This window comes from Pieris napi, chromosome 10 (assembly GCF_905475465.1).
Source record: "Pieris napi chromosome 10, ilPieNapi1.2, whole genome shotgun sequence".
NCBI classification, from domain to species: Eukaryota; Metazoa; Arthropoda; class Insecta; order Lepidoptera; family Pieridae; genus Pieris; species Pieris napi.
In genome coordinates this window covers 166,008-238,096 of record NC_062243.1, presented here as the reverse complement: position 1 = coordinate 238,096, position 72,089 = coordinate 166,008, and the positions used below count along the sequence as shown (strand labels likewise).

At 33.3% G+C, this 72,089-nt stretch overlaps 1 protein-coding gene across 1 annotated transcript; it reads right to left on the bottom strand.

The window, feature by feature from the left end:
• Positions 1-20,805: 20,805 nt before the first annotated feature.
• On the bottom strand, positions 20,806-57,217 carry LOC125053321 (lachesin-like). The gene is made up of 10 exons (XM_047654642.1): positions 56,994-57,217; positions 37,120-37,217; positions 31,915-32,119; positions 30,963-31,121; positions 26,161-26,289; positions 24,914-25,051; positions 23,045-23,194; positions 22,795-22,887; positions 21,897-21,998; positions 20,806-21,681 (listed from the first exon to the last, which is right to left on the bottom strand). Exons 1-10 carry the CDS (start codon positions 57,061-57,063, stop codon positions 21,662-21,664), a joined length of 1,164 nt encoding a protein of 387 aa, XP_047510598.1. The 5' UTR covers positions 57,064-57,217; the 3' UTR covers positions 20,806-21,661.
• Positions 57,218-72,089: the final 14,872 nt, after the last annotated feature.

The window sequence follows — 72,089 nt, the reverse complement described above, 5'->3', positions numbered from 1 at the left end:
AATATTGAATAGTAGAATGACGTTTATGTAAGTTTTAATTACAAAGAAAGGTCATATTAGTTTTCTTTAATAAAAACTTGTTTTCGATTAGTTCTTATATCTTACGTTTTTGATGGTAAGTTCTAAGTAATATAAAATACTGTGTTAGTATTTATTAATAACATGCGATGTAAATATATGAAATATACTAAGTGGTTATTACTAGTACTACTTTTTATCGTTGTTCGCAAGGAATTGTAACGCGCGCCCTACTCAAAATTTTCGCCAGCTGCTAACTCAGTTTTATAAAAATAATTACGATCTTCTCGACAGGACCCTGTACTTGTAGCAAATACGAGTTTCCTATATTTGGCAAATAATAAATAAAGTCATCTGGGAACAATTTATAAAATACGGAATCTTATCTCGTTCGTTAAAAAACACAACAGAGCACCATATTGAAGCGTTGCGGTCTATTTGCTATCTGCTGCGGCTTGACACCACCACAGGGCTACCACAACCAAAAAATAATATTCATTTATTTTTAAATAATTTTAATATATTTAGGTGTGCTTTAGAATCTGCATAATTACCATTTAACATAATTTTTTGTTTGGTAAGAAATTCAACAAAATATATTCTTATTTATTTAATGATCAAGCATCAAAAAATATTGTATATTATACTAGCTGTTCCCTGCCACGCTTCGCTGTGGCTCATTGTGAGTGAATGGTTGAGAAATGAGAAACAAAACAAACAATACATTTTATATACGTTTAATTTTGTAATACTTGTGGAAAAAAAATAAAAAAATAAAAAACAAAAAAATAGGTAAAAATTCTTGATGCGGATTATATATCATGTTAAAATTTCAGTGCAGAATTTTTTGAGTTTTTGAAGCGTAAACTCCCGCGTACATTGCCTGTAATAAGTAATAAGAGAAAAATGAAACCTACTGGTTGAATCAATGAAACGCAAGGTGAGGAGTTCACTTTGGCAAATATTTTGTTTCTCGCAAATAAATCTTGTGCTAATTTTTATTGTTACATCCCTATATATGGCTCACTCAACAAGATCCGCCTTTTGATTGCATCGCAAGCCTTCTTTATCCGCAATTCCAATTATTTCTATGTAACATACTCTAATACAGAGTAATGTATGAACTGGTGAAATAATCTATGACAAAGGTTATTTCAGCAGTGCAATCAGTCAAGCCTCTTTCTAGTGAAGTGCCGTGAGCTTCCACTAAATGGGAAGTGATTACATAATTTTGAGAAGCATTGATATTATAGATATGTCGCAGCCAAGTAGCTTAATTAGCCGTTCAATTAACAGCCTAGCCTTTTAACTAAACGGCGCCGCTTAACTAACGGCCTGAAAGATATTTAGCCGTAGCGTTAGTTACAACATTTAATAAACTGGCTGGATAATGCTTAGGCCATTCGTGCGATAGAGTCATTATTTGGCAGAAATAAAAAAGATGAAACATATGACATAAAAAAATATTTCTTTTAAAATTAAATTGCTTGAGTAAAATTCACATTATTACTGTCACTACAGTCTGGAAGAGTTGTACTTGTTGGTTTTCATGAAAATTTGGAAAACACCATCGAAGTTGTGGTTTGCCGACGCCATATTGACTGTTTGAAGAGTTTCGCAGTTTGGCAGAAAGTGGAATTAAATTTAAATTAACAGTCAAGTAATGAATCGTCATCGATCCAAGTCATTTGTCTAGTTGTTTGATCAACGGGCTGAACATCTTTTAGGCCGCTAGTTAACAGCTAGGCTGTTAATTTAACGGCTAATTAAGCTAGTTGGCTGCGACATATACATACATAAAAGCGTCTTTTTGGAGGTTAAGTCATAAGGCCTTTCAGGTATGAGCTTCAGATTTATGTATCTGTTCCTTGATCACTTGTTTTCAAACATTTTGATCAGCCTTATGTGCTTAGCACATGCCGTCGACTTTTGTGTCTAAGGCATGTCAGTTTCCTAACGATGAAAACATCCACCGTACGAGCGAGTGTATGCGAACTTAGACATTTATTAAAAAGTCCATCTAATTTTAATCATACCTACAAATTTTATATGTATCGGTTAGTGTAACAATTTACTCAGAAAATGCGTTATATTTCCCACAATAATTTAATATAAAAAAAAGAAAATTCTATTACTGCTGTTTATCGTTGCCAACTAATTACAAGATAATGTTAAATTGCAAATAGTTCTGCACAATAACTGATAAGTCCCGTAACTCGAGACGTCTTAGCTCATTAAAAAAGTGTTTTGAACCGTATATTGAATTTCTGATCACTCCGAATAACAGTGGAAATTGAAACCAAGGAGAGTTTGAGTCACCGACGCATAGTTGCTAGAGTTTTGCTTTGAACTGGGAAGCTGAAGCTGCCACTCACGCATGGACGAATTTACGTCACTCCTCCGTATGGTGTTAGCAGAGTGATGTATAGCATTATAATTAACAGTATAACTTCTATGTAGAGGCCCCTTTTTGATAAATACTATTTGACATATGTAATACTGTACTGTATTATATTCTGCTATTATGCTTTGGATTAAGACAATTAGTTTAATTGATTGATATAGACAATCACAGATACAGGATAATGTCAGTACTAAATAAATTATTTTGAGATACACTTAAGACTGTTTGTAATTCATTAAACTACATATTTGGATAGGGATACATTATTAAATAAAATTTGTAGCTTTGTATATGTACCGTCACCATGTGCAATAGTTAAAGGAAAAACTAATTATTAATATGAAGCTCAAAAGTGGCTGCAACAGCTGTAGTGATGAACATTTATAATATTTTTTTAAGTTTATTTTATTCGCAAGTAAGCTCCTGATATACGCCATCGATTTTCGGGTATACAGGGTGGCCAAAAAGTCGTGGATCAAACGCAAATAGGGGATAGATGAGGTCATCAGCGGCAAAAAACTGTTCTACGGGAGGTCTCTAAGGTCAACCCCTGCAGAGTTATGATTTTTTTGGTGTTTATATGAAAATTGACTTTTTTTTACTAATTCTTCTTAAAATTCGAAAATATCTAGATCCTGTATCTTTCTCATAATATTCACTAGATTGGTACTGAAAAGTTCTTGCGTTAGACATACTATTTATAGTTGTTTATTGAGTGTATTGAAGATAATATTAAGGTATACGAAATAATTTTTTTTCAAATCAAAACTTTTTGTTTATTTCGGACCCCACTGTGAAAAAAAATTACTCTACCGAAAAGTGACCCTGTATTACAAGTTTTGGCGCATTTAATATGGATTCTGAAAAGGTATTACACATGGCCATGAGTCGCTCTAATATCTTTCTAAAAAGAATTACAAACAACGATTGTGAAATAATAATTGTATTAAAACAATTATTTCTCAATTTTTGAATTTTAATAAGAATTAGTAAAAAAAAGTCAATTTTCATATAAAAACCAAAATAAATCATAACTCTGCAGGGGTTGACCTTGTTAGAGACCTCCCGTAGAACAATTTTTTGCCGCTGATGACCTCATCTATCCCCTATTTGCGTTTGATCCACGACTTTTTGGCCACCCTGTATAGCATGTCACACAATGTAAAGTTAAACGTTCTAACGAGTGTACACATAATATAATAAAATCAATTGGTGCTCAGCCTTGATACGAACGCACGACCTCAGGCCAGTGCTGGCCTGAGGCATATTAAATGTAAATGAGTTATTGAATTATAAAATCTTTTATTATTGTGTAGTGTTGGTTGAAGTAGTGCAAGAGCAAACATTACGAGACGAAGTTTGGACATTTCGCGAGTTTCGGAACGAGTTCGGCTTTGCGCTAAATGCATTGCTGCTTTGCCTGATTGATGTTAGTTCTCGCTCATAGCCATTATGCTTTCTAACTATTGCAAACTATATGCGACTGTTATTTATATTATAATTGCTCCTTTACTATTGTTAATAAAATTAACCTAATTATGCCTTTATTACTTACAGCCCTTTTTCTATAACTTTATTCCAAGCCATTTTACATACAAAGAAGTAAAAAGCGCAAAAAAAGAACAAGCCTAACAATTCAGCGCACTAAAGGAGGACCTCAGGAAAGGGTTGCACCCCAGCCGTGCACCAATAGAATTATGTGTCTATTCACTTATTTAGAAAATAAAACAGATCCATCTTTATAAAATAAAACAAAATTAACACATTGGATATACAACAAAAAGTTTCACTTATAAAAAAATACAAAGCAAAACATGACAGCAGCACATTAGCTAAGTAGAGAATACAACACAAAATATATAAATCAGGACAACGACAAACATCCTACTGAATATAATGAAGAAGAAATATACAAGGCTTGGGACAGTCATAGTTGTTTTATCTTATTCTTAAATGAAGCAGTAGAAGAGTGCGAGAAAAGGTCGATATTAGTGGTAGAAGTCAAAGTAGAACACATGTACACAATTAACACATGCTTTTATAGTAAAGTAAAAAATCGTGAGGAAACCGGAAAATGAGAGAAATCCACTTCCACTTTAAATTTTATTGGAGTGTTTTACACAGAAAGCTGATAATATATATTTTTTTTAATATTAATAGAACATGCGAAGTAATGTGTCTGGACAAAGTTTAATTCAAAGTAAATTACGGTAAAATATTTTATAAAACTTGAATTACTAAGTTAATATTATATTTCCATACATTAAATCTACACGAATAATTTCTAAATCGTCCGCCGCTTCCAACTGTAATTACAAAATGTACTAATTTGAGTCTAAGCTTTAGCTATTAATTCGCAATAACCCTAATTTTAACATTTAGTACTTCATTAAGGACATCGCTATAAAGGCTATCATGGTAACAAAGAGTGAGTGTTTTTTGAATTACTAAAAGTAAACTTTAAACCTTATTGCCCAAAGCGATTTCAAGGTATTAATGCTTCAAGGAATGGCCTTTTATTTCATTTGTTTGAAATATAATGTGAGATTTTTGTTTATGGCTAATTTGCACTCGCACATAACTTCCTAAAATTAGTGTCAGTGTCTCGAGATATGAACTTAGTGTACTCGCGAGACTGAGTTCAGAACTTCATAATCTTTGACGTGTCGTAATGAAAGTGCAGCGGAAAATTCTTTATAACTCAACTTTCAAAACTTGTGCAAAGTTTTGAACCAAATTATTTTTAAGTTCAGACGATGGAGATCTGTGGGGGTGACTCTGGCTTGGGGTGGCACTGATCTATGTGGCAAAAGGAATTTTATCCTTTTTAAATTCTTAGGGCGCTGTTTTAAATCAAGGCTACCAAAACAGATTTGTCCAAACCGTTTTCCGGCAATCGAACGATACCAATATTTGCTTTTAGCAGGGATTCATGTAAATTTATTTTGTGTCCAGTGTGATTCATCATTACCACAAAATTGTATAGGTAATGACCTTTAATAAAGAAAATATTTAACCTGCAATTCCCAAGAAAGAAGAAATAATTGTTCAAAGAAAAATGAATGCATCATACATTTCCACTGGAGTGTGTTAATATTGCAGAATTACTCAGCAAATCTAGAATCTGACGTGACCTAGGTGTGGCCATGAGATCGGCTTCTTGCATAGAAAAATAAACCCTGACCTATTTGGACTTTGCAAGTAATGAAAACATTTAAACATACTTATTTTAGAAAACAATTATTTGCATTCCTTACTTATCGCTTCATCGCTTTAATTCCCTATCTTCCTGTATGGAGTAGAATCGTGGACTATCTTGGCTCGAGAAAGGCAAAGGATCGATGCCTTTGTTTTGATGTGGTGCTGTCGGCAAATTCTTAGAATACCGTGGACTGCGAAGCGCACCATCGATCCTGACCCAACTCCGCATACGGACTCGCCTCTACCATATGCCTAAAGCGAATTATTTCGGCCATACAATGCGCAGAGGCTATGAGAACTTGGAGAAACTGATTGTGGTTGATAACACAGAAGGCAAAAGATCACGTGGTCGTTCACCAACCAAGTGAAAGATTCAAAACTGTACACTGTCAAAAGCGACGCGCTCGACCGAAACCGGTGGAAACAGATAGTCCGCTCCAGACGCTTTCTTGCTGACCACGCTCAGACATGAACTGCCGATTAATAAATAATGGTTTAAAAAAACTAAAAAACACGCTTTTAAAGCACATAGACGAAAGCACGTTGCTCGATAGACGAAAAATATGGCACAGAGCGCCCCACGCTTTTTCACAATAATACCAGTATTTTTTGTTCATTACCATTTTCAGCCTAAATTAGAAATTATTTTTCACTTTTTAGTTTGATGTGCTTTAAAAGGGTGTTTTTTAGTTTTTTTTTAACTATTATTTATTTTTTATTTTTTAGTTAAATTTTTTTTTTTCATTTTTTTTCTTCGGATTATTGCATTGTCATCGATCTTTGACAGGTGCGCAAAGTTTGAATTAAATCTGTCCGTTAAAAGTGGGTCAAAATCGAGTCCGAAGGAGTCGGTTACATACATACATACATACAGGTGAAGCTAATATAAAGCGTGTAAAAAGAGATAATTATTCTGCTCGATGATTCTTACTTAATTATAAACGAAACAAATGCAGGAATGTCTTCTTCAAGTGTTAATAGGACTAAATGTAGCAACCTCAGTCTGTGACCGCGACTTTAGCGGCGCGGACTTGATGAGGGCGCCTAGTGTTGGCCCGGCCTGTAACACTTTAACGAGAAATCGCTATAAATTATAAGAAAGTGGCATGTCATGCTTCGTTCTAATTGCGACTCACTATTGTAATTTATCATCTCATAATACCAGCTACTTATAGCAAACGTGACATGGTGGGCTAGCTACACTTAATAGCCCTTTTGTCACCCAAATTTGATTCATGATAGCAGAATTTAATAGTTGTTTTGTCTTTTATTTCTGTGATAAATATAATACAATTACCTCTTGAGGCACTAGTAATTGTGTTGATTTGCTCGCAATATTAAATTATATTATTTCATTAACTTAATATAACATTTACACTTTTTGACAAACCTGAAAACACAGATTTTTGGAAGTTAACATAATTCACTATCGTTGTATTGCTATGCAGGCTGCTATGCATTTTTATGAGCTAACAAATGTTACGAGCGATATACAAATACTTTATTGCCTGAATATTGTTTAGCTTGTAGTTAAAATCTGTGACAGACTTTTGCTAAACAATATTCGAATCTCTGCGTATTATTCGTATATTGGCTTTTACTGGTAACATGCAACTAATTGATTTTAATTATTAAGCCTAAATATTACTTAACAATTATATTATGTAGGTTAGGTTAAACATTATATTAAGAGTATGCAAGGCAAATAAAACTATTAAACTATTAAATATTACAAAGTGAGTTTTGATCGAAATTCCGATATAAAATGGTGACGCCTCATTAGTAATTAATGTTGTAATTGAAGATTGACCAAGTTGTCGGTCGCTACAGGAAGACCACTCCAATTATATTCGGATAAATTTTAATGAACTCATTCTGTTAAGTTTCCCCTTAACGTCATTGTTCTCATACAGATTATTAATTTGACTTAAAACTTAATTGTATCGAAGAAACCAATGTATAGTTTATCTGAGAGTTATATAACATAAAAGTCGTATTTTATTTTGATGGCTGGCTTTTATTTCATAACTTATACAAACGATAAAAATGTTTTATTGTGATGAATGTCTCAGATCAGCATTTTTTGTAGCAAAATATGTTCGAAGCGTCTTATCAAAACTCGTAAAGGACTAAACAAATAAGTAAACACGTGAAAGTACCCAAGACTGGTGAAAGGATACTGGTCAACAAGTTCACAAAGGACGATTCAATATCGCGTGTTTTTCTTGAGGTATTGTTAGAAAGTACTTTGGAGAGACCACTTTTCATCTGTCAAATAAATAAGATTCTCGGCCCTTGTAATTTAACGGTCCTCCAGAGCCAAACCTGCCTCTACATGGATCTTGTTTTTTGTTGTGATTAATTCATAGGAGAATGCGATTTCATAAAATTAACGTACTACCTTGACTTTTTAAAAATCTCTACAAAATCTAATACAAATAATTGTTAATCTCCAAGAAATTAATTTTTGTAATATTAAATATATTATTAAATGTAGGTACCTCCTCAATTGGAGCGTTGACACTATGGAGTAACTATTCTCTTGACAAGCTCTCGTACCTCCCCTGCAACACCGGTTTTCCAAATATTTTTCAGCTTATCCATTGATAAACTTGCGATAGCCATTATTCGACCATAAATCACCTAAGTAAATGTATGACTGACTGACATCATAGGTTGCAACAGACCTGCTGTCTGGAGGGTTATTATTTATGATATGCTATGGATGTAGCAGTATTGGGCTAGATGCGTGCAACTCTCAGCCCTGAAGTCGTGCGTTTGAATCACAGTAGATGGAATTTTTTATCTAATTGCGCAATTAAGACTTGTCCCTACCGTGAAGGCAAGCATTGTAAGGATACCGGCATGTCTTAAAACTCGATTTTCTTGTGTCAGACGGAGGCAAATCTTTAAAATAAAAATGATTAAAGACATTGATGCAATCTGCGGCAAAGATATGTTTTATATTCAGTATTATTTGCTTTAAAGTGATAGTGGTTCTTGAGCTTTAATATTTTTATTACTAACTATCACTTCTAGTATTGGATGTAAGTTTGGAAATCGTTGAAAGCAATATATATATTATATACCCTATTAGCCTATGCCTTAAACCCCAATAAAGCGAGCATGGTTCCTCGGAAACTGTCGTGTTATTGTCAATCGAGTGCGTCCTCCATCCATTAGTCGTGGCTCGTGACGTCACGCAAGCTCACTTCCCGCACTCCGGCAATATCGCTCTTTTTCAGCACCAAATAATGCCACACGCCGTGTTTTATAGCCTGCTGGAAACTAATTGCTGTCTAAATTCGTTGAATACGGCCTTTGCTTGTGTTTTCTTTGAAGGTGTTTTAACGAATCACCGTAAAGCACTATTTATGCATGACAATGTAGGTTTTAGAAACGTTTACTACTTTATAATGTATTTCAAGTGTTATTAAAGTAACTCTTTTTTCGTGACAACCCTTGTATTGACAAAACAAAAGAGCAATGTTATTTTTAGTACCAATATCGCAAACCCGCGAATGATATGAAATTATAACGCTGTATAGGATACGCTTTCGAGAAGATTAAATAAAAGCCTCTATCGTGTAGTTTGGGGAAAGCGTGAAATTGGAACGATTTTCCTCATTTTTCCCCATTTTGTAGCTGGATACGGATTTTATACAATAAGAAATGATGGCAAAAAATCGGATGTGTTTTTATTTTAGATATTCTTTATTCTTATAGCACTATTTGCTTGATTATAAAAAATACAAAATACTAAAAGATTAAACGATGACAAACATTTCTTCTTTCAAACTTACCCAAGTCAAAGACAAGGAATTGAAAATAAATACAAAGTTGAGGTTGTAGATGCATTTATTCATAAAGTTCTGGGCGGCGGCGGAAGTTAAATAACTTGTCACGTCGCGTTGTAATGCTTCTTATTTGACTTATGGGAGACGATAATATATTTAAATTTGTTAATATGACCATTTTATTGAGGATTTCTTTAATGTACTACTTCCTTAAAGCCGGCCCGAGAAGATCTCTAACGAGCAACTTTGGTAGCGCTGCCGAGAAACCCCGATTAGCCATCAGATCAAACGACGCAAATGTAAATGGAGGAGCCATACACTCCGAGGGATTCCAATCATATTCCCAAGCAGGCGCTTGATTGGAACCCGCAAAGAAAGCGGTAGCGTGGCTGCCCCAGGCAAACCTGGCGTTGGACAGTTGCAGGTGAGGCAAAGAGAGCCGGTATCCCTTGGTGCGAGGTGCAGTACGAGGCTCAAGACCGATGGAGACTCACTGTCTTAAAACATATTAAGTAAAGAATCTCAAACTGGGTGTCTATGGGCTGCCCTTTTTGGGCGTTTCGCAGGCTCGTTTGCCCCCCTACTATATAAAAAAATTCTCATATGAAATATATTTTATTCGTGTACGTGTTTCTATAACACCCTTTTGTTATACGCCGTGCCAGTTACTCGAATGCCAAAATAAGCGTAGCAAAGCACTAAGAAAATAATCCGTTTATCAATATAATCCCCTCGTTAGCCTCCACGAGCCTCTAATCGTATAACGTTAATGACCATTGGAACACGCTGGGTCCCTGAAACCCAGACCGGAAATCTTTTTATCTCAATATTCCGATCTTAGAATATTTTTTTCAATACTAATTATAAAGATATTTGTATAATACAAACGTTTATACTAACACAAATGACCCTCATCATCTCTTATTCGCTTCTCTAATTATAATAACGTTGTTATTTATGAAGATAATTCATCTTTCACCACGAAGCCCAAGGGAATGCCCAGGTACTATCTTTTACTTCTTTCTAACAGTATCAAATCCATCCAATCCATTCTGACCACATTTAACGTTCTTTTTTAATACCTTTATGGTGCTTTAAAATATTAAGTCAAACTTCCTTATAAAATCAAAACAATGACATTTTTATATTAAAAATAAAGGTGTATATGAAACGCTTGGCAATAGTAATTATATTCTTATAATTTGTTTTGTTATCTTTGAAGTGTTGTGAATATGTGTGTAATGGTGAATGTGGTAAATCACAGAACAGATGTTTTTTTTTTTACATAATATGTAACTTTAATAACGTTGTGGGTTATGACATTTTCCTTTGAATAATTGTAATGTAGAGGGAGGGTAAAACTGGCTGAGTTTCTTGCCCGTTCTTCTCAGAACAAGGCTTCCTGGTAGTTTTGCAAACAGATGGCGTAGTCTTACTCTTTCGCGAATTTTGTAAATGTTTTTGACATTCATAAGCATGCGCTAAGACGCATCTAAACTGAATAAACGTATTTAGATTGATTGATTGAACTTTTTTATGTATTATTGCAAATAATATACATAAACAAGCAAAAAATATATAAGCATTAGTAAAGGCAGATAGAAGATGAGGATGCATGCTTATTTATACTAGTTTATTTTTACGTTTATTATAAACTTCATAGCATTATAGCAGACGGCGTAGCAATTATGTGCGTAGCGATTCCACCGCGTTGCTAAGTTCTTAAAACTTTCGAGATTTTTATAGTATACTTCAGTATACAGCGGAAAAAAAATTATATATTTTCTTTCCGCTGTATATGTGAACCAATTTACACTCGGTCCAACTTTATTTTCGAATTCACTTTAGTCATGCGTTTAGTACAATTTTATGTTGATTCAAACTTACTTTATTTTCTTCTTGTATTCTCATTAAGTAACGATTCTCATTACTTAATGAGAATACAAAAGTGATGTTCTCTTAAGGGCCTTCTTATTACTTTCTCGTGTTTTTAGTTAATTTAGATGCCATAACAACGAACCTTAAGAAGAAAGGAATAAATACAAAAAAGAACATTCTTCCGAGAATTTTAGCGGTCTCCATTATCTTATGGTAACTAATTAGCGAAGCCAAGAGATAATTTAATCAATATATTGTAATAATTTTTTACAAATTTAAATAAAACAAATAAATCAGTGGCGCTACAAGCTTTTTAGGCCTGGGCCTAAGATTTCTGTATCTGTTTCATGATCATTTGTCAATATTTTTTCATTTGGCAAGTAGGTTTACAACCTGCTATACCTAAAACACGCCGTGGCTTTGGGTCTAAGGAAAGCCGGTTTTCTCTCGAATTTTTCCTTTACCGTTTGAGCGAATGTTAAATGCGCACAAAGAAAGAAAGTCCATTGGGTAACAGCCGGGGAACCTACGACCTCAGGGATGAAAGTCACACTCTCAAACCACTAAGCCAACACTGCTCAGTATAATACAAATGCTGCTAATACAAACTTAATTTTATATTAATATAGAATTTTGCACGCAAACATACACCCGTAATAAATGGCGGCTTTATTACTTATTTATTATTATATACCCCGTATTTAATCATTAGCTCAGTCAAATCTGCGGCAAATGGATCGAGTTTAAATGATCTCATTTAATTTAAAATGTTTTAAAAATCATGAAACCCTATAAGCGGCATAAGCCCGGCTGACACGCGAAGAATTCGCTCGGAGCGGTTAAATTAAAAAACTTTTTTTCATTTCATTATTTTGCTTAAGTATTTACGTATTTTTAACAGTCCTTTTCTCAACGTTAACCTGCTTAAAGTATGTATGTTTTTTTAAAGTTTAGATTAAATAAAATTATGAATTAAATTTTAAATTTTTTAACAATACTTATGGTAAAACATCTATTACTTTAAAAGTGGTTTCGTTATTTGATAAAAAATAGCTTCTTAGCAATCTTGAATGGAGAGAAATGCAGCATTTATCAATGTATTGCTATACGATAAGTGAGGAAAGCACTGGCTTTGGGGTCATCTGTAGGTAGTGTTTACCAGGCGACATACATTTTTAATTAGTGCCTTTGCAAATGTTCCCTGCAGTCTGAGTGCCTCCCAGGCCACAGCCTTTCTGTAACTCACTTTTCGAACTCTCACAGCGGTTTTCACAGCGGCGGTCGCGCTCAAATCTGTCGTAAAGCAGTCATTTTACGATTTGGCATTCTGATAAACAATAAACTACAAGCTCCCTCCTTATCAGAATGCCAAATCGTAAAATGACTGCTTCAAGGCAGGTCAGAAAATGAACTCTAAACTTATTATAAGCAAACACAATACGGCAAAGCAGACGCTTAAAGCTTTTGGCCCTTTTAAGACTTGAATCTTACAAATTGCCTTTACTTTGCTTTTGACCCAAAGTTTATATGAATATTTTTTATACAAACTCCAAATGGCAGATATTCCTCAACATTGTGATAGTTATTTAAATATTGGTGAATTTGGGTTCAAATACGATTAGAGAAAGTGGTTCAATTACAGTGTTAAGTGTACAATAGCTGAACTAAACATGAACTGATTTGAAACTCCACTTGATGTTACAGGCAAATCGTTAGCGGCAACTTCAAATAATAACAGATAGTTTATCGAAGCGAGCTCAAGTTATGGTTGGTTTCTTGGTATTTCTAGAATATTCAATAGTCGATATCCATATGCATTAGATTTGTTCTGGTTCTGTTAATATAATATTAATATGGATGTGTGTATGAGAGCTTCTGGCTTCTTAATGGGCCACGGGAAGACCCGTTTCTTCATCATTTTTTATGATTGTTTGACTTTGGACATGTAAGTGGTTTTAAAGCCGAGACATATTTTCCTCGATTCAGTTTCCCACTATGTTCCCCTAAAGCATATGTCACAGTAAGTGTGTACAAGCCAGTCTTAGTTACACAAATAAACATAAAAGTCCATCGCTGTACAGGGGCATGCTTATCCAACAACGGTAACATGTATAAGATGGTTCATTATAGATATATGCATAATGAACCTGTCATTATGGATATAAATTAATTTTTCAAAAATCTAGAACTGTAATAATATAATAGTATTACTTATATTCAGTGGGTCAGTATCTGTTGTTTGTGCAAAATATAATGGAGATTTAATAATCCATTTCTTCCTTTTTGGACAATAATTTAAAATAAATGTGTCAATAATAATTCACTGCGACTTAGTTACAGAATATTATTGTTTAGTTTTGCTAAACATGTTTAGTTTCACCAAAATCAACGTAGCGTGAGACATCTATTCTCTGAAATTTGCAAAATAGATGTTGCTTTTGATTTCAAAATGAGCTGCAAACCTGTTTGCTACACGACATCAGCACTAAAATGCAAACAGTAACGTATATATTTGCACTACAAGCATATTATTTAGGTGAAACTGACCCGATATGACAGAAATTATGCGCAGGCATTCACTGATCAAAACATGCTTCCGATGTGTAACCCGAGCATGACGTAGTGATGTTCAGGCGATTGGAACAACGGTGAAATAACAAGCAATTTCAGTTTTGAATTTATCATTGGAATTAGGACTAATGCCACTTAATTCTAAAGCTTATGATCGTTACTGATTGTTACCAGGTTGATTATTATATCAACGTTTTGTATGTACGTTCAAATAAACATTGTCAATAATTTCTTATTACTGATATTTCATATTAAGTAAGATAAAGATTATTGAAACGCTTAACTTAACGATGCGTTGGTAACAGTGTCGAACGATGATTTTTTACTTGTAACAGTATGGACACGTTTGTTTCCTTAGTTGTCCAGAGAATCGTTAGCATCCGCCTCCATCACCACATTTCCAGAGCATATATTTTTCTCCTTTCATTCGTCCGCATTTTCCTGGATTATTAAAAAGACCAATTATTGTATTTATAATTAAAGAAAACGCGACAAAAACTTCATGGATAGCTAATCGATAGATCGCGAACGTTACGGCAGTTCGAAATGGAATTATACAGAACAAAGGTGATTTGGTGTCGCATTAATTTGGTACGTGAGCGGCCTCTACGTCTATTTAATAGCAGGAGATAACAAGTTTGCAAACGGCGACGTGTGCCGGGACTGTATTGATGTTCGCTAATCAATTATTATTACTTTATACGTAATCCCCTACAAATAATAAAAGGAATTCAAAATAATACGTAATAATTACTAATATTAAGATAATTTATTATACAAAAACTGTAATAATTAAGATCGTCACGGTACTCAGGATATGCTTAAACACTCGTCATTAGTGTACATTTAGCGAAATAACTTGCCTTTATGTAAATTTCGATATAGAGAGCGATGTGATTCGACCACAGCTTAGCGCAAAGTTCACAAATGTATAGATTACAGTTGTGTTGTTTGTTGTTACTTGCAGTGTTGCTATGTTGTTCGATAAGTACTTACTAAGTTTGACTTAGTGTGTTTATCGTATTTTTTATGAGATTCCATAATTTCAAATATAGTATAGACATACTATAGTAGGTCATTAGCGATGTTTTAATCATTATTGGTTCAGCGGTTGAGTACTTGAGCCATAATTGGATATTAAAAATTCAGCAGCAAACTTGTGCATTCATTAGTGAGATTGTATTATGCATGAACATGTCTACGGTTTGCGGTAACTACCGTTTCTTTATCGCTTTGAAACGAATCATTATAAAAATTTAAGTAATTATTTATGACTCGTATGTTATATTTAACCCAGTTTGGGAAGACAATTAATTTACAAACAAAAACCATGCCACTACTATGAAAACATAAATAAAGCCAAATTTAAAACATCATGCAGTGTTAAATGACGGTCTTTCCGTCCCTTCGGGGGGTTCGGCTCCGCACCCTAGACTGTGTGACTTACCGTGATTAAATAAATGATAATTCATTTAAGAACATCAATAATAAAATCAAGTTCATGTTGTTTTAAAACTAGTAAATTCCTTACACTCACGGTATTATTCAGTGACAAGTATTTTCAAGTTTTATTAATTTTCTTGTTACCTGTTTGGGGGAACATCTCAAGCTTTCGTAGCAATTCAAAGCAAGTTTCGCTTCATTAACATCACTTTAATAATCTAGAGAGAGATTTTTACAGTATGATAAGAGTTAATTTAAAAGCAACAGTCCGCGTAATTTATGAAATAGAAATAATTAAATAAGTATTCACGAATAACCTTGGGACCCTCGTTGTACTCTGAGAACATTTAGATAACGTTTAAAATCTCGCAAAGATAACACCAAAATATTTACCTAAGGGAGATGTAAATGTAGCGTTTTACACAATAAAGTGTATTTTGGACAGTAATACTTCTAATAATCGAAAACAATGGCACATTTAGAATATTGAGTCGGAATTAATTTATTTAGAGTTGAAGCCTCGAGTTATAAGCAAATTGAACGAGAAAACAAAAAGCGGATTCAAAGAGAATAACAGCACACGGTTAGAAAGTGTACGCGCACCCGCTGGCAGTTTAATACCTACGTATCTTTTTGACTATGTATGCAAAGGGAATTTCAAGACATCCTTACACATAGCTATAGATTATTTAAAGATAAAGTGATAAATCGAGCGGTATTTCAAACAAGTAATCAAGTAACTACACTACAATCCTAATATGAAAACAAACTTTAAAAAAATAAAAATATCGAGAAAACAAAATAAACTTTAACGCTTGAATCATTCTAATATCTCATTATATAAAGACCATACTTCGATTCATAAAGCTATCTGTATTTCTCGGAATCTTAATAAATTTTAGATCCACGTATTTTCCGCGCAAAGTAGATCGCAATCTCAGTCCGAATCTAATTCAATATCAAAAGGCCGTGCATAATACAGCCGCTTTTATTTACATTCATTATTGAAGGGGACAGTTGACCGACTTCGCTATTTCAATAACTCATAAATAAGATTACCAACTGACTCGGCGGTTATCGAGAAAAATAATTAATCCTTTTTACTTTGGTCTCGCTTTAATGGTTATAGATTTGAGTTTCATTTTAATAACGTTTGGATTTTTATTAAATGCTAGAAGTAGAAATTCATAAAACATTTATAATGATCAAAGTTTAATTTGATTCTGAATATAAAATTTTATATTCTTACGTGTTAGGGGTTGAATGAAATGTTTCTAGATTTTCCTACAATTTAGAGGCGTTTTCAGCAAGCTGAAATGTGATTTATCACCGTTAAATATAGGCTCTATCACATCTCAGTACATTTGAATTTACACCCCATGAAACATTTTTCCAAGCTGTTTCAGAGTAAATGTCGTCACATGGTACAGTTTTCCTTGAGCTTTGCAATGGACTTTTACAGTTTTTACCCTTTTCATCAAGAAACATTCTAGAGTGAAGGATTTATTAGTGTATCTGTGAAATTTGTGTATATTTAGTTCAATAAAATTCATCTTTGAATAATTTCAAATAAACCCTGGAAAATCTAATCTACAGCATTTCTATCCGATCCTCTAACTCGTAACAATATCTTCTATTAGCTTTTTATTTGCTCCTACTTAGACCAAGTAGTAGTAAATCCCACCTTGCATAAGTACCTCCTCCTTTTCATTCCAATGTTGTATGTTTTTGCTTTGATGGAGCTACTTTCTATATATATTTCATCTACGAGAACATCCGCTGCCAGTCTGCTAAAGCTTTTTTTCGCAAAGTGGGGCCTGTCGTTGGTCTTTATGTCTGCCTAAGTGTCCTGCCCACATCCATTTAAGTTGTAAAATCTTTGTTAGTACATTAGTTTGTCTTGTTTGGTTCCTAATAATGTTATTACTTATTATGTCTTTCTTTCTAATTTTCAGAAGTCTCCTTTCCAATATTTTCTTTCTATTATAGGTATAATAAACTAATACACGTTGTGAAGTGGTTAGCAAAGAGTTGAAAATTAATAATGTTCTAAGTTTTAAACCAACTTTAACAATTTCGTAAAGGCGTGAAGTTATTGACTCCAAATGGCTGTTATCAAAGTTAAAGTTATTATTAATTTTTGGCAAATCTCTTCAAATGAAAATGTTAAATTTAGTTCTAATTTGTGTATTACGGGTAATAATACACCACCAGAACAAGGTTACCCTAGTGGCTAGGTACGCGACTTTTTACCCTGAGGTCCTAAGTTTAAACGCCGTGTTTTTTTTACACAACGTTTGTAAGGAGCTACAACCATTACACCATGTTACATATTATGACATCTTAAGTAATTAATAATAATAAAATAAATTAAAACCAAAGATTATCCTCTATCAGAAGGAGGCATGGTGAAATAGGAGCACGCACATACAATCTTGTGGGAACAACACGCAAATATAAATAAACTCGAAATAACTAACACCACCGCAGACACAAGTACGACCAGTCACCACAAGTAGCACCTGTTCACGAGTATGACGCATGGCCTCCCATCGGCAATTGCAAGGTTTACTGATAAAAGATGGACCGCCGAACTCACCTGCTGAATATGTCAAGACAAGAGAGACATGGAAAGACCACAAAAGCAAAGGGTAGAGCCAAATGGAAAGTTCAGGAATAGGCCTTTACCCACAAGGAGTCCATGCTGCAGAACACAAAGAGACGGAAATAACAATAACGAACGTACAATAAGAGTATAATAACAAAACTAACACCCATTTGAAATGTAATTTTTAATGGTATGCAAATAAGGTGGCTTTATTATTATTATTAAAAGTAGGCACAGATATCAAGGGTAGTAGCACCAAGGTACTTCAATAATTTTTCAGTTATTTCAAAACCTACAAAAAATCATGTATTAAATAATATAACTGTTTTCAGGTTAAATAAAAAAATGGTAAAAATAAGGTTCTTAAATAAGGTACTAAAATGAAATACAATTTAACATCGACCTAAAACTAAGTGCAGGTGAAGTCAGCATTTGCTTGCTCCAATAAACCTCAGCTAAGCGTTCTACACACATTGGAAAAATCCGACCCGTCCCAAGAGTTTAATAACCACAATTCTGATTGGAAACGCTGACTCATCAATGCTAGATCGAGTAGGCCTCCCGATAGTAACTCAAATGCTATTTAGAAATTGTTTGTGATTGGACTGTAAAATTAATGTTTGAGTAAAATAAAGGATGGTTAATTTTAATAATAAGTTTTATCGATTTCCGAATGGAATTATGTATTAATTTCGTGCATTTTTATAACTCTCTGAAAAGTGTACATTACGTAAAATATTTCTTTACCAGGTGGTTTCCAAAGTATTTCTCGGTACAGTAACATATATATAGTAATAATCAAACTTCAGAGCATTTTAAATATTGTACGCGTATGAAAGCTTTTTTATTTTGTTATATAATTAGTCAACCCAATAAAAAAGGCTGCATCGTATAGGTAATGCTATCTGTCACCGAGATGCCATGTGATGCGGCTAGATAACACTCGAACATCAAATTATATAAAAGAATAATAAAATCACGATGAGACTATAAAAGTTTTATTAAAAGACGCGTAAAGCAAATGGGATAAAACATATTAATGATTACGTAACGATACACCAAGGTAGCATTTCTGGTTACGCCCAAATAGGTATGTGTAATTAAATGGAACCACATTTAATTTTGAAAATTATCGACAAAATGTTTTCCGTGTCGATAATTACATACTTTCAACTGGACTTCGCATTCAGATAATTTCACAGATAATAAATCCGTGCTGTCAGATTACAATGAAGCTTTTACAGAAATGAGGGATTTTGTATTTGGTTAAATTTAATTGGACGTGCATAATGTTGCAGGAACAGCTTGTAAAGTTATTATTTAATATCCGTTGCACTTTACGTTGTCGGTTTATTGGCCCTTTTCTGCCTTCAAATATTCAGGCCATATTGTCATTTGAAAATTACGAAATATTTTCGTACTTTTAAAAATTCTTAAACCAAAAAATGGAAATAGTAAGGTAGTTTAAAAACATCGCATTTCATACAAAATGTTTATAAAAAGTATATCCCACTATACATAAATTATTAATTAAAGAAAAAATAAGAAAACAAGAAACTGGCCTTATTAAGAATATACGTTAAAAGCGTTTTTTAAGCAGTTCTTTGGAAAGTCCTAACAAAAAGGCACATTAGGAGGCGGCGGATGCTCACAGATGTATCTAGCAAGGAGCAGGTGCAATAAATAAGCACCTCCAGACATTAGCCGAAGATAATTCTAGTTTATTGTAATTTTATGCGCAACATTACAGGGTGCCCGCAAAATGCAAGCTCAGATTAATTAGTTGTAGTGTTGGGCAAAGATTACATTAGTATTTTTACATTTCTTTATTCAGTTTTACTAACATTTTAACTTTTAACCAATCCAATAAATGTTATAGTATATTCGTATTGCTTGATAGTTCAAGTACTGTATTCAGAGCTATATATAATAATTAGAATATTTGTTTCTAGAACTTGTTGAGCCTTTAATGACACGCTGAGCTACATGTACAATGCAATATGATTTTACCTCGTTTAGACACGAGAAAACGTATAAGTCTGCAGTGACAGCTATTAAACATTCTATCCACCTTTATCCAATGCTTTCTCTGCTAAGCCCGCGCATAAGTGTCTATTATAAATTGTCATTATATTTTGCAGGGTTCTCCAAAGCCGTACATCACTAGTGGCTGTAAAGCGGAGACGTTGGGAACAATCGATGCAAATTGTATCAACCCTGTAGCGATGTTTTGTTATCTTCAACAACACGTTGCTTTTTGCACAGTGTTCTAATTATTTTGTTCCGCTTTTAGTGATTTTGTCCTGATGTTAATTCTCTTTTGTTGCTGCGTGTTTTTGAATACGTATTTGCTTTCATTATTATGAATTTTGCTACTTCAACCGACTATTCTAGAGAGATCGACCAACTTTTGAAAATATGTTTTCAGTGTAGTAATACCCTGTAATATAATACTTACTTTTAAATACTACTGTTAATAACTTACTTTACAATCTTCTTAATACTTGATATCTGAGATCCAAGCGAATGTAATAAAACAGTTTTGTGTCTGGGACGAAGGGATCTATTGACCCCGATACATGGGATTACATGTCGGTAAAATATTACCGCTCTCACACAATATTGTGATGCTTTTAGGTTTTATTATTACAACGTAAAAATAGAGTTAATACGATTATCTCGTGTTTGTTGAAAAGAGTATTTATGTTTCGTAAATGTATAGATTAACCATTGGCAAGTAACAAAATAGTGTGTGCGATTTATGTAAGGAAAGGATTTCAAAAGATGTAATATTTCTGTTCATAGAAGTTAATTTTACAAACTTAAGTAGTAACATATGAATGTGTTAAATACTGTGAGCGGATTTTTTCAGGGAATAAAACATATTTAGTTTCAAAAAATTTATTTCATCCAACAAAACAATTACAGATAATTTTACAAAGAGGTTCGAACATTATTGTAAATAATAATTATAATTTAATTCAAGAAATATTGGTTGTGTAATTGTATTCATTCAAAAATATTAATTTTGGGTAAAATAACAATTACGGCAGAATTTTTGCCATAAAAAATGTCAAATAATTTTGTTGACATATTTTTTATTTTAACACAGATTTTTCTAAATAACATGAACATGTATTTGAAATAAATAAATTAGCTATTTGTATGCCTTCGCATATTTTAATTAAATCCAGTAGACATATAGTAGCGTGATGATATGAGTACTTAGTGCAAGATTATTTACAGCGCTTAGAAGAATTTGTTACTCTAGAATTTCTAATTATCATATTAAATGATACTTTTTATACAAAACAATTAAAAATGACACATTTTACAGTCGTTGTTGTATACGGTTACACTCTTTTATCAAAAACAAGGAGGTACTCATCTTACGACTAACATTATAATTAGGTAAATAATAATTACCGTATTACATAATATAAACGATAACACATGTAATCATTTTTTAAATGGGCTCTGAGAAAAATGATACTTGTCGGATATTTTTTAAACAATTTTAAAATATTAAATGCCAGTCACTATAATTCACAATTATCACAAACAATGGGACATTTTAGTCTAAAAGCACAGGCAGGACGGCCATTGTCCGAGCCGGCATCACGCCATCATTGCCAGCATGGTGGCCACTAAGGCTGCCGCGGGCGCAATCATTGCCGAAGAGTCGTGGAGGGGGGGCCAGCCGTTTGCCCATGGGGACTCTGCATGCCCCCCACTCGACGGTCACATTGTTGTTATCATTTCTGAAACAATAAAACTAAATGCATACGGGATACATTGGACAGTGCCTCCGAGACTGCCTCGCACTTATTTTAGGTATTATGCCAAGTTTCATAAGGGTGAACGTTACTACAATGCATTTAACATTCAACCGTATCACCTTGTAAAACTTTTAATGTAATTTGCTACAAGAACCACAACACATGACATAAGGCTTAGGTGCTATCTACATCCATACCGAGATTTTGCATCTGGTGCTGGCTTAAAACGACGTAGGAATCCTCGAGAGCAGGATCCTCCAGAACCTCGCGAGGCCGCTGCTCCAGATGGCTTTCCACAACTGGAAATAAAATGGAATTGTATAAAAGTTATTTTATTCTTTTCGTATGTACTGCACTGAGAATTTCAGTTCATAATATACATAAGATATGTCATACTTATCACATATCAGTGACTCCGTTCCGGATAAAAGAAATGGTTAAGAGTGCTCGCCCTAATGGATATGTCTAATAGATTTATGAGGGACAGAATAATTCAGTAAATAAAATAAAAAGACAAAATAATGTCGTATTCCATAAATTTCAACCATAATATTGGAGATAGTAACACATTTCTGTTAATACTAAAAAGAAATGCTGAGACAAAAAGCAAAGCTGAAATTGTGAGCCGCTTAACGGCCTAACAAGATTCGGAAGAATGAAATCGATATTATGATAAGCATCGGCAAAGTGCTTAAGCCCAAGGACGAATACTTTAACATATTGGAAGTGTAAATTGTGAACCTTTTCGCGATAAACAAGCTCTCTATAAGCCTTTATACGCACACGGTTTATTACTTATTTGTTCTTTTGAATTTTAGCACGCAAAGGGGTTGTTATCAAATAAGATACATTTGTGTATTGATTCTCCTTCGACCATTAACCATTATCAATACTTTCGTTGTAAGGCTAAATGTGTGTTGTATAAGCATATTATACGTTGGTACATCATAAACGTCGAAGGATATCTAACTATTTATAAAAAACACAACTCGAACCGTAAAATACAAGAAAAGGAAATAATGAATTATTTTATAGAAGTTATGTAATATTTATTCTATATAAACATTTATTTTACATTATATCAATAAAACTCACAAGGTAATAACGTCGTCGGTGGTGTTGTTGTCGTGGTGGTTGTAGTTGTAGTTGTTGTTGTGGTTGTCGTTGTCGTCGTTGTTGTAGTAAGCACTATAAAAAATGTTTGAACACTATACAGTTATAAACCCGGACAAAGTAGGGACAAGTAGGACAAAGTATAAATTATTAAAATATAATTTAGTGAGAAACATAAGACACATTAAAAGTAGCTTAATTTAAAGCCTATAATTAAGAGGTTAATACTAACTGTGCAGAAATACATCAGCATAGGCCTTGCCAGCGGAATTTTCGACATGACAACGATATGAGCCGGCGTCATCGCGTGACATGTTGCTCACCACAAGCGTCGCCGTGTGACGGTACCCACGAGATGATCGAGAGTGGCGGTACTTTGTTCCTAAGGGATAATGAAACAAGTTGAAGACCGATGTTTAATGTATATCATGACGTTGTCTTCATTTTCTATATCTATAAGACCATTATTTATTACAATGGTTGTCATATTTCGTCTTCCAGCAAATAGGTATAATAGATACTATAATTAGTGGTATGAATTGAAAGTTGTAATACGAAAATGTTAAAAGTTTGATGTAATTAACTCATATTGAAAAGGCAGCTTTTTTATCTTTCACGAAAGTCAATTTAATTTCATAAAAAATAAACACTAATTTAATTACTAAGAATTTAAAAAATCTTATAATGACACAAAGAGTTATTTGTACTCTCAAAATTGGTTTATTAATAATAAACAAGATATAAACATAACTATACCTGGATTAAAATATTTCACAGCGCGGATATCTTGTCAAGAAAATGCAAGAAGCTATTTAGCCGGTAATTGAGTTTTATAAAACCTAAGATAGCATACTTTGATATTAAGTAAACCTAGATAGTCAAATATTAAATAACTAGATTTTTTTTCATTCCATATCTTTACTAAAATCCACTGTTAACTTATCTATACTAATATTATAAAGAGGAAATATTTGTATTTTCGTAATGAACTTAATTTACTGAATGCAAATTCAAAAGTCAAATGGACTATAATTTTAATAATTCTTTCCCTTTTAGATACTTCTTCAAGATAGACTATTTTTACCGTGACAGGTTATTTTTACAAATAACAACATTTTATTTGTATATTTGTTAATATTATAAATAGTGAAATAAACATTAAATAACGTTTTATTCTAATGGCCAGTCCAATATCATTCAAAAAGTGCATATCGTATTCCGTTTCGTCTTTCTTAGAGTCTGTAAAACTTGTGTAACATTTAAAGTGTAACATAAGCTTGCCCCCGGACATTTGGCCGACTACAATGGTCGGAGTAGGCGACTGTAGCGGGTTCTGGTCATACAAAGGCGTCACAAATAATAGCCTGGCGTCGGAACAGCTCGCATTGTATACGGTTTATAGGCACAACTATTTTGTTTGCTAACTTCCCTATCTCTGAATTGGTTGTTTCAACTTTACTTGTATTTTATTATAATTGGAATGTCTTGTTTTTTATCGGGTTTTACGATACTTTAACAAGTTTCCATAATATGAAACTGTAATCTAAGAGAATTAAAGAAAGATTCCATGGCGGTCTATAAGTTTTTATTGCGATAATATCTTGTGTAACAGCTTATTTACAATACTGTTATTTTAAATAAGTCGCATACTTTTTTCACATGTTTTGTAGTGATTTTTTTATCCACTAATTGTTGAGCGTGCAATTGAACCTAGGGTGAATACCAATCGATATTTATTTTTCTGTGCGCAAAATATACTTGTTATGTAGAAAGCTGAAATTTAGACCTAAAATTTAGACTAAAAAATAGTTTTGACAAAGAATATATCTCAAGAAGATGTCTTGGATTTTGGCTTGGATTCAGGAAATGGTAAAGTCAATTTGATATTGAAACGAGTAAATAACGAGGTACCTTGGGTATCAATCACCGCGTCGAGCGCTGGCGTCCGGCCAGCGTGGCGGCCAGACAATGAATGACAAATGAATGTTGCGTCATCAAACATGACTTGAGGGTAGTTAGGACTTCATGCGTGTGTAATGTGAAAATATGTCTTTTTGGTCTCTTTTATAATCGTATAATAAAATATGGATAAACAACTAACCATTGACAAGTCGCTGTTCTCCATTGAGCACCCAGTAAGTCTGCGGCACCGGATAGGCCTCCGCAGTACACTGCAAGGAAACAGCAGTCCCTGACAAAGCGCGAATAGCGACACGACCTGTCCATACTGATGGGGCGACTGTAATATTTATTTAAATTAATAAATTGTCGTAAATTACGTACTATGCATTTCTAAAAATACTGCTAAACATAAAAAAATACACAATACAAAATTATAAACTCCCGGACAATCGCTGTTAAATTGGTTTAATTCTAATTTCGGCCACTTGTCATCAAATGAAGAGCGGATAAAAATGCAAATAGCGGACGTAATTGACAAGGGTTTAATTAACCACCGTATTTCATGTTTTGTTGCTCACATTAGGCCTCATTCATTACTCTACTACACCCTCACCTTATTGGTGGACTACCCTCCTAATCATAAACATCAATGTGATACTAAATGTGTTTAGCAAAAATATTTTTTAACAATCATAAAAACCCGCTTTTTTAAATTTTTTCAACTTAAAAACATTTCAATAAGACACTATATTGCAGAATATATATTATGTAAGCAGCATATACTAAATTAAAATATCGATGTACCGCAATGCGTATACACATGAAAACCTACTCATATAGTAATGTACAATATTTTAATAAACTAAGAGTAAAATATATTATGCACATGCCGTACATTTGAAAATAAATAATCTTATTGTGAATCTCGAGTTCCCTGAGAGGCTGAGAAGCTTATTACCTTAGTACGAGATGTAACCTAGATTCTATTTCTAACGTTTGTTATAACATCAGAGAGTTATATTGTTGCTGAGCATTGCAATATCAGACTAGGAGACTGCTTTCACAAAATTGGCGTGAAGTTGTTACTTTACAAATCGAATACTTCCAAAAGAATCTTATTTTAACTCTAAAATAAGGAACTATGTTGTAAGCTGAACGTCAAGACGCAGAGCTCTCTGTAACTTAGAACAGCGATAGCGTTCGCGATGTTGAGTAATTGTACCGTACGATGCCAAATCAAATTTCACATAAAAACGTAGGGTTTGGTAGTTAAAGAGTATCAGTGCAGGTTTAGAAGGCTGGCCTTCGTGAAACTGGTGATATTGTAGGTGCCTTCTGCTGTTAGTTTTTGCACATTTTTACCGAGAAGAAAGCTTATCGTAAATATAAGGCCCGAAAAGCGACAAAGTTACAAAAACTCTCATTATTTTTAAATACTTGACTTACAAATAACATGCAATATGATCCTCTTGCTGACTGATGGTGGCACTCCGTTAGAAGCTATACACAAGTATGCTCCCGACGTTGCTCGCTCCACGCCTGTCAGGTTCAGCCATTCACCGCTTGATTTCGAAACTGAAAATATACATTGGACTATATTCTTATTTTTAGAACATAGCTATATAATCAAAAATTAATTATAATCTGCGAAAGCCTTAGTGATAGCTATAAACTTGATTAATTGATTATGATTAAACTGGATCGTTTTATTGACATGGTATCTTCGTAATTATGGGAGTCATTCTCGAAGCCTGAGCTCTGAAATATAGTTTTAAGGTTAGTCGTTTATAATACATACGATGTTTTTGAATTAGAAACCAACTTCATTATCAAGTCCTAACCAAACGCTTAGCACATTTCTGTTTCTGGGCTTAAACGTATACAGTTTTTAAAGTAAACCGAGCAACAAAGCTGCTATTCGTCAGCGGGACGTAAGCGATGTCCCAAAATGGTATCTTAATGTGCTCCATACATTAAGTGAGCGGGAACATTTTTCGGCAACGAGCTTTCGCATCTTGTTTACAAATGTAAACAAGATGAATTATATAAATCATTTATGTAAAATAGGTACAACATTATAAACTCAAATAACTATACTTAGTAACATTAAAAAAAATGCAAGGGTCAAGAGGTGTTTTTGAAAAAAAAAACTATATTATTTTAATGACTACGACAAAATCATACACAAGTGTAAAATCCACGGTAACTGGTGCACCGCAATACCTCTCCAGGCACAATTAAAAGTAATGCACTATAAACAAAGAATGAAAAAAACACTTCACTATTTACAGAATACAATTCGACGGCTCTCAGAGCCGGAGTTTTATGTTTCACTTTGCATTCAGCACTTGCATTCACATTTACATACCAAGAACCTACAATGCTCTAAAGTTTTTCACCCTCGAATTGCAATGCTTTATTTACTTCACTACGCCACAGATTGCATTTAAATCAACGATATTTACACACCGCCGTACTTTGAAATGCTTTTACAAATTATATTTAATATTGCTATGTATTAAAATTGCTATTTACATTTACGAGATATTGTTTAAACAACATTTTTTTTATAAGTTTTATCCCATCTAAAATATCTTTCACATGAAAATTTTTCAAATTCAAAACGATTATGTAATTACGTAATTACTCAAAAATTTTAATTATAGTAGCCATTGCTTACTATAATAATATAAATCTTCATTAAGAAGTTTCACTGCGAAGTTTACTAAAGAGTTCACATTATGTATTACTTTTGCAAAGGGCCGCACGATTTCTCTAATCTATGGTACGTTACAATTGTCCTTATCTGTATCCGCACCCGCTTTGTGCGTTTGAATTAATACGTTACATTACTTGTTAAATTAATTTAAGATGTAACATATAGCGTTTAAACATTTTTTGTTAAAACTGTTTTCTAAACAATTTGGAACTTCAGTAACAAATTTCGATACTCAACTAAGGTAAAAAACAATTAAAAGAAATAGTTGGCTGTACCTTTGAAGCGATTGCTACAAATCTCGATCAGTTTTTAGAGTTATCTGACGCGAAAAGCTTGTTTACGGTCGAGAGTGAACTAAATCAAGTTGATAGGATTACGGATACAAACGTCGTCTTTGCACTGAAATGCACGAATTGTAAGAAGGTTCCAGCAATCCGGATTCTACCGGATTTATTTTCTATTTCAACATTTAAACGAGTATTGCTTTAAATGGATGATTGTGTGACGTGTGCTACGTGAGGATTTTGCGCAATTTTAAGATATCAATTGATAGGTATTATGAAATCGATATTAACGTGAGACTAATATGTCAGTACGTTTATTTTATAGATCACAATGATTATGTATATAAACGTAGTTTTATAATATTAAACCATTGTCTTAATTAATTACAAACATAATGATTTAATAAACAATTTCACTTACAATCTCTAATCACTGCCTCACCACAGCACCTATTATAAAGTCTAAACGTAATTAGTTAAAGTTTAGTGGGCACCGTTAGTGTACTTTATCATTGTGAAATATTTAATTAGGTCAAATTGAGGCAAAGTTATGATAAAACTCGTAATTCCGCAAGCCCGAGTTCATTTAAAGCAAATACTGTACATTCAATTTGCGCTAAACTTTCCTTTGTTCCCGTCGTTATAGTTCCCGGCGACACTTTTTGTGACATCATACTCGGAATTTGTATTACCCACACAGTAATTATACGGTTGCACACAGATATTGTTATAATTCATTGCCTAATATTTATTGTATTTCGTGTGTATGAACTTTGATGATTTATGAGTTTTATGCGATTTATGTGATTTATGTAATTACATAAAATAAAACAAATAAATAATTAATTTTATACTTCGATCTTCCTTAGAATCATATTCGTAAAAACTGTATCCAGGATTACGTCCGTTTAAAGTATGTATTTTGACCAATGATACAAATAATCGTCAACTATACCTACTTTGTGAAATTCATTTACTTTGATTTGATGGCCAAATAGACGAAATTAAAACATAAGAATAGGAATATAAAACCTTTAAACAAAGTATGTAATAGACCCCTGAACTTGTAAAGTGCCCAGTACGTGTTGTATTTTATCGATTGAGCTATCTAAACATTATTGTCTACTTGGACCTTTTCCAAATTACCCCTACATGAGCTTAACACATTTCGATGGGCAAAAAGTCTTATAAAAGTTTCACAAAGTGCAATGTAACGTTTTAGTAATTAACAAATAAATGTCGCTGCCAAAATAATATGTTTTAACATTTATTAGATGAAATGTAATGACTTCGCGTTAAGGCGCTGCTTGGCTTGAGACTGTATGTATTTCTTCAACCTGAAACATCAAAGTTAAGTACTAAAGTAAAGTAACTTTAGCTTTACAGTCCAAAGGCATATTAAAACTTAAATCCCCCTTCAATATCGTAATACATGATATTCCCAACAAGTTAGCGAAGCAATTTAATTTCAAGTATTTAAAACAATTCAGTAGAAGATTATAACGAGGCTTTACCAAGTTAATTGAATTTATTTAAAAACTTCAAAACAAGACCGAACTCGCGCTGTGACTAATTTTTAACAATTAATATTTAAAATACTTTTTTACATAATACCCTTTTACGCGTGAAAGTCACGTAACCCTCCCATAATTTAATTTAGGCAATAACGACTTCAATTCATTTGGCTATTGGGATATGTGTATTTTTATCTCGAAACAGCGTACACCCTGCCCACTGGGAGCCTTTTCCAACTGTGTTATATTTTAGTGAAAGGCATAAAAGTTTTTTCAGGATTTTTCCACTAAAAATCAGCCCGAACCGTATGTAAAAGTTATACAAACTGTACGCAAAACGTAGCTCCCGAGCAATTCAGTAGCGCATTGTAAAGGATGAAATACGTCCTCATTAAAAGACTTGATTTTATTCCTGTTTCTGTACCAAATTTATTTTACCCTTTCATAGCGAGTTACGGAATACGCTTTCAGAGATCTTTTTTATTTCTGCGATGACAAAACTCATGTGTGGCTCTGACATAATAACGCTTTATGTTTCTCTGTTAATATTTATTTTTGTTTATTTTTTTTTTATTTTTTTTTTATAAAACAGGGGGCAAACGGGCAGGAGGATCACCTGATGTTAAGTGATACCGCCGCCCATGGACACTCTCAATGCCAGAGGGCTCGCGAGTGCGTTGCCGGCCTTTCAGGAATCGGTACGCTCTTTTCTTGAAGGACCCTAAGTCGAATTGGTTCGGAAATACCTCAATGGGCAGCTGGTTCCACAAAGTGGTGGTGCGCGGCAAAAACTGCCTTGAAAAACGCTCAGTTAAAAAACGTATATTTGATATTACCGTAAATAATACAATTTAATAAAAACATCTGTTTGCTTTTAATATGACAAATGTGTAGTGTTGATATCATCAGTAAACAATGACACCGGGTTCATAAGTTTAAAAAAAATTGGAAAAAAATAATAACTGATTGGTTTTTAATTACGAAGCAGTATTGTTAGCTACGTTGTTCTATCATCAAAATTGTGATCCAATGATAGAAATGCCTTTAGTTTTTAATCACACAGGTATTAGTTTATTAAAAAATCGTTGTTATATTTATGAATTCATTTCACAAAATTACCAAATTATTAACACTAGGTTAAATATAATTTCTCCGCTTTACTAACTCCGTTTGAAGCGACAATTTTTATCTTTATAAAAATGTATTGTGTAAAGTAAAATAAGGTAGAAGGAAACGGCACAGCTATTTCTGTAGTTTTAATTTGTACTTCAAATTACTCTGCTTATAATGAAATGTCCTGGCAAACCTCAAAGACAATGAAACGAGGACGACGATCTCCTGACTTTTTGTAGATAAAACATTTTAAAAGGATACAATTGTTTTAATTTTACTATTGTTATTTTGGTAATTAATCAGCCTTTTACCTTTTACTTTAATTTTTAAGTAGAATTTAAGTAAAAAAATAACTTATGTTTAATTTTTTTTAATTAATTCAAAGATAACTTATTGGAGGCAGTTTGTTAGCATAACGAATATATTTATGAAGGAAGAATTGTTTTATAATTCTTGTGGACATCTACATTATGTACGTGCATTATACTGATAAAAGTAAGCAATTTTTTTAGGTATTGACTTAAATTTGAAATAAGCAGTTGATAAAAACTAGTATTTATTATTTGTTGGATTGTATACCGTTTTTTGGAAACTGTTGTGACTTAAAAAGTACCTCACCTAAAGTGCTATTATCGATTTTGAAATGCCGTGAGTCTTCCCTCCTCCACGCGATAGACGGAGGTGGAGTACCAGACGCCACACATTGCATGGCTGCATTTTCACCTTCCTTTATGATGATTTCCCTGCTGCTTGCTTCATCGTCAATGTCCGGAGGCACTGAACAAACATTGTGTTCTAAAATGCCACAGTTATAGAAATGTCTTCCTCAACCAAAACAGAAGATTTTTGAAATATTTAATTGTATTTATAATTATAAAAATGTCATTTAAAAATTAAACATAATTATGTAGACTGACGAATATACTTTGAATTTGAATAGAAAAGAAAATCTTGATCTAAGAGTCTGAGAGGTTGAACTGAATGAGTTTGCAAAGTCAACTACCGTTACTTGTTGAGAAACTAGCGTTTTTGAATCTTAGATTTAGTTAGAAACCAAGTTTATAGAATTCTTTAAAATATATGAATTTGAAAGCATGCTTATAAAATAAAGTTATTCAAAGAATTTATAAAATGTTGTATTGCATTGCATAGTAATATCTTTTTAGTTTCTTAACGTGTATCTTGTGAAATAAATTAGTATGTGTAGTTATTTATACCTGAAGTAAGCTTAAATTGTGGGGCGAAGTCAACATTACCATTGTATAAAAAATCCAGTGGCGCTACAACCATTACAGGTCTGGGCCTTACATTTCTATATCTTTTTCATGATAATTTGTCAATCTAATAGGCAAGTAGGTAATTAGACATTGACACACGCGGTCGAATTTTTGTGTCAAAGGCATCAAACCTACGACCTCAAGGATGAGAGTCGCACGCTAAAGCCACTAGTTCAACAAGTAACACTGCTACTAGTAATCATTGTATAACCTTTTTTTAGAAAGGTTTCACATTAATTAATCCTTATCTGGATTTACCGTTTTAGTTGTGAAGATTTACGAGTAACGCTTACCGACGACTTGGAGTAAATGCAGCTGACTCATCATGGGCTCTGTGTTTATTTGGCACATGTATCGTCCGCCATCGCCTGGTGCCACTTCCCGTAACACAAGGCTCCAGGAACCGTCTCCATGACTGACACTGATGCGGTGGTTCTTGGTGATTACGTGGCCAGCAATTGTGAGGATTGTCTGCGTATCCACTCGCAACCACGCCACCTACAAGCACATACTTTGTAATTTCGTAACATGCTAATGCCTGAAATATCAATGTATTGTAATATGATTAACAAGAAATTCGTAATTTACACTTTTATAAGTACTAGGTAAAATGATCGACAAAAAATATTGTTAATAAGGTTTGGTTTATTGAAAATATATAAAGTAAAGCCTGATGTCGGGTTCATTAGGAACCATAGAATATGTCGTTTGAAGATGGCTTTATTTGGAGTGTTATAGACTGATCTTAAAACGTGGGCAATTGTGAAAAGCTTTGTAAAGAACTTGTTCAATTTAAATGTTCGTTTAGTCCATGTTCACTGAATACTGACTTAATTTATTCTGAGCAAGTACTTAAAGAATTTACCAGTAAATAAGAAATAACACGCTAAGCCAAAAACCATCACCGCAACATAAAATGCTATTTTTATTTAGCTGTATTCCATTTGCAATCAATATCCAATTAATGAGTTTAGACGTAGCCTTTGATTTTTGAAAATTGTTCCTTTAAAATAACGAATTAAATGAACAAACAATTATTTTCACCAATTATCGCTTTCAGATTGAAAACTATTTAAAATAAACGATCGTATCAAATGACTGTGTCAGTTTAATTAATGTAAAACGAAACCTATGTTTTTATTGTTAGCAATGTTTGCGGTGCCTGTATATAGTTGCTTTACAAAATCGAGCTTTATCTGCTATTGAAGGCGTCTCACAAAGGTCAATTTCCGTTATAAATTAAGGTCCGCCACTGTTTTGCCTGTGTGTGATTAATGGTGGCATTTTTTTGTCCCTTTACCATTTTCCAGTGATCATGTTTTATTCAGTCTCTTCATAGCTGATAAATGCTTTGTCCTCCACTTTGATGTTAATGAGTTTTTATTTTCCTTTGATGTTATATAAAGAGGAAAACAACAGTTGTTTTTCTTTATAAAAGTATATTTCCCTTTGGAACACCGTGACTAAGTGTTTTTATCACTATAATTTTCGAAAGTGCTTTTACTATATCCCTCAGAGGAAAAACGTTCTTATAATATGTATATTTAATAATTTAAAGTGACAGCTGTAAATCATTCGAATCGTCGTGCAGTGTTAATATTTAAATAAATTTGCGTTTATATCACTAAAAGAAGTTATTTTAAATATGTAGTACGCGCGTAAAACAATATACAATTTGAATTACCAAAAATCTAACGCTCGTTGGTTTTAGAAAAGGTATCATTTACGAAATACGTATAACATTTATAATTTTTTTTTATTCATCTGATATTTGTGAGTAATGTTAGTATGACAAATAAATCATGATGTAGAGTGAATATAATAAATAAATACATTTTAAAAGAAATAGAAATGAATCCAAAATGTACTTAAAGTAATAAAGAACACTATTTCTTATTTCTATTGATTAATCTCGTTGTTAATGGATAATTTGTTTGTTGATATGCGGGGTATAAAGATTATAATAGCATATTTTTCGTAAGTTGTCTACATTTATCGACATATTATGTTTATTAAACTATCTACGTATATCCGAATATTCACGACGCGGCGGCCCGATCTTTGGATTTTTCATAAGATATTTTAGCTAATATCCTGATAACTATCACAAAATATTTAAATGGAACATATTCGATCATACTGATTTTTATTATTATAATTATCAAATCGATCGATACAAAAATTGGACTCATTCGGTATTTTAAGACGTTAACTTTCTATAAATAATATTATTATTATTATTATTAAAGCTTTATTTAATCCATACATACAACAATTGTTAGTTTATATTCCTTAATATTTTATTAGTATTAGTTAAGTTAGTAAGTTTTAACAAAATTTAGGTTAGATTTTATTTATTATTTTTTTATATCTGGTTTTTGTATGGCCCCTTTTAGGGTAAAAGCCTCCTCCATAATTTTCCATTTTTCTTTGTTTTGTGCAACATCCATCCAGTTTTCCGCCGCTAGTTCTACAATGTCATCTGTCCATCTTTCCCTTGGTCGTACTATACGTCTCTTTCCAGTAGGTCCAGTCCATTTTGTTATTTCTAGTGTCCATCTTTTATCCCGCGCTCTAGCAATATGACCTGCCCATTTCCATTTTAGCCTTAGAGCTTGTTCCAGTGCATCTGTAAGTTTGGTTTTTTTACGGATTTCAACATTTTTTATTTTGTTTATTCTCCTTAACTTTAGGATGCTTCTTTCCATTGCATGCTGGCAAGACAGGATTTTTCTAGTTGTTTTCTTGCTGAAAACCCACGTTTGACTTGCGTATGTAAGACAAGGTAAAATATTTGAATCCATCATTATCTTCTTGTGTAGTTTCCTTTCAGAATTTCCTTGTGGGTCCAGTATTTCTTCCAAGTCACGTTTATTCTTCTATCTACTTCGTTTTCACTGCTGTTCTTATCGAAAGATACTTGTTTTCCTAAATATACATAGTTGTTAACATATTCTATAGGTTTACTGTCGACTCTGATTGGCTGGCACACACTGTTGGATAAGATTCTTGTTTTTGTGGTATTCATGTAAAGCCCGACTTTTTGACTTTCCCTGTCTAATGTTTGGAGCATTTTTTCTAATTTTGTAGCGGTGTCACTGAAGACGGCTATGTCGTCTGCGAATCTAAGGTGAGTAAGATGTTTGTTTCGTATCCAGAGGCCGTTATTATTCCATTCTATACCTTTGAATACATCTTCGAGGACTGCTATAAATAATTTTGGGGAAAGTGGGTCACCCTGTCTTACACCTCTTTCAATTCGAATTTCTCGGCCTTTGTTTTCTAGCTTTATTCTACCAACACTATTGCTGTATATGTTCTGTAATATATTTATATATTTTTCATTTACTTTATTATTTTTAAGCGCTTTCCATATGGATGTATGCGTTATACTGTCGAACGCTTTCGAATAGTCTACAAATGCTATGTAGAGTGGTTTGTTAAATAGTTTTTTTTTTCGATAGTGTGGATGTGGTCGATAGTAGAATATCCTGGGCGGAAGCCTGCTTGCTCTACTGGTTGGTTATTGTCAATTTTTGTTGATATTCTGCTTAGTATTATTGATGAAAACAATTTATATATTACGGATACCAAACTGATTGGCCTGTAGTTCACAATGTCTAATGGGTTGCCTTTTTTGTACAGCAATACTATATTTGATTGGCGCCATTGTTTTGGAACTTCCTCTCGTTCTATTACCATTTATATTATTATTATATTAAGTATTGTCAGATATGTAACTAGGATAGGTGCTCCAAATTTCAGGGCCTCGTTGGTTATGTTACCTGGCCCCGGGCTTTTTCCTGACTTAAGGGTTTTTATGTGATGCAATATTTCGACTTTACTTATAGGCATGATCATTGTATCCATATGCTCCTGATGAGTCGTTCTCGGATATACGTTGTCTTCTTCAATTTTTGTGATTTCTGGTTGTTTTTTGTAAAGTTCTTGGTAAAAGTTGGTTGCAAGCTCTAGGATGTCTTCCCTATTTATTGCTTTCTTCTGACTGTTTCTTAGGCTCTGAATCCATGTTTTGTGTGTATTTAATTCTTTGTATGCTCGCTTTGCGCTTCTGGACGTTGCTAGGTTTTCCTCGATTATTGTTTTCCTGTACGTGGCGTAGTCTTCTCTGATTGCTTTGTAGGTTTGTTTCCAGATGTTTTTTATTTGAGCTTTTGTAACTACAGTTTTATTTTTTATAGAAGTTAGTTCTCGGCGCTTTGAAATTAGTTCTAATGTATCTTTTTTAAGTATTTTTTGTTGTTTGTTTTGTTTTCTAATTTAAGACTTGTTGAAATTATTTCTTCTATGTTATCGTTAAGTTTTTGTATGTTTATTTTGTTCTCCAAACTATCATGTAATGCTTTCGAATTCTCCTCAAGGTTTCGGATATATTCTGTTATTTCTGCCCTAGTCTTAAGTGAGCTTACTGTTTTTTAAAATGATCTTCGACTCATCTTTGGGGATGTTAGGGTTAGGCAACATCTCAGCATTCTGTGGTCTGATGGGAAGTTAACATTTCCTAATATTTCCATATTGGTTATAGATTTTGGATTATTGCTCAGTATGAAATCAATTTCGTTTTTTGTTCTTTGGTCAGGAGATACCCATGTCCATTTGCGTGATTGTTTTTTCTTGAAGAATGTGTTCAGCACTGATAGCTTATACTCATTGGCATATTGTATAAGGCGTTCACCCCTTAGATTTCTTGTACCATAACCATATTTGCCCATTATTCCTCTTTCGTAAGGACCCGGCATCCCTACTTTGGCATTAAAGTCTCCCATTACGACTACGTTTTTGTCAGCTGACTCATGAGCTCTCCTAAGATCTTCGTAAAACCTATGGATTTCTTCTTCGGCTGCACTTTCTGTGGGAGCATAGACTTGAATAAGTGTTAATGACAAGTTTTTAAATTTTAATTTTATGAATGCCACTCTTTCTGAAATCCCCGTAAAGTTTACAATATTATTTTTGAAATACTTTTTTATCAAAAATCCTACTCCATGAAGTCCTAACGTTTCCCCAATGTAGCAGAAGATGTAATCTTCATATTCTTCAATACTACAACCCATCCTTTTTATTTCGGCTAACCCTATAACATCCCAATTGATTTCTCTTAGTGCATAGTTGAGTTCTAATTGTCTTGTTTTGGATGATAGGGATCTAACGTTGAATGTGCATAATATTAATTTTTGTAACATGGAGCGCCTTTGTTTACTTTTATTGTTGTCCTTATTGATGTCTTCTTCTTTATTTTTCTGATGTAATGGTGGTGGATAAATAATATACAGTACGGTTATTGTGGCACGTTGCTGTCGATACTTTAAAGCTGCAGTTATAAAATATTGATTATGTATACGTCTTGTATAAACAAGTTTCTAGGTAAGAATCCTTGTACCTTGACCAAATATTACCATAGTAAGGGTTAAACTGTGAAATCAATAATAACAAGTATTAAACTAATTAAAGAAATTTACGAAATAGTAGAAACTTACTTTAAATGATTGAAGGTTGTCCACCTTGCAAGTGAGGGTTGTTTCTCGACCCAGAGCTACCGTCACATTGGAGCCTGGACCCACAAATCGAGGAAGATCTATAACAAAACATAATTATTTATCTCTTATTCGCCTTTCATACTATACTAATGGTCTTCTAAACTAAGAAACACAACAATAGTGCAGCCGTAAAAATATGTTTTATAGATACCAAAAACACAATTTTATTCTTAACACACACAAACTGTCGCAATACAAAACAGGTGTGCCCATTGCGATTTCCATCGACATTCCTCCTAGTTATAGATATCGTTAAACTTTTACACTTGTAAATATAATATATTTGTATGGTTAATAAAAGAAAATACCCTGTATTTAAAATTCAGTACAATTTGTAACAATCTATTTACTTTGAACCGTCACTAAATGCAACGAATAGTCGAGCGGAATGGATTGATGTACTCGCACACAGAATATATCTCGCTCAGTGAATTAGAGGCTCGCGGGTGATTTTATTAATTGCGCACGAACCGACATGGTACAAATTAAAACCCTATTTCACATTATATTTTTGTTCTTTACATTATTTTATTTGTTTTACATTTGGTAACTGCAATGATACTAACACTTACCCCTTAATACCTCTTTTGGTATCAGCAGCTTAATAATAAATATGACAGTACAAATACAGTCAAAACTAATTATCCACACGAAAACCTTTTTAAATATACAACTACTTTGTCAAAGTATATTTTTCCTTTGCTGTAGCAAATCCGTAGCTCCGTAGCCATTTTGTAGATCAGTAAGGTTATTTAGAATACCGAGAAACTTTCTCATTTAATATAATGATACCATAGTATTTGCTTGTTATAGATGTAATTTAACATAAAGAAATGGTTTCTTTAAAATATTTTGTAAAAACATTATGTTAAAAAATATAGGACATCTAAATATTTTATTAAAATTATATGTTATTTAATTTATTAATTTCAATTAATAAAACTACATTACAAAAACATAAATTCAATATTGGGCACAAAGATATTTAACCATTATTTACTGTTCGCTGTTTTATAATTAAATCTTAATTAAGTATAACGTGAGACTTATTGTATAGAGAACAAAATAAAACGCCTAGTTTTTTCGAATTTAGGATACACATTACTAGCAATTTTGAACTAATTAAATAAATAGTAGTAGAAGAATATAATTCTGAAATCAGAAAATCGACAATCAGAATCAGAATTTGTAAATAGCCTTGTGCCTATGATACAACATCGAAAAGTCTAAAAACACAATTTATAGAATCTACAAAAAGTTCACGTAAGTCGTAAATGTCAATAGCTGTAAGATGTTAAAGCGCATCTGGGAGGAGTTAAATCTTCACTCACTTCAGAACATTTGTTGTAGAGTCGATCTCTAGAGGATTTTTATCGTTCACCGACTCTGAACTTGTATTTACTATTTAGCACCGTGTCTCGAGTGCAATGAAGTGTTATCGGAACGATCGTAAATCTTCTATTAATGGAAATAGTTTTTGCTTTAAAGTTCAATATTTTAAGGTGCTGAGTATACCAAATAATCATTTAGAAACTAATATTATGAAAGGTCTCCTGTAGTAATTGTAATGTTCTCCGGGCAGATTCACCCATGGAGGCTCTCTCTTGAGACAGGCAAAATATGTAAGAGATATTATGTGTACAATTCTACTAAGACAAAACTTCAATCTTTATTGTACTTTTACGCCGATCAGACGGACACCACCAACATCCTAAGGACTATTTTCAGGACTCACGGGGGATGTGCACCCAAAATCATATTTTATAGGATTAATGAATTTAAATTGGTTTTAAAATAAAGTGTAATTTTATTCTAAAATGTAAAAGATATGATAAAATAAGCTATTGGATTGGCGCGATGTAATATCAATCTGTCTCAGAAATATACGGTACAGTGTGACCTTATATTTTATGCAATACACTGCGCCCGACGAGTTATTATTCAATTTTAGTTCAAGACGCTCACTCAATATCACTAACTCTTCGAGATAATTTTGAATTTCTCGTTTCACTATTCATGAAATGAATTACCTTGTTTTCATTGAAAATGCACAGTGCTTTTTATTATGTCACAAGTTGTTTTAACTTGGTCAAGTTTAAATTGATAAACAATATAGAACTCCAAGTTTTTCTGTCATTATGTTGTTGTATGAGGCACTTATAAAGTTAAACTCGGCTTTTAAAAGTATTTATTGCTATCACTTTACCGAGGAGCTTATTGTAACTTTTAGTTACTCTTTAAGTAACTTATCAAATAATACAAGTTTTATACTTAATATTTATTTAACTTGGACAAATTATGTACTTAAGAAACTGTGTAAGTAAGCTTTAATAACTCGAGTAGAGCAAGTTGAAGTAGATTAAGGCTTTAGGGGCTATCAAAGAGGTAGTTAGCGAAGTCGCTAAGCCTATGAGGACCTGTTTCGACTTAAATCCTCTTTATTACTCGTGTTGACTTATACAACTCGTACGGCATGAGCCGTGACGCTTTAGTTTAATACTGTGATAATGTTTCTTGGAGCTGTTCGCAATTTTCGTAAGAACGTAATGGGCAAAATCGAAATTCCATGCGGGTAACGAACCATTCATGGATGGAAATGCTGTGAAGTGCAGACGGCGCTTTCATTGTTTAAGCGTTGTCGAATGTTGAGAAAATTGGCACTAAGAACTTTTTATTGCAACTTTTTCACTAAATTACAATTACCATTGATAGAATTACTTTTTAAGAGTTGTATCACAAAACCACTATTCACACGTATGTACTTTGTAATGACTACGTAGACTAAAATGCCATTACAATTACCGTATTATGATCTAACTAGAAATCTAAAAAGATCTAAAACAAAGGTTTTCTCATAAATGTGAATAAATTAATTTCCAAACAAATAAATTCGATTCCTCTTATACAACACTTGATCTAGTGAGATACGTATTTCTTCAATCGTTAAGAGAAGTGCATGGCAGCACAAGGATTGCATAAATAGTATTCTTAAAGTATAAACTACTTAGTGTGTTGCCCGCTGGAGAGTGATACATTTCGTTTTAATTCCGAGCTAAAATAAACGATTGTCCGCACTGGGGCAGAGTTGATAAACGAGCGCTTTTGATAAATAAATACCGACTCAGTTCGATTTTATCGTTTTTAGCTAGCTTGTTACTCAATTATTCATTTCGTATAGGATTTTCATTTAAATACATTTTGTTTAAATTTAATTTCGTTAAAAACGAGAGAGACGTTATCACAGAAGGTTTTTTACCAATACCAATTTTATCCAATTGGATAACTAAAACACAACTTCCTTTAAGAAATCTAGCTCTTAAATTAGAAGGGAATAAGTTACTGTGAGCAAAGCTTTCACTGAGCTCTCAAATACGTAATTATCGTTTCAAGCCGAACGCTCTTAATGTAATTTCCTCGAGTAAAATATGGTCGGTCTCAGAGCATGCATACTAACTACTGTGCATTGCGCAGCTCTATCCGCCCCTACGGAGGTAATATCGCCAACTAATCTAGTAGCCATGTGGACCTAACACACGTACCTAATTTTATTAATACATCAGTCATTGATATCGCTATTTATATTAAGACATTTATAAAAATTTCATTTACACCATAATAAATTTGATTACATGCTCAAAAGGTGAATGACAAAAATGTGTGCAAACATAATTTTAATTTATAATAAATGCTTATGTTTATTGATTATATGTGTATTTTTACTAAGCAATTTGTGTTTGTAAAACAAAAAAAAAAAAAATATAATAGTATCTAACACTTTTTAAATTTGTTTTAATTTTCTATTTATATTTTTTTTATTATTATTATTATTAGGTATAGACTATTTTAAATATGTAGGTTAAGAATATTTTGTATACTGTATACTTGTATGTTGGTATTACATAAATTAAATATAATATTAAAAACTAAATATAAAGTTTATTCCTCAGAGACCTAAATCGACGTAGAAAGGTTTTAAACCAATCAATGTGTCTCCACGTGTGAATGCTACTTTAAACTTCACTTTGTAGACGAACATCACATTTGAAAGGGGAACTTCATATTTTATGAAAACAATTTCTATCATGATATATTTTAAGACTTTTATCCATGAACAAAGTGTTGACGTCTTAAAAAAGCTATGATGACGTTTTTTTTTTAATTCACAGAATATGCAATGTGATTTATCGTAACAATCGAACAAAATAATGTTCATTAAATTGGTCATGATCCAAAACCAAACCTCTATCGTCACCGACACACGGCTGGAAACCGAATCCTAAACCATATTCCTAACTTACATTGTAACCCAATCTGAACAAAGGCTTTTATTATTATGTTTTAGCTCAGTATCCATTCCTGATCTGGTTATTATTATTATAGTATTCCTGTTCCATAATAGTCAACATACTCAAATTGTATGTTTCGAATATGAATAAATATAAGGTTAATTTATTGTAATTTTGTAATTACACTATAATTTAAAAAGATCTCGTGTATATTTGCTTGTTCTTAAGATTTAATTTGTTAATTTATTAGAAGCTTGCACTTTAAAAACGTGTTCATATGACGTATCAAATACTATTAAAATTATTTCGTTTGAGGCGTTAACCATAGAGTGAAGTAAGAGTAATTTTTTTGGGCATGTCAATTGTGCATCGTTCTTTTTTTGAATTCTTGGATGCTAAGTTTTCGTATAGGTACTTTTTTATTAATTTTGTTGTGGGTAATGCATTATTTGTGACTCGGCCGATCGTCATTTTTGGTTTTGAAAAATTGGTGGTTCAAATTTGCATTCAACCGCCACCGAACCGTTCTTTCTGGTATACTAAGGTTGCACACAAATTGTACGTACAAGCAAACAACACTTCAAGCTTGAAAAATTTACTATTCAAAAGATAATATAATATTTTTATAAAAACGTTTGTATTATCCTTAACTTTTCACGCACCTTTCACATCATTGCTCAGCACTGTTGGTATTTTTTTTATTTAAAAGGGGGGGCAAATGATTATGCGGGATTGCGCAAAAAGGGCAGTCATCACAGCCATAGACACCCATTTTTAGTGGGTGCGTTGCCGGCCCTTGAGGGAGGAGTACACTCGAAAAAAAATTACTATCTAACATCTAACTAGTATTACGTTATATTTGCAACGGCACGTTTATGTGGTTGATGAAAAAAAATGCCGCATCATGTCGCGTGACAACGCAAGACGAAATTTTACTCATAAATTAAATATATTAATAATAAAGCGTTATTTTATCAATTTTTTTATAATATCCGAATTTAACATACGGTCCATAAAAACCTTTTGGCTCGCATAAACAGCTGAGCGTGTCACGCTTAATTATTTACATAATCAATTACTCAGTTCGTTACACAAACACTAAACTCAATTAAAACGTAATCCCATGAGAACAAATACGCACCGCTTTACCAGAAACCTTTCACACAGCCTTCATAATTACGAGCATCCGTCCCAACAATGAGACGATACATCACCTCCTGCCATATACCTACACAACGTACAACCATTCGCTTACAGAATATACACAACCTTCCGAATATTTCATAAACTCGTAGAGTATTCCACGATTTATGTTGATCGTATTTCACCTGTTGTCTACCTAATTGCAGGATTATAACTGTTGGGATTCATTTCAAGTTAATTCGGCCTGATATTAAAATAAACAAGCTATACCAGCAATTTATTACCAGAATACATATTACCTTGCCGTATAAGTTTACGGTATAACACTATTACATAATAAGGTTTATTAAAATAACATAATATAACACACTTAACTAACACACTACAATAGATGTAAACTAATAAATCAATATAAAAATAGAATTTTCGCGACTTGAACAATAAACATCGTGGCGTGCGCAGTTAGTGATGAATCTTATAACTTTGCCTAACACGGTTTCGGTATCAAATTCTCAAATATACTCTTAGATACCAAAGAATCTTAATATATAAATAACTTTTTTCTTTGCTATGCGACTCGCAATATCTGTAGACAGTCTGCCTACAGAAAACATATGACAATTTACTTTACTTTGCGTGGTCGGCGTGTCTGCCCTACTTTTATGTTTGCATAAACTTTAATATTTTTAACCTAATCCCAATTAATCGGATTAGATAAGCGTGTCTATCCATCACAAGGTAAATATTCTAATCAATCAACTAGAACATTTTTGCAACATTTACGCGCACACACGTTGTACTGATTCTTACTTATAATACCTATTATATAATGACCTAAGAAGTTCCCTAAGATTTTTCTATAAACATAAAACCTCTGCTATCATACTTGGTGATATAATCTAAATAATAATAATAATTAACAAATTTCAACGACATTATTTGTATACTTATTAGTTCTAGGTATATGAACTGACTGATTAAAATAATACATGTAAAAGAAGTAAAAATACTTCAGAATTAAATTACCTAAGGCTTAATAACCCTAAGCAAGGTTTTTACAAAGTTGTCTTATCCATAGAGAGTATTGATCAAGCAGCTCTCAGATATTGCTTACTCTCTGCAGGAATTTTTTCGGATCGGATGTTCCCTTTAATGAAAAACCTGATTCCGAACCTTCCCGGACATTTAAGGAATTTCTATTAAAGGTAGCCAATGTTATTCTAGTGGGACAGGCTTTTCTATGTTTTTGTACGGTTTTCTTAATAGTACGAAAAAAAATGTTTATTAGTTAGTCTCAAATTCTCTTGCCCTCTACACTCTCTAACTCTCACTAAGTGTATATTTTATGTTAATTTTTGCATTTGCTCTTAACAATGATTTTTGTATTGCTGGGTACTTAAGCGCTTGGAATAATAATTACTAAGTAACATAATATCTATCTAATAATATAAACTCTTATGTCAACATATTAATACTGTATAGTAAAAATACAACTTCCTCGTAAAATATTGGGGTAAATAGTGCGCTCCTAAAATTTGGGAGAAGTATCAATCATACAGGCACTCCAACGCAGCGAGGGTACGACTAGACCCTTCACAAATTTGACCAATTAAACTTCCAACCTTCTATATTCTAACAGGGTTTACCGTTTTAATGGGTCAGGGTAGAATGTTCGAAAGGGTATGCTACGGAGGACCTTCACGGAAGGGATTCTAAATTAGGTTTCAGTTTTTATGAAAAGTTATTGGTGACATTTACAATTCAAATACTCTATCTATGGATTTTCTCTAGAATAGCTGCTGTTTCAAAATATTTTAGAAGGAGTCGAAATTAATATATTAGGTCCCTTCATATGAAATTGGCATTTTGTATGGGAGGATCAAAAAGTAGATTTTTTAAGTGAAACTTCTTTAGGCGCATGAGGGTAAAATTTTTACGGAACGTCACGAAGATGTGCAGCGTTGTTGTCAAAGAAAAGGGAGAGATAAATTGAGACCGATTGGAAGAGAGTGAGAAGGGTGAATTACCTTATAGAAATTCTATTTTTGAAATTAAAATTTCGTAAATAGAATTTATGAAATATTAGTATTTAAATTTTATGCAAAATAAATTATTGAAATCTCAAATGACGAATTGTAAATTAATATGCCACGTGTTTTTATTATCGAATAAATAAATTAAAAAAATAAATTTATAATTTGTATTAATTTCCGACACTTTTAATGACAATTAATTTCATTAAATTTCTAACATATCTTCCTTTTTCCCTCCCTCTAAGTCTCTAAAGTTTTAGATTTGTATAAATATGAACAAGAGTTAAAAAATAATTTTCCAAAAAATTTTCACTTCTGGCATGTGTACTTTGTACGCACGCACTTTTTTTAATATAGAATATATTTAATTAATCTAAGTATGTACCATTGCTATCTATGTACTTTTGCCATCTTATAGGTAGCACATTGATCCCTTTACTAAAAAACACTTCGGACCGGCATCAATAAAATCTTTGAGGGCGGTTTCGACTGCCCCATCAGAGTTGAATTTTTTACCTTGCAAGATGTTATCCAAATTTCGAAGAAAATGGTAATCCTTTAGAGCAAGGTCCGGTGAGTACGGTGGATGTCTTAGACATTCCAATTAAAGCTAGCTTGTCAAAAAATATTATGCTAGCTTGGTCTAGCATTGTCGTGAAGCAGCAGTGGCCGAGAGCGATTGACCAGCCTTGGTTGTTTAGCAGCTATATTTTCCGTCATGGTTTGCAGTTGCTGAAAATGCAGTAATCATCTGGCCAGATTGAAGAAAGTTATAGTGAACGACCCCGGCAATTTGGTCTCCGGCCCTCCACGGGGCTTGTTCTGCAGGTCGAAATTTCCAGAACGAATACGTTGGAACCAAAAACACACTGTGTTTTCTTTTGCGACACTGGCCCACGATGGAACTCGTACTCGTAAATAACGCGATATTTTATGTTTTCTATTCTATTAATGTGGTGAAGCAAAGAAAAAAAAATTAAACGGGAAAATGAAATTAATCATGGTTTTCTAAAAACAAATGAACGAGTTAATAGCTGTAAAAAATTGAATTTGAAATGTCTAGCCAAAATTATTAAGATATTTGAGGTCAAACGCCAATTTCATATGTAAACCTAAATTTTGTTCTTATAAATAACATATAAAAGTTCCCAATAAAACATACATCAAACAAAACGTAAAGCCGGCATATAGTTTGTCTAAACGTCTGTACACGAAAATCGCTCGGCCTGTAATTGATTTGATTGGAACAGACGAATGAGGCGTAAAAAGGCTTTCAAATTGGAGGGCCTTCGATTTGAGTCGAAATTAAAATTGAACGAGTATTATTGAATGCGGTCGCCGGTCGAATGTGTTTTGACCGACATACTCCATTAAACATCTGCTAGCCAATTTCGATAAAAAATGGACTCGCACAACATACATCAATCCTAAAAATCGGTAATGGCAGTCAATAAAAACCTGGTGCATGTTATCGATATTAATTGACTATTACGTTGAATATATTTTATTACAACTAATTGTCTTGTTATTCTTCTCATTCTTTTTCTTCTTTTAGTGCCTTTTGATTACTTGAGGTTGACCGTCTCTTGAAGCGTGTCATGTCCTGGGCGACATGACAGGACCACTCTTCCGAAGTCGCAATTTCCCATCCAGTCGCTAACGTTGCAAATCCATGATTTCCTTCTTCTACAAACACGCCGTTTACTCTGGATTTTTACCCATTATAATTATTTGTGGGAGGTGGTAGCAGTCAACACGTGGCCCAGGTACGCAACTTTCCTTTGGTTAATGTTTTGCATAAGATTTTTCGACATCCCAACTCGATTATGAACATTCGTTTCATACAGACCATGCGATGATAGCACCACATCTCAATTGCTACTAAGCGCCGGCTGGTATCTTCTTAAATTGTCAATTTCTTTAATTATCATTTCTTCTCATGACGTTAAGCAAGATCAAATTTAGATACAGTCCATTAAATTTCAAGCATTATTTGAACTGATTCCGCCCTAAGTCAATAACTAATTTAGTTTTTTAATAAATCTATTATTGCACCGGTTTTTTATTATTAATCTTAAACTAGAGATTAGTGTAAAGTGTAATGAATTTTTTTTTGTATGAGATTCATTCAAAAAGATCTTAGTATAATTAGCTGTTTACATAGATATAGATTTAAGGATTAATAGTAACACTTAAACGTAATTTCATTTTAGTAGTGAAACTTCAGAAAACAGTAGGTACAAACTTGTACTTAATTCTCATAATGGTCTAGTAAAGTTCTCTCAGTTAAAAAGAAACAATTTTAACTTTTAATAACGTTTATTCCGCATTCACTAACCGTGAATAGAAACAAATTGTATGAAAAGAAAATTAACTGTAATTCTATTTCTTTAACGAGAGCTTTTTCTAACAAACGAGTTAAAAAGATAACTTTTTACATAACTTTCAAGTGCGTTTCTTGTTCTATGTTCAATGTGAAAAAAAAAATTCAATTGGATACTATATCTATAGAAAATTATATATTTCTTACTGCGTATTGTTTTGTTTAAAAATCTTGTATTTGTCCCGAATCTCTTCAATGGACTTTGGACTGATTCGTAGTTGATTTTTAGCTTCAAGACATACCGCTCACATTTTCAAAGTATGAGGTTCAATGTCGCACATATAAATAATAATGTTGTTGCTGCACATTGAATATTTGAACCTAAGTGTTGAGGGTTGCAACCAACACCGTTCTTATACTCACGAATTAAATTCACGATTTTAATTCATTTTTAATATTTAAGTCTCCCTTGTGCTCTGAAATTCCATTACACGAGCATCGAGTAGCTGTATAATGACAAAACATCGTATCTCGTCCAAAATCTCATTCTTCCGGATCATTTCCCTTCAAGAAGATTAGAGGAAACATTTTGTGGGATAACTTACAATGTTTATTATACGGGGGAACGATCCTACGCGATTTTAGTTCACACAAAGTTAGCCAAAATTTCCGAAAAACATTGATTGCTTTTTAGATTTTTGTGGGCTTTCTAGGTTGTGGAGTACATCTCAAAAAGAAATCTGCAGATCTACCCGCTATTTATGTGGAGAATTGGGTTTGTCACCACGGATAAAAAACTGTTGTCAGAGTTGCTGGGTCCTACATTTAACATATTACAACATTAAACAAGACCCTATAGCTGAACTATCCTCGGACACGTTCAATTTACTCGATTAATGACAGTAATTAGTAATAGATAATCAGTTGGACATTGATTTATACTCGATGCCCTCAATCTCGTTCATATCAAAATAAATTTGGTAACTTTAGAACGCTATTTATTATAATATAATTGCAACATGTAATAATAATTTTACTTTAGAATTATTTGTCTTTAATATCCAACAACGATATATAGTGCCTTTCCATATTCTTTTGCACTTTTGTAATAGCTGTATTATATCCTACCATGTGTCACATACGGCTGCCAGACTTGAACATGCCAAAGAGGAATGGAAAGAAACATGGTAACGTCCTCTACATTATAATTACAGAATGGCAACCACGCGGTGGAAAAAGGAAAATAGGAAGACAGAGCAAGAGATGGGCAGACGATATAAAGAGAATTGGAGGCAACACTTGAACAAGAAGAGCTAATCAGAAAATAATGGAAGCAGCTGGAAGAGGCCTATGTGTCACAGGACACGCTGTTTACCTAAAAGGGGTCATATGATGTATAGATTAGGTTTTTTATCTAACTTAAATAAGTGTTAAATATTATACTGGGTATCAGCAATGAAGGCTTAGTAATAATAATATCCAAAAGAGTCAAAATTACACGTGTACATATTATTTCATTGTATTATTATAATATACGACTACTTTGCCGTAAGCATAAGTATGTTGTTTCGTGAATTGTGAACTGTGCGAGAAGTTACTTCCTTACTACACCTCCATGTACACATGTTTACGATATGTTTTCATATAATGGATCTGATGCCGTTTAGGTTCCATTTTTAAAGCTCAGGGTGAGCTTTTTATCAGGAAATGAATTAAAACCAATAAAAGAGCGTTTGCAAGATAGATAGCGCTCGTCTTCGGGCACACTCAGGACCGAATTAATGACTCTCATTCCGCAATTGATGCCCACTCGGACACTTCTGATATATCGCACTCGATACGTGATGCTGCAATATTTGAGAGTCACTATTTGGAATCACTTGTAGGCTGGATCTAAATTAAGTATTAGTTCTATCAAAATTATATCTGACTTTGTAGGTACGGCATTTTTAATATCTTGTGCTATCGTTGTTTGTTTATTGTTATCGAATATTTCCTATGAGCTAAAAGTTCTTACCATTATCAAGACTTATCATGTGTACACAATCAATCAAATCCATAGATTTTGTAACTTATTAATATTTATTAATTTTAACCTGATTGCTATTAACATGAAGTGTTGAAATTTTTAGATTAATTTATATTGCGACAAATATACCATTATTTAAGCCCATTTATTTCTGACACATGCGCGAATTTTCTACTTTTAAGATAACATTCAGAGTCGAGTCTTATCGCTAAGTATGCTTGGACTCAGGGTGAGATCTATAGTGCGCACTTAGACTTTGCTCAGACTTAACTACAACCATTCTTTACTTTTTTAAAGGCTAATAAAGAAGGTATTGCATGAAATGAAACATCAATTTCTGTCTTAGCTTGAGTTTAGCTTAATCTCACCGTTAAAATGTCTATAAATATACTAAATCATAGTTTAACCTTAGTGTTTTTCGTAAGTAAAGTCTGAGCAAAGTCCAAGTGCGCACTATAGATCTCACCCTCAGAGTCATTTGACTCTGGGTCCAAGCATTCGGACGTCGCTGTACTGGTTTTATTAAGATGGTAAAATTAAACAGTAAACCATCTTTTGATATAAGATGTTGTTTTGTAATTCTCGGCACTCCCGTTGACTATACGAAAATCAAAACTTTATCCTTTAGTTCGTACAAGAGAATAAATATTTTCTGTCTTGTCTGTGCTTGGAAACTATAGACAAATTATATCTAAGAAAAAATGTAAAAATGTGTATATTTTTATGTGTTACCAACTAAATATTTTAAAAGGCTAGATGACTATTTCAAGACCTTAAACAGAAAATCAGTGAAAACTGTGCAAAGCATGGTACTTTTATAAATAATGTATAATTAATAATAATAATTAATTAATTGTAATTATAGCTTATTCACATAGAGTACCTATGTTATTAATATAATAACTAAAGCGATTGTGAGCTCATACAATTCTGGGAATGCCTATTACCGCAGAGCACCCTTTCAACGGTCACTATTTTTCTCGAGAATTTCGCCATCCGTCATCGTCAGAGGGATGAAGTCGGTTCTCAAATAAACACGCTAATATTTATCAAAACCTCCCGCTTTTCCCGAAAGTCTTTCGAATACGTAATGAGATATTTTCACAAACTTTGGTTTTAATAGAAAACACCAAACCGCCAGTCTGCATTTTTTATATCACTTTATGCGGTTTTTTTAATTATTAAAGTTATATCTTAATTAATAGTTTATTTTTTATGGGGCAGGGGGCATAGCTCATCTGATGTTAAGTGATACCGCTCCCCATGGACACTCACACTGCTGAAGAGACTCACAAGTGTGTTGTCGGTCCTTTAGCAATTGATACGCTCTTATCTTGACGGATTCGAAGTCGAATAGGCTCGGAAACACTTTAGTGGGCAGCTGGTTCCACAAAGAGATGGTGCGCGGCCGGTAAAAGTGCCTTAAGAAACGCTCAGTTGTGGAACGACGGACGTCGACGACCGATGAAACTCAGCTGCAGATACTAATCCGAACAACTCCTCCGAACACTCTCCATAGTAAATGCGGTAGAAAATGCAGAGATACGCAAAAAAATCAAGCCACTCTGAAAGTGACTGGTCGTCGATCAACCCACAGTACTCCGATGGTGACTGTGGCTTTAAGGAGAATGTCTTCGAAAAGAGGAGTCTTAGTAGCGGAGAACGCGCAAACGCGTCTTCTTGGAGTTAAATTGGACTAGATTTTGTCGACCTCAGTCCGAGACTCCACGTAGCACAGTTTTGACTTCAGACACAAGTTTGTGCCGGTACTGAAATAGCATAAGAAAATTACATTCGAAAACAAAGATAATATTTGTTTTAGAATGTAATTTTTGTAGGTTTTTTAATGTAGATTTGAAAGATTATTATAGCCGATTCTCAGACTTACTGAATATGCATAAAAAATTTCATAAAAATCGGTCGAGCCGTTTCGGATGATGAGGATTCGTATGGGCACGAACCTTGTGAAACGAGAATTTTATATATAAGATTTAATATTTAAAATGCATCAGGAAAAGTAGTAAATTAATTTTATCATTTGAAGATCAAATTAAAAAATTTGATCTGATAAACTGTCTGAATACTGATTTTTTGACAGCAAGTATGCAAAGGATAATGTTATAATTTGTTTATATAACCCGTGACTGAATTTACGAAATATTCACTCGAAGTCTTTATTTACGAATAAATAACCCACATAAAGTATGCCAAAGTTAATATTTCGCATGTGTTATTCACTGGAGCCATCAGCAGGCCCGCCCCTTGTCTGTCCACAAATTACCAGTCATTTAGTAACCTTAAACATTATTTACCCTTTTGCACTGTTTCGTAACTTTCGCAATTTTAAATCTCAAATTCCGTAACGTAGCTTTTTATCACACACATTGTGTAATTCAAAACTACAAGGTTAGAAGTTTAAGCATTAAATAGTAAGTTCAAGAAAAAAGCTGATGTGAAAGCAAGCTGAAAATAGCTTGACCAACAGTCCGGTATGCCCGATCTAATTATTAGCTGTAATCGCGGCATTGTGAGAGCCACAATGGAGGCATTAATGGTCCGGCAACAATGGACCAGCAAAAAGCTGTGGCATTGTGTCGCGGCTGCCGGTAAGAAACGCTGTTATAATGCGCTTATCGGATTTCTAGCTCCGTGTCTCGTTAACGTGTGCTCCTTAGCTTATAAGCTTCCTTGTTCCCTGATTCACTTTCATTCGATGTATCCTGCATTTTGTTCTCTATGTTATCTTAGCCGTATTTGATACAATTTCTCTTTTCAAGGATTATCTTTATTCAGAGAAGTAGTATAATCATTTTAAATAATGTTTTGTGTTGAAGCAGACTTAGTAAAATAAAACTTTGAACATTGTGGTATGTTAAATATTAGATTTATTAAACCGAGTGGTTTTCTTAGTATAATTAACTAAACAGTAATAGTTATATTAGAAATTTAGCTATTTCAATTTATTGTAGCAAGTACTAAAATGTGTCGTTACTATCATCGTCATCAATAGCTTCTACAGCTTTCGAAACATTATTATCAATTGTCAGAAAATTAAAATTTGTAAAATGTTTAATTCTTGAAATGGATTTAAAGTTTAAGGATTCGCAGACCTTATCAGAAAATTACAAAGAGCTATTCAAAGGGGCCATTCGTTCATTTTACATCTCAGAAAAACTTAATATTGTTACTTCATAAATCAGAGAGGTAATGGCCGATATCCGACCGCTAAATTAAACGTCTCACCGCGATAAATCTTAAATGGCTTTTAAAGAGCTCTTTATGTCCTTCCAGAACAGAAATTATTCATACAAGCATTTGATAAAGAATTCATAGTTCCCGTTTTCCATAAATCTCTTTAGAAGTCTAGTCTGGTTTGTGACTTTTTTTAAGGTTTTCTGACTTCTTCTATTAATATGTAAAGCATAGTGATAATTGACGCAAAAAAGGTAAGTTTTTTTAATTATTTTTAATAATATTGAGTATTAGTGTATATATATATGATGTATTGTATGTTGTTTCTTTAAAAGTTACAACGTTTCAACACGTAACACTTACTATAACTAACAATATTTTTTTTTAATTTAAAATAAATACAAGTTTTTAAGAAAATTAACCTGATTGATTGTAATACATATTTTATAGTAAAAAATACATTTAAGCTTTTTTTGTATTATAGAGGGGGAAAAAGCTCGCAGCCATAAAAGACAGCTACTGCAGCCCATAGCTACCCATGATAGTGGGCGTTTTCCGTGACTTTAAGAGAGGAGGTTGCATATTTCTATGCTTTATCTTTTTGTATTATATGCTTTGAAAATTGTGATTCATATTAGAATTTCTCAATTGTAAAATTTCAAGTGTTGTTAAATTATTTTTCAGCAAAGTAATACAAGTTGATTTATTATTTCGCTCAGCAATTGTATACAAAGAATAATAGCCTTTTGTTACGTATTTTATGATTTTTATCACAAAAACTTTACATTCAAATCTTTTGTTATACATCAATGAAGTGGATTTTCGACATTCACCAAAGCGTTGGGATGTTTCAGTTTTCAGGTACAAATTGTAATATTTTTTTACACTGTACCACAGTTTTGCAGTCTGTGATATATTAAAAATAATCGATTTAAACTTAAGTGCTTATCGTACTCGTACAGTGCAATAAACATTTAATAGGACTCGATATATTAATGCTGGTATTTTATCCTACCCTCGTTCTCACTTGAATCACTTCGGGAGGTTTAAATTTTTTACTACTTATATCTATCTAGTGCTGCGTAGCGTCCCCAGATAGCCTGTTCTCGACAGCTCTCTCATATCGTACCTACGTGATTTCAAATAGATACTTCTAATTTTAACGTTAAATGGAAGTTATATAGAAATGGAGTTTTGAACCTTGAGTTTTCTCAATTTAGATAATTCTAATTCATATGTGTAATATAGCGTAGTCTACACAAATATTGAAGAAGTAAAAAAGGCAAAGTTGTTTGACATATTAATGCTACATGGTTTTAAATGGCACATATATTAGAGTGTGATATGATTATTAACTGTTGTCTTAAGAAAACTTCGTAATAAAACCAGTATATGAGTGCTTCATGGCCCAATGGAGGTGTAATAACTACAACAAATACCTTACGTACACGTCTATTCTAAATTATATGACTTTTTGAAAGTTTCTGAATAGAGTTCTTTGATTAAAACGAAAGTACTCCGATTGGATTCGATTGAATATTCATTCCATGAATTCAAGATTGGAACGCGGATGTTCATAAAGGCATCATAAAAGATCTTGTTTTCAATTCAACTGATATGAAAGAATCAGGCAATACCATTCGGCAAAAACCTCTTTTGAGCGAATACCTTATACCAGGATTTAACTAAGCATTGGATTATTGGATATAAACGTATATAAAGTTATTAACATTCAAAATTAAACCATATCTTTAATTATGATCTCGTTAAATATCTGTCATCTTATCATACTCAATTACAATTCGTTCAGGCTTTTATTTAATACAGCACCGGGTCCCATTTTTCGGTTCAGTAGCTGGGGAAATAGAATAATATTTACTGTAAACAAACTCATCTTAGATACATAGATACTCGATTCGAATCCGGGGTTTTGTTTGAGCTTATAAATATCAAATATCACATATTGAAATTGGTAATAACTAGAGCGTTGTGGAATTTACGGCATCAATAATCTGCGGATTTTGAATTTCCATTATCAAAATAGTATCATATAAACATACATTTATTTAAATTGGAAAATAGTATCTTTTAGAGAAACGAAAAATATCTATATTTTATCGTGCATATAATTTTATATTTCTATTTATTAGAGGTTTGAAAATATATTATACAAGAACACTGAGAGCTCTTAATAAAAATAAACTTTTAATTACTCGCGCGCCCAATTACCTTTTTGTTTATTCTACCAAATGTTTTAGATAACACAATTAATTCAAACAAATTTGAATTCGTGGAAGGAAATATCCTTTTTTAATTTAGGAGAAATTTTCTATTTCAAATGTCGTTTCCTCGAGTTATAAACAAAAAGTTCAAAATATACCGATAATATTTGTCTACTGATTTCGGCAAACTAAAATCATACTCTAGCGACTAATTTTTAATTATGTAAATCAATCGTAGATATAGACTAATCTAGATGAATATGAAACTTATTTAATGGACATAAACGCGAATTTATTGTATTCTTTACATAAAGTGACATTTCCAGTGCTGCTTAGCAATCGTAGGAAGTGAGACGCTGTCCCATCAGACAACACATAATTTGTTATTAAGATAAGATTATTGCAATTTGCACTTTCTATTGTAGATTCCAACATCACGCCCAAAAAAAGGCGATAATATGGCGACACTTTGATATACTATAATCATTATACAATTAATTAAAACGTATAACTATGTAAATATTGTTATAAATTTGTGTATAAATCCGATAAACACGAATGCGTAGTTCTCCCGTAAACCTAAGACAATAAACGTAATTCAGATTCGAATCTTGGAATAATATTTAACATTAAGCTAATTATCACTAAAAAGGTAGCATTATTATTAAAGAACAGTATCTAACTTAAATTAAATGAACGTATTTAAGCCGTAAAATACACCTTATCAGAAAGTTAGAATTGTAAATCAGTTGTACCCTAGTATTAAGTAAATAAACATAAAATACATACATTGTTATAATATTGCAACATATTATCCGTTTAATACTAAACGGAAGCAATATTTGTAATAAGCAATAACACCAAGATATTACGAACGAGAAGTACCTGTATTAAGTTTTTATTAGAATCGACATCTCGCATTCTCTGCGTCAGCAAAACGAGGGTTGCATTGCCCTGTTTAACCCTAATTTTGAATACATGAATATCTAAGGCCAATTCGACCGACAATAAAAGTTAACTTGCTTGCCGTATACATATTTTTCTATAGGCGTAGAATTAATTTGGAAAGAAAAATGTACCTACTAAAAGTCCATCATTATTACAGCTCAAGCTGGTAAGTTAGACCGTGTGTAGAATGTTGCTCTCATAATTGGACGTGATCTGCTGAAACATACTTAGTAAATGAAGCGCAGAGACCTGTATTCGACAGTTTCGACCGCCTGATCACTGTTCAAGAGTGGTGTGTTTCTTAATCTTCATATTTTGGTATGCATTGCAGCTCCACAATCTTATAACACCAATACTTTTCCATAAACGGACAACCATATGTATGGCGAGGACCATCGGCACATTTCTTGTCCGCGCCACTATTGCAATCTTTCCCTGGGTTGTTTTTAGAGCACTAGCTTGGTTCCCTTTGAAAAAAGAGCAAATGGGCCTGTATAAGTCTGGCGTGGTTTGACCACCTTAGCTTGCATATACACCTTCAGTGCGTGGACCTCAAGTGGGATGCAGGCAATGCAGCTTGCTGTTGAGGAGGAATGTGGAGTAAGGTCCGCGGGGCGAGCCCAATGGCTCCTTAAGTACTTAAGTATTTACAACCATTAGACGAGTGTCTCCATACAAATATATCAAAAGTCAAAAATAATTGTATCATATTGGCAACACAATGTACACTTATGAACGTCAAAAAAAAATGTGAATGAAATGCTTCTACTACACTACACTACACTTTACATTTAGTGCCAGTTCTCAAAGTAAGGGCGTAGAATGGATGAGAAGAACTGGCAATAAACTCTCCGCCACTCTTTTTAATCACCATGTTTTTTTAACAACGTTTGTAAGAAGCTGCAACCATTACACCATGTTCCATATACATATATTATATAAATGTAAATTCCAGAATGTTAGTAGTTAGAACGATAATTTCAATGATGAAAACTCTCCACGACAACGAAGCAGATATTCGAAAGGAGTCTTTTTAAGAGAGTAAATAGTCGAATTGAATTCCCCGAGCCGTCATTTCTGGTTTTACCGATGAAACATTTCTCCTTAAAGTAGGTTATTTGTGCAAAACTTGTAGGAATTGCTCTCCGGGGTAGTCCTCCAATTTTGTCGTTACGTAATATGTAGTTTATTTCTTTTTTTATAAATTTATCTCTACCTGGTACAGAATTCCAGGTTAATATTTAACGTAAAAACTCATCGCTACGGGTTTCTTAATGACATTTTTCTTTTTCTATATGTATATTGTTTGCCAATATAAAATTGAAGCAATAGAGCGTTGAATGAGAGAGCCGTTTATTTGAGTAATAAATCTAATTATGAATGCAAGGTAAATATAAACATAATATTCCTTTGTTTGCCCTTAACTTTACTGCTTATCTTAACTTTTTTCCTTTAATACGTGACATAAAATATAATTAATAACGTACTTGAAGTAAAAGCGATTACAGAAAAATTTTCTAACCTAATTTTCAGGTAGTAATTTTATTCTGCACATAATTAAGTCTACTTCCGCCATTTAATTAAAGCTATAATTATATAATACTGTTGTAGTATTAATTATTATAATATAAAACTTACCAACTGAGTCCGTACACCTAAACAACACTGAAACTCCAATGAAAGTAAGTGCCCAGAGCGACCACATCATCACTAGAATATTTCACAAGTCACTAATATGTAGTAGTCATAAAATTATTCATTATTTGATATTTAAATTTTGAATATTTCCTTTCGAAAGAAACGATGTTTAGGAAAACGCTCGCAAAATGTCCTTGCGCGGCGATTCATTTGCGACTGTTGGGAGCAAGTTTGTTCTGTTCAAGGAGCGAAACACGCGCTTGCGCAGTGTTGATCAACTTATAATATGCAGGGATTCTTTTCATCGCCTGAATTTCTACAAAACAGTATCTGTGATTTTAACTTGTTTTAAGGAAAAGGTTTTATTAACTGAGTACTTTTTTAAAGCTGTATTTGTTTGTGACGTGAAACTTCTTTAGGCGCATGAGGGTAACATTTTTACGGATGAAACGCAATAATAATAATAATATTAGCGTCATGAAGATGTGCAGCGTTTTTGTCGAAGAAAATGGAGAGAGCGATTGAGACCGATTGAGAGAGAGTGAGAAGGGCGAATTACCATATAGAAATTCTATTTTTACAATTAAAATTTCGTTAAGAGAATTAATGAAATATTAGTATTTAAATTTTATGCAAAATAATTTATTGAAATCTCAAATGACGAATTGTAAATTAAAATTCCACGTGTTTTTATTATCGAAGAAATAAATTAAATTAATAATTTGTATTAATTTTCGACACTTTTAATATTAATGACAATTAAATTCTTCCTTACATATCTTCCTTTTTCCCTCCAAGTCTCGGAATTCTAAAGTTTTAGATTTGTATAAATATGAATAAGACTTAAAAATTAGTTTGCCAAAGAAGTTTCACTTCTGACATGTTTAATTTGTACGCACGCACATTTTTTTAAAATCGTTTACCGTCCCGAGTAGCCCCGCTTATTTATCTGTAAACAATTATAATACCAAAAAGAATCAACTTCTGGTTCAAGACAAGTTGTTATAAAGAATCGTATAGATAATACAGTTGCAAATTAGTTAAATAATTATTCTGACAATAGACTATGGAATTTGATATACAAAAACAGATTACAAATACAGAGTACTCACTCATTTTTCACAGTATATGTCAATTTATAATTTGATAGTGAGTGTTTTGTGCGTTTTTGTGAACTATTGTGAGGTAAGGTATCAGTATCAGTCGAACCTCATTTTGTTCCAATCTAATACAGTTTCTTCAAACCCAAACGACTGACAATTGTGTGCCTTTCTTCTTGGTAAGGATACATCGTAACGAGGTATGTACTCAGGACTTATTACTTTAGTATAAATTGTTTCGACGCTCACCGAAGCGTTCTTTGTGGCACAGGTTGTTTAATTAGGAAGTCACAAATAGATTTTTTATGTAATAGGAGGCAAACGCCGCCCATGGCCACTCACATAGCCAGAAGGCTCGCAAGTGCGTTAGCAGAATTTCAAGAATTGGTGCGCTCTTTTCTTGAAGTACCCTAAGTCGAATTGGTTCGGAAATACTTCAGTGGGCAGCTGGTTCCACATAGTGGTGGTGCGCGGCAAAAACTGCCTTAGAAAACGCTCAGTTGTGGAACGACGGACGTCGAGGTGATACGGTTGGTATTACGCAAAAGTTAAGAAAAGAAAAAAAAATGAAAGTTGTTCTAAATGTCAACTTAAATTAATTCATGAATACATTAGAAGATTGTTAACAATCTGTTCCCCCTTTTTTTATATATACTTTTCTTCCCTCACGAGGCCTCAATTTGAACTCAATTATGTATAATAGCTAAAATAAAATAAATGTTTATTTGCTATATTTACGGTAATGGTGTCTAAAATGTCTATGGTTTGCAAAAATTTAAAATTCTGTATCACGAATAAAACACAGGTATTAAAATATAATTGCACACTAAACATCGCATGAATAATTCACTTCCAGCTAAGTTAATTTAACATTAAAAGCCGTTAACTTAACACCGCGCGCCGTAAACCGTTTAATTTTACAATATTAGTGTACGTGGAACATAATTGCTGCACTGACTCACCTTGCACTGACTGGCTTCCTCAAGGGAATTTAGTGTTTTGATATACAAGCTGACACAGTTTTAAGAACTAAAATTATAATGAGCTTTAGGAAGTAGTGAAAGAGAATTGCAAGTTATCTACGATGAAGTATGCAATTGCGACTTACAAATGCATAATAATTTACAAATTCCACGCGACACGTCTTAATATTTAAGTTTATTATGATTATCTTTAAGTTTATATTTAGAAATTTAGACTGATTTATATTTATAATTTCCTTTATGACTGACAGACACTTGGCTGCGGCCAATCCCTCCTGATGCGTAGTGATACAACGGTTTCTAGACGAGCGTAGTTTGACTGGGGAGGATGGAATCAGGTAGTAAGTTTCAAGGAGCATTCTGCGGAGTGCAATATCCAAATAATCCAAAGAAACACCCCGGAAGGTAGGACTACTTTTACAACTCATTAGACAGGCCTGCGTTTTATTTGTTTTAAATTGGACTAATTTCACATCGCTCCAATTCGAAACTTTCTTTAACGTCCACTTTAAACGTTCCACCATAGCCTCCCTTTCAGATCGAATATCGTTTCTCAATGCGTTGGACAGATGTCTTTCAACGATAGTTCCATCATCGATATTTGATTGTAGTACGTCGTTGAATATGAACCAGGAAGAGAGTCGCCCAAAGTCAGACAATTAACCTATTTTATTTATAAAAACAAAATATTTAGATACTATTTGATAAATATTAATTTGAATATTGAAAGGAAAGAATTACATCCAACATATTATCATGGAGGAACCCAAAAGTTTAAATTGAAAATAGATAAAAACTAATTAGTGTAGTGTATTATACAATACGAAAATTGTTTCAATAATATAATCTACGAGGATGACATGGTGCTTCTGAGTGTGTGTTTTTTTTTGCGGAGTAATTTTTTTTTTTGACTACTAGATAATATAAATTTTAGGACATTATTGTAAACACGAGTTGATCAATTGAAACGTCAAACTAAAAAGAAAGGAACATTATATTCCATTTGTTGACAAGTCACATCAGCGGTATTCGATATCCGACGGATGGATTCTGTTCGAAGCGCAGAATTTTCTTTTGTTTTTGTTACAGGAGGCAGACGGACATGAGGCTCACATAATGTTAAGTGATACCGCCGCCCATGGACACTCGCACTGCCAGAAGGCTCGCAAGCGCGCTGCCGGCCTTTTAAGAATTGGTACGCTCTTTTCTTGAAAGACCCTAAGTCGAATTGGTTCGAAAATACTTCAGTGGGCAGCTGGTTCAACATAGTGGTGGTACGCGGCAGAAATTGCCTTAAGAATCGCTCAGTTGTGGAACGTCGGACGTCGTACGTCTACATAGTAGGCACGAGTGAGCGTAGCTTCAACAGGTCCCATGGGTGGACGAGTAGGACTTGGATGACGCGGAAAGGCTGGAATTCTGCTAATACTATTGTTCCTGTACTTGAAAATGAGTCATCATTGCCAAGTATCCTCTGCTGTTTTATTCAAATTGTCATAAAGAATTGTCACTTAAACGAGATTAACATTTATTTCAAGTTGTTATAATTGTATAGAACTAGCCGTTTCGCGCCCGCTTTGCTGGACGAATTAAAATAAATTTTATGTTTCATTATTTTTTTTTTTTATATTTTTATTATTCTTCTTTTTAACTTCCCGCTAAGAAAATTGAAATATTTCGAAAATCGAGTTTTTAACAGATGTTGACGTTTTGCGGTTCTAGGAAGCCTCTTTTGTTTTTATTAGCGGGAAAAAATTTCATAAAAGTAAAACAGAAATAAAAAAATGAAGGAACGTTGGAATTAAAAAAATAAATAGCCATAAACCATCGAAGAAAAATTTCGCATCGAATGGTGGTAGTTTCATGTCGATACGATCAGTGGTTTAAGCGTGAAAGAGCCTCAAACGAACACCATTTTCTTTTTATATATATAGATATAGATTAAACCACGTACATTGTTACACAACCACACACAACAAGGTTTGCTCGTGAATATATGAAGATGGGTGTCATTAACAATGTCGGTTTCTCGTTGATATAATATTTTTAAAAGCTTATCAAAAATTATAATTAATTATTATGTAACTTGATTGATAAACATGATGTTTAAGTGAAAATCGTAAGCGAATCTTTTAAAACTTCCTTCAAGTACCGTAAATGAATGAAATGTGATTTAAAAAAAATTATATCGATTTAACACACTCATAGCCGCAAGGTGAAACCAAATTTTCCAAACAACTTTCAACAAGTTGGCGAGTGAAGGAAGTTCGAAAAAATCCATTACCGAACTAATTAGTCAAACAGATTTTTGCTTCAATAAGCGAAACAGTAAATTGAAATGGAGAACTCTCGATTCCGTAATTCTGGATGATTTCAGCCTCAGTTTGCAGCAGTATTTGCCGCGATACCGCTTGATTGATGATGTTTAGTCTGCAGAGCTGACGCAGCTAATGTGTGTACAGGACAACCCTTCCTCTACACCAATGTAATCGTTACACGTTTGATTTAAAGACGAAATTACTATGAGTACAAAATCAATTTGCAGGCGCACATCCAATGTTACAGATTGATAACTCCTACGTTATGATGTTTGAGAAATCTTTAATGTAATTTTTATCTTCCGAAATTATCAATAACGTTTTATACAAGTTTAGATATTTTATTGACCATTTTGGCATTATCTTCAAATTGCAATCATAATTTCAAACTGTTTGTTTTACTACAACATACACTCATTAACATTTCAACACTTTATTAAAGCAGTTTCCCGCAAAGCATTAATTGAAGCCAGCGCAACGATGCGAGATGGAAACAAATAAATAGATTGCATATTAGCTTTTTCCTTTGAACAGTAGTTTAAATATAATGTTTGACGATTGTAATGCATTTGAAGTTATGTGTTTCTAGCATTGCTTTATTTGTGTATTTTGTTGGCATTTTATAAACTTAATTTGATGCAGTTTCCATACCCAGATTTTCCACGTTCAGCTATATGCATATCACCAACACTTGCTGATATACAGTACTGGTACGATGTCATTCTGAGCGCTCATACAAAGTAAATATTAGTAATTATACGGTCTTTTCATTAGTTTGTCCTCAATATCAAAAGTACGAGAGCAATGACAGGGGCCCTTCAAATAAATTTACTTATTTGAGTCGAGTGTTTCCCTGAAATGAGCGGACGACTAGAACGACTCACATGTTTCAAATACTTCATCCTTCAAACGTTTGAGTCTGTTGACATTGTATGTTTTCTGGAATTGCGTTAATTGTGGGTAAATTGTTAGTTTTATGGTACTCTAAAGTAAGTAATCGGAAGACTGACACTCTTCTTCATTTAGAAAAAGTTCACTTTATACACAACAAAAGGGAATATTAAACGTATAGAATGATGCTTGATGTTAAATTGTTTAAAATAGGTTTGCTAAGTAAAAAATATGTTCCTTCTGAGTACGAGACTCCTAAATCGTGACAATGTTGGCAGAAGAAATATTTAGTGTGTTTGTTTACCTCGGGGCGCCGTAACGGATGTGTTAATGGCCATGTTTTGGGCCACGCTGCAATGTACAAGCCACTATTGTGTTTCAGTTTTGCTACGTATTTTGACTTTCAGAAGAGTACATTGTAACGGATACAATTATGGATTTTTTTTTATTTCGATATTATGAATATACTTATGAACATTATGTATACTTCAGGTTTCTGTTAAAAAAATTACGACTGTGATTAAAATGCATATGATACAGCGCATGGTACATTTGGTTTTAGTATTAATCTTCGTTACATATAGTACATATCTTATGTGTGTTTATCAGTGGACGTGCTGACTGTGCGGTTACCAGTAAATGATCGTGTAAGATATATTGCATGCATGCCTCTCCCGTGCAAACATGAAGACGAAATAAAGAGACCATTATTCAAATTATTTATAATAATTATTTTCTAAATTACAAAATATATTACTAACTTTAAATTAGGTTTAATTTTAACTTAAATATATACAATAATATATTAATATATTTTTAGAATTTGTCTTATTTTGTATAACAATTTTGTTACGTAAATCAGACGCAAGAGGATTACAAATAAGTGCTCTTGTTTCCAGTAAAAGAATAAGTCATAAATTGGGGCATTATCAAATCACATAAACCAAGGGTGGGGGAACTTCGAGGAAAGGACAAAAGTGCTTATTAATGCCTTCATAACTCCACTTTTAAGGACCTCCGACGTGCATTGTCAAGGGTCCTGGAGTCAAGGGCTGACTCAAAGCAAAACACACTAATTAACTTTATTAAAGCAGATTGTAGCCATACATTTTTTTTAGATTAACTGTGTATGAGACATTGTTTGTTCATCATTCCACCTCTAATTATGCTTAATCTTGACATTTCCACAATTTGTATAAATACATATCAATTAGGAGAAGTAAGCTGTTTTGTTTAGATTAAAGAAAAAAAATATAATCAGGTTTCACTCGGGAAAGTAGATGAGGTGAAACGCAATATCCGAAATATGTTTAAAAATTTTGATTCAATTGAATAGGGAATCCATATACAGTTCACAATACCTTTATAATATAACCTTAATATAATAATATACGGCGTAGTAGGTATTGGTAAATGTCTATACTCGTATCATCAATATGTCATCGTACACAACACACTCACACATATCGCAAACAATAAAAGAATATTGTTTCAAGTCCCACATATTTTTATGTTATTTACTTCTCGTACACTTTACAATAAAAAGTTATAGCTACAAAGTGGTCGTGTTGTCTGTCCTGGTGCGTTATTTGTATTGCGTGGAAATTTATCACGCTGTCATTCCGCTCTCTGTGACTTTTAGCGTGCGACCATCAAAATGTACAGCAGACAATAGTTTATTAATAAGTATTCCACTGCGCATTTTTGACACGACATATTGGACACATCAGTATGAAAGCTGTAATGTATGATCCAATATTTATGTCCACGTATGTAGTAAGGTGGTGCAAGCGGCGAAATTATTACTTTTAATACCGCGATTATAATTGCAGTGACCGTTATGGGGACTTGAATATACGATATAGTAGAACTTGTTTATCCTCAAATTCTCTTTATTTTCTGATATGTATCTCAGATAGTTTGTTTTATAACATTTCAGTTTTTTTTACTAGAACATAGGACTACATTATTGTCCATTGCTCAACTGTCAATTTAATATGAGAGCACATTACATTAAACGATATTATATTTAACACAAATTTTCGTTTCATTAGGCTTGTTGGCAGAGGGCCTCTACAAACAGAGAAATTGTAATGCGATTGTCGGGCCACTAATTAGACCGGGGAAGTGTTTTACTAAATTTTCTTTTCTTAAGTAAAATTAAAAAATATTGCCAGCTTATGCAGTATCAGTAAACATTTGACACTAATCTGATGTTAGGCTTCGATTTTCATATATAATACAAAGTCATTTGGATATTTTTTTTTCATTCATATACATTTCCTATTATTTGTGTAATATAATACTTTTCGTTCAATACCAATCTGGTAATAAAGGTTAAGTAATTAATAGGGCCTTGAATAAATAATTAATTAATAAGTCGCTAATTTTACAGTCAAATATTAAATAATCCTTATTAGTTTGATTTGCTTTATTCAAATTGCGTCAACTTGAAACTTCTCCTTCAAATGTCGTAATTTGTATGAATAAGATTTAAGTCGAAATTTTATAATTATCTACCGATTACACTATTACAAACAGACGAGTAAACCTAGCATGGAATAAATTTTGGGCATTAAAAGAAGTTCTGAAATCCGACCTAAACTTAAAAAGAGCAGTCGTGGACATCCATACTTCCGTGTAAGTCATATGGATGCCAAACGTGGTTTTTCAATAAGGCGGTAATCAAGAAGATTGGAGTACGCCAAAGGGCTATGTTCGATTCTTCGATTGAAACTTAAAGACAAAGTAAAAAACGGTGTGATACGAAGCTGTACCAATATAAAAGATGTTGAAACACATACAAAAGAGTTAAAGTGGAAATGGGCCGGTCACATTGCCCGCATTTGTGATGGCTGATAGGTCAACAAGACCCTTACTTGGAATGTTCCAGTGGGAAGAAGAAAGAGAGGACGCCCACCAGAAACTTGGGAAGATGGAATAAAAGGGATAGGGTAGAATTGGAAAATCGTGTACTTGCGTAAATCATAATGACATGGATTTAGTGTAGTATTTGTATAAAGGCTATTTTTATTTTATAACCGATTACACTACAAAATGATATATATAAAGTCATCTTTTATGAAGAATGGTAATAACGCAATTCAAGTTCCTCACGATTCGAGACCTCAGTGCGCTGCCCATTAGACAATATGGGGTTGGTACTTCCAGGTACAGTACCCTAACCTGCCTACTGGAAATAATATTATTCCAGAAAATATTCTTTTAATTTTTTTAGCGTCTTATAATTAACGAACTCAAAAGTATGGGCATCGTTATTATTTTAATGTTAGAGATATTATAATGTAAAAAAAAGTTAAGGTAAATATTTTGCATCTGATAAGGGTACGGTACGTTTAACTGCAAAATATTATTATTACGTCCCTAATTAAATGATACTATTTGATACTATTACTAAAACCTATATAGCAAAGTGATTCCTAACAATATTAGGAATAGAGCCACATTAGACTATGTCACATAGGACATAGGATAGCACATAGGACACTGCTTAAGTAGTGGAACAAGGATTAATTTAACCACAATGCCGTGGTCACCGCGTTGCTTTGAACATAACACAAATGTACTTGTGTTAAGAACCTTGTTAATTATTCTTCTTTATTATGTTAGTCATAATTTAATTTTTTTCCAAGTTATCTTGTCATTTAGTTTTAAATTTCAGTCTAAATCAAATACAAAAACGCGGTCATTGAATTACATACTGAAACATTTTTTGAACTGGCGAAACACAAATAAGTCACAATTTACATCCTACAAAAAATATACTTTCTTTGAGAATTGTGGACTATAGCTGTTCTGATGTAAATATTAAAGCATAACACTAATCAAAATTGGCAGCCGTGTGCGCTTCTTACATAAATTTGCCTAAATTCCTTAATTTTATTCCACATTTATTGGCATTTAATAAGATTTTGGACGACACTTCGGGTCGCGACATTAATTGAAGCAGACGTCATAAAATGTGATTTTCCTCGTTAATATAGACTTAATAAGAAATCAGAGTAGACGGCTTTTTATTAATGATCATTAATTCGAATTACGTGACTTTGACGTAGTGTCCGACAAAGGAAATGAAACTTCTGCTTTTAGAAAATTTAGACATTATTTTCCATCACTGCGTATACGATTCAAAAGTGAATATATTCCATTCATGGGTAGATCACTGAATGTAATATGTAATACGTTTACGGCAGCTGCTGACGTGGCGTTTGCGGCCTGACATTATTAGGTGAAGGTGCGTGATACAGCGTTAGCTATATATAATTAGATTTTGAGGTGTATGTCCATTTCCCGCATTTCCTTAAGGTGAAGACTCTTTTAGGCACTCAATTATTATCGAAACCGGCTTAATTGTTATGCTGGCCGGTAGCTTTGAGAAAATACTACCACCATGAGTAACTTCGTCTGTTGCCGACATCCCATAACTACATTTATATCTGTCAACAGCCATTGTCATTATACGTCACAGAGCTCATAAATTAACAAAATCAAAGTCTAATTAGTTCAAAACCGTTAATACTTGTTGTATATTCGATTTTCCAATATTAATAGAGCTACAAAATAAGAAATAAAATCACCAATTGATTATAATTTAATAACATCAAAGTTAAATTAGTTAAAAAGACGTTATGCTCCGACATATACTATATTCACTATTTACGAGTTAAGGTACAACTGTTGGGAAAGGCTCACATTTGTTTAATGTTTATTTGGGTTGAGGTTCTGACTTTTTAGTCAGAAGAATTAAAAAATCAATAATAATATTACGCCTTACATACTTATAAATGTCGATCAAAAACAATTTATGTTCACCGCAGTCAATACTCGATTCACGTAGCGATATTCGACGATCTAGTGAAAATCTGAGAGACATTCCGCGCCGTTCACTGTTCAATTGAACGAAATGTCGTTTTCACACCAATTTACAATTTATTTACAATGCGCTGTGTAATGTAAAAACAATTGTATGCCCGTACAGTGGCTTTGTCATTTATTTCACCGGCTCACTTGTCAATTGGAGGAGAATTGGGTCGTGGAAAAATATATTAAGTGTGTGTCCTATTGTTACAGTGCTGTTATTGTGTAAAAATATTATTTTGTTAACCGCGTATTTAACAATGTTATTCTAACGTATAAGCAAGATTTATGACATTTTCTCATTTAAAATGAGGCCTACCAGAATACTAACACACAGTTAAGAAGTATAAATTAAATTACCTAGTTTGTGCCACAATTTCATCTCTAATATGTAGCGTTATAATATTGTTGCGGTAAGATTTCAGCATTCGACGCCTATCCATTTTCGAATTGTACTATTCATGTATGGGTCCATCTTATACCAAACTCTTTAAGATCAAAGTTGAATATGTGTGTTCGTATAATTTACAATAAATTTGATGATTTCGATATGATTTATTTATTTAACGAACAATCATTTACAAAATCGTTTTTCCTAGTCACTTCAAAACGTAGTTTATAGACGAACTATGCGCGATTCTCTCAGTGAAACAGCACTAATAAAATGTAGCCGCTATAATATGTAGTTTATACACATTTTATTAGGTGTTCAATGTACAGTGATAACAGCAAGTAATGTGTGACATTAGGTCACGCGAGTCACGTAACGCCAGTGTCACGCAGTTTCTGCCAACTATTGAACAACTTTTACTGAACACGTAACGCGACAAAGCCGCAGACACCGTTTTATTGGTTACGGGAATTAAATCTTTATTCCTCAAAGATCCCCGGCTGAGACGAACATCGATGTGATGAGCATTTGGTGTTGTGCTTAGGTCTTGGGTGTTTAAATATGTATTTATATGTCTATCTATCTATAATATGTATGTATATCCGTTGCCTAGTACCCATAACACAAGCTTCACCAGCTTAGCATGGGACTCGGTCAATTGGTGTGAATTGTCTTTAAAAAAAAAAGTATAAATTAAAAAACCTAATTGATACATTTTTTATAACTTTAGCAAAAAAAAAATTAACACGATTAAACACGGATCTGCTGAAGTGCTTTAATAATTTATGTTTTATTTAGTGAAATTAAATACTCCGTGTATTTTGTTTATTTGTTATTTGGAAAATGAATACAGCTGTTTTTCTTTGCACTACGTTAAATGTAAGTGCATCAACAAGACGATCACGTTATTATAATTCCTAATACGTTGTATAAAAGTTATTAAACGTACAATGTTAGGTAGGGCTCGGAGGCTGAAGGCTGCGGGCTTATCTCGCGTATTATCTTTTATAGCCACAGTTATCCCGGGAAATACAAGAGCATATTAGACTTTGGATTACGGCATCATACTTTTAAAGTTATTTCAATGGCCTGAATGTGATCCTACGCTGATTATTGGTGTTTTATTGTTATTAGATCGATGTAAGTTTTTCTTCTTTATTTTATTTCCATATTCTTGTCACGAGAGCACTCGAAGTGTAAGTCGTAGTAACTCGGGTAATGTTAGGTTCATAAACATAAAGAGAAGGCACTTGTTTAGTGAGTTCGCTAAGTAGAAATTTTTAAGTTCGCTCGCGATCCGTGTCTGTTTAAATATTCATAGAGAGCGCTCTAGTGTTCTGTTATTGAAATTTACTTCGTTTAAAATTCATACGCACAAATTGGATGTTTCTGTAAGCAAACCGCCCGGCAGGCTATTGTGCATACTTGAAAACAATTTTAGTTTCATCTTGCAATATTCAATATGCAAAGAATATCTCTCAATTATATCCCTGATTATTAACCCCAATAAATCTTTGTCAGCTGTCTTATATTTATAATAGAATTGAGGACAATTTTCAGTAATCTAGTCTTTGCTTCATCCGTTTCAATTTAAAGCTTTATCTTATTCGTCAACGTCAATACTGAGTGAAGACTCGTGAATTTCAAAATGTACCCTTAATTTCGTATAATTAAATAGACGAATGTTTATTCGGTAAACTCGTCTACTTCCATTCAAATGAATTCGCACAAAGCACTCGGCTGCTTCTGATACCGAATTAAATTAGATACGGTGTATTCTATACAAAAATAACCATTAAACTTGATGTGATTACTTCGCGTACGTCAATTGCAGGACTTTACAAATCTCTCCCTTTAATATTATTTCCTGTTGAGAGGTAAGAAGGATAAGAATAAAGCCTTTTCCCTAACCATTAACAATTCAAGGCTTGTTTTATTTAATCGAACACCAATATTATGTTCGAGAACTCGAAAAGCTCGTCGTGAATTCATATCTAGGCGGAACGATTTGAGGCGCCTTTTATACGTAATTTATGTATTAAATTACCCTCTCATATTACAAACATTTCTGAGAAATTTCTCGGAGGCGAAGAAAATTCGATTCAAGCTGCACCAAGTGATCTATGTCCCTTCTCTGCGCGAATTAAAATGGTTGTCGTGACTTATGACGTCGTAATGCGGTTACGGCTCTTTTGCCCCCTTACAAGCGTCTGGCAAAGATTTAATAATCTAAAGACTGTTATTTACTTGACAACAAAGGTATATTTCTTGATACCGCTATGAAAGCTCAACCCTTGAGGCAATGGATTGAGTCACTCCTCAAATATTCAACACAAAATAGACGTGACGTCAGAGGTAGACAAGCTATATTTAAAAAAGAAACAATGATATTATTCTCGAACATTCGAGGCGAGGCTTCCATTTCAGCACGTAAAACAATTATTGTTTCACTGAAAACATACCGAAACAATAAAATAGGAAGCCTCACACATAAATAAGACATTTCTCGTGTCACAACGAATAAATAAAGCTGGTAATTTATCACACTTTCTGTCTCGTGGTAGCGATTCGGAAAGAAATCGCGTGAAGAAGGGTTACCTCCAGTCACCTGCTCGCCATTTTCATTACAAAAGATGACTTTAACGATCCAGAGCACTATACTGATGTGCTGCATGCTCATTAGCTTTATATTATTAGTAAAGTATCATATTTATTTCCAACACACAAATATACAATATTCTTAACCTACAAGTACATAGTAATAATAATTAAAAATTAGTAAATAGAAAATTTAAACAAATTTATAAAGTTTGAGCCCTGTGGCAGTGTACATTTAACTCTTGCAGCATTTCCCCTCTGTATTCCGATCCTTACTCGTTGAGCGTGGAAAGTACCTTCTCTGGGGTACCGGTCTATCCCCACGGCCCAAGAGTCTCTACTCCAAAGGGAACAAAATCAAAGTTGGAGGAAAGACTATAAAGTTAAGTAAATAAAACTTAATATAATGAAGATTTTATTATGTTCGGCCTATTTATTATTTTATTAAGTTATATGAATGAAACCATATAATCTACAAGTATATAGAATATACACAAATATAAGAGGCAAAGCTAGAACTCCACGCAACACAACTATGAGGAACTACTTTTCCGCTTTCGTAAGTCGTATAATTACGGTGGTATTTGCGGCATTGTATAATTTCCTTTGCGATACTAAATATGTTATGCTAGGTATGGCTCAGTCGTGAGGTTACAGTTACAGATTTGACACAGAAGTGATATCTTCGTCTAAATTATACAATTAATGAAGTGTGTAATTGAAATTCGTAATGAAATAAGGTTAGTTCGAAGGAAGCGGTGGGAACTGAGTGGACTTAAGCAAAGATAAACAATTAATTAACGTCGCTACACTGTGTCAATATTTCCCAGGGACCTCCGTTTTATTTTGAAGTCTTTGATGTTGAAGCCTGAATTTAGTTCACGTTATATATAATTCTAGAAGCAATAGTTTAATGCGCAAATTATTTACAAATGAAGAAATAGTATAGGAAATTATAATCTAGTTTTTAATCCGCCCAAAAATATTTCTTAACAATTATTCTTATTTTTATTTTATTTACCAAATACTTTTACACAAGACTTCATTACTTACACTGATAACTTTTACTAATATATTTTTTTTCTACTAAGTATTATTATTATTGTAGATTATTATTAGAAGCGGGAAGTCTAGAGCACTTCTACGCTACGTGGCAGGAGTGCTACGTTGCCTAGAACCTCTACGTCCTAGACGTCCGATGGCATCTCGAGCATCTCTAGCGGACTTAAACGCTTCCGCGAACGCGACACGAGTGTCCAAGTCCAATGCGCCCTTGACGCTAGACGCATAGATAGATTGATTACGCTGCAACGCCGCTGCCAGACCCCGCAGACGCCTCTGCGAAAGCCGTAACGGGGGGCCCAGGTACTATTAGGTAATACTTGAAAGCGCCTTTTTTCGGGAGGTACGCCATTGGCCGACTGTTTCTTTTTCCAGCTGATGGTTTGGAATCTGTCTGACTCGGATGATGAAGCTTCGCCAACCGTGTCCACCGCGGCAGTTTGGGTCGACGCCGAACATGGGCTGACTCGCCGTCGCTCTCGCTTCGGGAAGTAGTGAGTGCGAGCGCAAGCGAAAGTGAGTGCGAGGAGCGGGTTTTACGTGAGGGGACGCGATGCCTTCGTTGTCGAGGCCTTAAGCGGCGTTGCCGGCGGCGACGGAGACCGTGAGCACGGAGAATCGGCGCTTTCGGACTCTCTGAGGGCCGCACCAACCAGTGCCTGTATTTAGAGCAACCCGAATTTGTGAAAATCAAGTTTCGTGACATTCGTGTACTCGTTCCGCGACTGAACCCGAGTCGACTAATGAGTCAAACGGCAGACATAGGAACGAGTGTCAAGATTACTTTCAAATTAATTGTTTCTTAGTATCAAAGGTTTAAAGTTATGATAATTTTAATGACAAAACATGTAATAGTGAAGAAAGCATAATTTTTT

What these genes read in the sequence shown, in the direction of transcription:
- LOC125053321 (XM_047654642.1), bottom strand. Translation starts at nt 57,063, where the DNA reads ATGATGTGGTCGCTCTGGGCACTTACTTTCATTGGAGTTTCAGTGTTG. An exon ending in GCATTTACTCCAAGTCGTCG is followed by an intron (nt 31,122 to 31,914) that starts GTAAGCGTTACT and finishes ATGTTTGTTCAG; the next exon opens with TGCCTCCGGACATTGACGAT. An exon ending in GATCATATTGCATGTTATTT is followed by an intron (nt 25,052 to 26,160) that starts GTAAGTCAAGTA and finishes TAAATATTACAG; the next exon opens with TCGCCCCATCAGTATGGACA.